Here is a 72089-nt window from a genome sequence, read left to right on the forward strand (position 1 = left end):
CATTTCGAGTTCTGTAGCTCTAGAAAATCCACTTTGAGTGCAGGAAGGTCAGAATCCAACAGCATCAGCAGTCCTTTTTCAACCTGAATCAGATTTTTGCTTAGCTCTCTCAATTTCAGCCAGAAAAATACCTGAAATTACATAAAAACACATAACTCATAGCAAAGTCCAGAAATATGAATTTTTCCTAAAAACTAATGAAAATAAACTAAAAACTAACTAAAACATACTAAAAACTATATGAAATTAACCCCAAAAAGTGTATAAAATATCCGCTCATCACAAACCCTTCCTTTAAAACGGAAGCTGTGTGCACAATAGACTTCCATATATATGATGAAGAACCCATTGCTTTAACTGCAAATAGGTTTCTATTCTGGAGGTATTTTTGAAGCATAATCTTTACCCACAGTTTTTCTTGATTCATCAAAATTTGTCAAACTAGCTTTCCTAATAAAGAAAAATTAACCAACAGTAACTCCCGCAAAGCAAGATCTCCAAAATTTTTTGGAGTTGTCAAAACTCTCCAAGATGCTAAATGAAGACCACGGTGATTATGACTACCACACCAAATGAAACTTCTAGTAAACTTATCAATGTTAGAGCACACACCTGATGGAAAAAGGCTTACTTGCATCCTATAAATAGGTATAGAAGATAAAACTGATTTAGCAAGGCAAATCCGACCAGCTTTATTAAGGAAGCGACCTTTCCAAGATGCTAGCCTATTAGTAAGCTTATCAACCACATCATTAAAATCAGTTTTAGTAACTCTGCCATGCTTGAGGGGGACACCAAGGTATTTTCCCAGAGAATTAGCAAATCGGATAGAAGAAATACCAGTGAAGAGATCCTTGCGTTGTCTAGAAACATTCATAGAACAGATAGCACGAGTTTTGTCAAAATTCACCTTCATACCAGATGCTCTGCAAAAGGTGGCCATAGTGTCCAAAACATGAAGTACTTGAGATTTCTTCGCTTTGCAAAAAAGGATAAGGTTGTCTGCAAAAAGGAGATAGGAGATTACAGGACCTCCCCTAGACACAGTCACTGGTTTCCATCTACCAACCTCCACTTGCCTAGCAATGAGGCAACTCAACCTCTCCATACAAATAACAAATAAATAAAAAGACATCGGGTCTCCTTGCCTCAAATCCCTCTTTGGCTGAAAACCATCCAATCGGTTTCCATTCCACATTAGAGAAAGGGAGAAAGATTTTACACATTTCATAATAAGAGAAACAATAGTACCTGAAAAGCTAAACATTAGGAGAGATTGCTTCAAAAACTCCCAACTCACCCTGTCATAAGCCTTTTCTAGGTCAATTTTAAAAGCAAGAACACCTTTCTTTAATTTGGTTTTCTTCATAAAATGGAGAACTTCCTAAGTTACAATGATATTGTCTAAGGCACCCCTTCCAGTAATAAACCCTCCCTGCAGAGGGCAATGGTAAAGGTTTTCATCTCCTCCTTTACCATTTAGTTTTTGTTCATTTATATTTGGAAATTAGGTTTAATATTAGGGTTTCAATGCTACAGTTTGCCATGTTATAGAATAACTTGCTACTTAGACTATTCCGTTTGTCATATAACCCTTTTTTACTAACGAAAAAAACTCTCTTTTACAAATAAATACTTTAAATTTATCAAGGATATTCTTGTTATTAACGAAAATTGAGAACATATTTTTCAGTGCAAAAATATTTTGGAGACATTTTTAGTGGTGCGCCTGATGATAATGTTACATTTTGGAAACAACGGGTTAACTTTATGGTGACGGTTCTGATTAGAAACGTAATAAGAAAATATACCGCTAAGATTCAACCACATAATAATAGATGTGACAACACACTATTTTGTAAATTGGCAAAGTATGGAGTGAAGGTCTTTAAACTATAAAACAGATTGTCTTATCATCCTAATCAAATAAGGTAAAAAATTTTAATATAGTTGTTTTCACGTAAAATTGATAAATAAAAATCTTTAGATAATAATTTTATTAAATATATTAAATTATCTAACGATTTTTAACTATCAATTTTAAATAAAGACAACTTTATGTTAGTTTTCTCTATCAAATAATGTGTATTGTAATGATACATATTACCCTTTTTGAAAGTCACATATGCATTAGTTCTTTTAAGTTCGATTTGAGATATATATATTTTTCCTCTTTGTTAGGTTGCCTTCTAATAAGTTTTCATGTTTTATGAACCTAGTATATTTAAGTTATGAACCTTATACACATTCTATAACCTCTAAACTATGATTATATATATTCTTTGAAAATTTCAATCTTCGTCGAAATAGTTTTTTATTTTTAAAATAACTAAATTACTCCTTAACTTTACAAATTGTGAATCTTTGTTATCTCTAATTCAATTAACGTTAGCACACTATTAACATTAAACATTATAGTGCCAGCATGATATTTCAGGAGTAAAATGATATAGTTAAAATTTTGATATAATTAAATAAGTATCTCAATTTAGTTAATTGAACTCATTTTAGTTTCTATTAATATAAAATTAATTAGCTAATACGACTATACGAGTCCAATCAATCAATTTATGACACTTATTTGATCATATTAAAATTTTAATCATGTCACTTTATTATTAGAGATATCACGCTGACTCTATAATGCTTTATATTTGTACTGTTTTAATAATAATTAGTGAGAACCGTGAATTCCAGAAACTAAATGCGACATTTATCTTCTTTTTCATTCTCTCTGTATGTAACATATTAAGAAAAATACTAAGCAAATAAATTATTTTTGTAACGTACAACTAATTTTTTTTTCTTTCTTTTTCTTCGACTAAAATTTCTTATTATTAATTATTAAGCTATTAGACCAATGTAACTGAACTTGATTATCAAACTAACTTGTTCATATAGCCATCAAATATTAAAATACATATGATTGTAACTATAATAGGTATAAATTTTATTGGTTGATCCCTCCTCTATGTATATAATATATTTAAATTGAAAATTTTAAAATATAAAAATCTAATAATAAATTTGGAGAAATTGTAAAAAACTTTTAATTAACTAAACCTATTTTTAACTTAAAAAAATCTTAAACTTTATCCAACAATTAGGAATTATCATCCTAAATATATGCATTTTGCCTTCCAAATCCAAACGGGTAAAAAACATTTGAGCTTGGATTGCAGCTACCTACCCAATTAGTAACCTCAGTAAAATCTATTCTTGAATGCTAAAACAATTGAAATCAAAGAACACAATAGCTATCCCAAAAAACTTATACTACATAAATAAATAAATAAAAAACAAAGATTCGAATTAAACTTAATTGATACCCGTAAGAAAAAAAAGAAAAAGAAAAAAAGTACATCACCAAGAACCTAGTCTCTCACACAACACAAAAATACAAAAACCAAAATAGTGAAAACCTTTGATCCAGAGCAAACAGCATCACCACCCTCAAAATTTTCAATTCACCAGCACAAACCAAACCACAATAGCTGCGAGGCAAAAGGAACAACAAAGGGAGGAAGCGTAGGTTGCTACCCCTCCAACACCACCACCATCTTCCACCTTCACCCATCAAAAAGCCTTTCCACGCAACAACATCAACAATAACAACACCACCATCACCAACGAATAGGCACTGCTACCGGGTTCTCTCTCTCTCTCTCTCTCTCTCTCCCTCTCTCCATTTTAAAAATTTCTTTCTTTTTGGGACCCCATTTTTTTGGGGGGACCCCATTTTCGTTTTCCTTCGTATTTCACCAAAAGAAGGTAAATGATTAAGGAACGTGAATGCACAGATCTTGATGGCAACTGGGTCGCGCTGAAAAATCCCAACTTCGCAAAAACCTTGCTTTTTATTTTTAATCTTTTATTTAGGCACTGGCGTAAAGATCTGTGGTACCCATTTCGTTGATTTCAGCTTTTCTTGTGTTTGCAGTGGTGCCGGATCGGCGATTGGGGTATCTATCTATCTCGAGAGCTTTGGCCGGCACCTTGTGTTGGCGGTTTTTGGTTTTTTGTTTTTTGAAGCAACAGCAAGCATCCTTTGACATAGGTTTCGTTGTTTTTAAGGAACAGAATCCAAGTTTGATAATTTTTATTTTGCTGTCCTTGTGGTTGTTGAAGGATTTTTCCTCTCTCCCCCCTCCTTTTTGTTGTGTTGGTGAAGAAACAAGGATTTAGTTTCTGGGGTATGTTTTTAGGTGCAATACCTGGGACTCATGATAGTTCTGCCACTTGGTTTTGATTGATACAAGAGGTAGGTGAGCTTTTGAAGTGCTCTCTCTCCAAACCTTGCGATTTTTTAAAATTTTTTAATGGGGGTGTTCATAAGAAAATAATTGTTGCTATATGGGAATGTGCATTGACGTCTTTTTGGTTGTGGTATTTATCTGTAGATTGGAATGGAAGTTCTTTTGTGGATGTTTTTGAAGTATTTGTGTGTGTTTTTATTTGTTTAGGTTGGTAGCAGCTTAGAAATGTCAGACCCAAATTCAGTTGATGTGATTTTGGAATTTCTGAGGAGGAACCGGTTCACCCGGGCTGAGGCAGCCTTGCGTAGTGAACTCGGCAACCGTTCTGATGTGAATGGGTTCCTTCAGAAGCTTAAATTAGAGGAAAAGGAATTGTGTAATGTGTCGCATGATGATAAGGGGACGACAGTGCTAGAAAGCCGTGGCTCGGATTCTCGTGATAGTGTTGATGGTTCTAAAGAGCTGATTGTGAAGGAAATAGAGTATGGAACTAGTAGAAATAATGTTGAAAGCAAACGGAAAGCTGCTGCTTCTACAGGGGAGCGTAATCAATCCAACGAAGTGGGTGGAACAAGTGACAAAAACTTCAGTTTCTCAAAGGGTTCGGAGGACAATCTTCTTGATTTGAACTCATGGAAGTTTGGCCCTGGAAATGGTCCAGCGGAGCCTTACCAAACTTATGGTGGGAGTGGGGCTAGTAATATGTTGAAGACCCCGATGTCTCAGCAATCAAAATCTCAAACAAGTGAAGCTGTTGATGCAGCCAACAGGAAAGCAAAATCTGGGGAGGAAAATGCTGTGCCTATGGAAAGAAATTCCACTTGGCTTGGAAGTAGTAGTAAAGCCACTGCTGAACCAAAGTATGAGCTCATTCAAAGCAAAGAACCTAGGGAACTGGATCGACAGCTAAAATTTAGTAGTTCTTCTCTGAAAGAGAACTTGGTCGATAATGCTTTGTCGAGAAATGATGATAATGTGAATTTGTCATTGGACCCGTGGAAAGATTGTTCCGTGAAGACTGTTTTCCCGTTCTCAACGGGAACAGGGGATGTGTCTACGAGCTATAATGGGTCAACTTATTTAGGCAGAAAAGAGGAGAAGAGAAAGGAAGAAACAAGTGATGCCAGAGCAGCAATAAAAGAGCAGGTGGATGAAGTGGGGAGGGCTTTGTACTTAGGAAAGTTGCAAGGCAGTTCCGAACAGAATAATTTCAGCAGCCTAAGTTTCCCTCTTTCACCAGAGAACCAGAAGGAAGAATTTCCTCGGCTTCCTCCTGTTAAAATCAAGTCAGAAGATAAGCAGTTGGCTATTAATTGGGAGGAGAAGTTTGAGCGCGATGGACTGTCCGCAAAACTCAGTGGTTCTACTGACAACACTTTGCTTATTGGGTCATATTTGGATGTGCCCATTGGACAAGAAATTAAAACTGCAGGTAAGCTTTTTTAACATCTTAAGAATATTATTAAATTGGTTAAAATATCATATCTTTCCATTATTCTTTGCAATTTAATTAGTTATTTCCTTTTATTTTGGGACTCAAATGTTGATATGATAGATTTACATGCTTGGTGACAATTTTCCCTTTTTCTGTCTAAGGATGTTGTTTCTTGTAGTTCTATTTCTTATGTTCCTTTGCAAACTAGACTTGATATTTCAAGTGTTGATCTATTTAGTTGGCTTCTTTGTATTATGAAGTTTGCAGTTGTGACAGTTTGACATACTTGTTCATTTCATGCCAATTGCTGTAACTCATTTAGCTAGTCCTTGTTAGATTTTCTTTTGGTTGATCAAGTTAGGATTTATGTTTGGAATGGATTTAGTTGCCATTTTGACTTTAGAGTTCAATTGGTGATTTACTCAATTCATGCTGTGGATTTTTTTCCTTAGTAAATTTGAATTTCGTTGAATGTTTTTGTTGTTTGAACTCTGTTCGTATGATCTTTTATTTGTGAGTGAATTCATTGCCTAATGTCAAGGACTTCATTTTCTCTCATTAGTTATTAGACAAGGTATTGATCAATAGAAAATAATGTAAATTTTTTATTATGGTACATCTTTCTCTCAATTCCTTTTCTGTTTTAAAGAGTTTACATTTTCCCTTTGCATTAATTGACTTTAAGGAAGGTTTGCTCTTTGCATTAATGGTGTTTTCTGACCTGTTTCGCCTCTAGAACTAACATAAGAAATTTGCACAAATTCAAAGATTGAATAAACTGTAAAATGCTTCCTGTATTTCATTATGCTTATTTTGTCCCAAAGACTGGCTTTGACTTTTTCATGGGTCTCAGGTATGAGGAGGCCTTCAGGGGGTAGTTGGCTGTCTGTGAGTCAAGGGATTGTAGAGGATACATCTGATCTTGTATCTGGTTTTGCAACAATTGGCGATGGGTTGAGTGAATCTATTGACTATCCAAATGAATATTGGGACTCTGATGAATATGACGATGATGACGATGTTGGGTACATGAGACAACCCATTGAGGATGAGGCCTGGTTTTTGGCACATGAAGTTGATTACCCTAGTGACAATGAAAAGGGGACCACACATGGAAGTGTTCCAGATCCTCAGGAAAGAGGTCCGGCCAAAGATGACGATGATGATCAGTCTTTTGCTGAGGAGGATTCTTATTTCTCTGGAGAGCAATATCTTCATGCGAAGAATGCCGAGCCAGTCACTGTTTCAGATGATCCCATTGGTCTTACGGTTACGGAAATGTATGGAGGAACGAATGATATTGACACAATTGGTCAATACAATGGACAATTGATTGACGATGAAGAATTGAATCTGATGCGAGTGGAACCTGTATGGCAGGGGTTTGTCTCCCAGACAAATGATCGCACCATGTTAGTAAATGGGAAGCTTCTAAATGATAGTGGAAGATCACGACTTGAAGATATCTGTATGGAAGATGATCAGCATGGTTCGGTTAGGTCAATTGGAGTGGGGATTAACAGTGATGCTGCTGACTTTGGCAGTGAAGTGCATGGAAGTTTGATTGGGGGTAGTAGTGAAGGGGATTTAGAATATTTCCGTGATCGAGATGTCGGGATTGGTGGCTCCAAACACAGTCATGATTTGGATAGCATTTCGAACAAATCGATAAAAAGCAAGAAGAAAAGTGACAAGAGTGAGTTGAATAAATACATCATTGGGGGTGATAAAGATGCACGCTTACAGATGAAAACAAATAATGATGTGAACTTCTCATTCCCCCAAACTTTAAATGATGGCCAGATTATTCAAGCTGGTCCCAGTAAGGCTCTATGGTCAAGTAGTTGTAATGTGGACGAAAGAGATGACCGTCTTAATGCATATGTGGGAACCAATGACATGCTTTCTTCTTGGAGGCGAAAGAGCAGCGATTCTTCTCCCGTTAAAAGTTCTAGGGATGATAATAATGCTAATATGGTAAGGTCAACAAACTCTTCGCCGACCACATTATCAAATTATGGGTATACTGAAACAGATCATGCCAAGCTAGAAGAGGATGAAAAAGGTGGCACTGAAAGGGAAGATGAACTAGGCGCCTCACTAGATGATGAAGAGGCTGCTGCTGTGCAAGAGCAGGTAAGGCAAATAAAAGCGCAGGAGGAGGAGTTTGAAACCTTCAATCTGAAGATTGTGCACAGGAAAAACAGGCATGTTCACTACATACATTTGCTGATATATATATGTTAATTTTATTTTATTTCCTTTTTGAAAAGTTTGCAAAGTATTTGAGGAAAGAAATATTTTACTAGATGTTGGAAACTATTGAAAAGTTTGGTACATTAGTGAATTGATCCATTAGTTTTTTTTTGTTTTTTGGTAGATACTTAGTATTTTATTTTTTCTTTTGATGGAAAAAGATAGGACATAAAAGATAGTACATTAGCCATGATTGCATAGATTCAAAAGGTGTAAATAGGATATAAAAGCTTTAGCTATGTAACAATGCATGCCGATCCCTTTGAATGTCAGCTAAACAGTTCTTTTTGTTGTTCATATCCTTCCTCCTTTGGCCAAGATAGTCTATCTGAACCTATGTTTGTTGCTATCAGAACTGGCTTTGAGGAAGACAAGCATTTCCATGTTGTTTTGAATTCGGTAATAGCCGGCCGTTATCATGTCACTGAGTATCTGGGATCTGCTGCATTTAGCAAAGCTATACAAGCTCATGACCTGCACACGGGCATGGATGTTTGTGTTAAAATTATAAAAAACAACAAGGACTTCTTTGACCAAAGCCTTGATGAAATCAAGCTTCTGAAGTATGTCAATAAGCATGATCCCGCTGACAAGTATCACCTTCTGCGATTATATGATTATTTCTATTATAGAGTAAGTGATCTTGGATGTGCTGTTGATCTTCAATCAATTTTTTATTTGGTCATGTTTGCATATATAAGTCTATTTATTTAATTTACTGAATTGTTATTCCCTTCTGCTGTTAAGTCTCTACACCATACATTATGTTAAATGGTTACCGAATCTGGGCTACACATTTCCATTATATTCCAAAATCTTATGTTAATTAATAACAATTTGAGCTTTGGCAGTTTCCATAGCATTACAGGACATGGTATAAATTGTCAGCACTGATTTCAATTTTTAGTTAAGTTGAATTATGTTATTATGTCTAATGAATTAAACTTCCTAATAAGAGTTCACTAAATATCTTTTGATTAGTGGTTCTATGACTGACTTTTCACATTTCATTCCTTTCCCCTTTTGTTATGCAGGAACATTTGTTAATAGTATGCGAGCTACTTAAAGCCAATTTGTACGAGTTTCATAAATTCAACAGAGAATCAGGCGGTGAAGTCTACTTCACAATGCCTAGATTACAGGTATGTTTGTTTACCTGTTTGATCTTAAGTTTTCCTTAACTGTTATCCTACTACTGTCATTATAAACTCTTCAATTTGTGTGTGCAGTCAATTACCATTCAGTGTTTGGAAGCACTTCAGTTTTTGCACAGCCTTGGACTAATACATTGCGACCTAAAGCCGGAGAACATTTTGGTTAAAAGCTATAGCAGATGTGAGGTGAAAGTCATTGATCTTGGAAGTAGTTGTTTTGAGACGGATCACCTTTGCTCCTATGTTCAGTCCAGGTCCTATCGTGCACCTGAGGTCATTTTGGGGCTTTCATATGACAAGAAGATTGATATTTGGTCACTTGGATGCATCTTGGCAGAACTTTGCACTGGCAATGTAAGTTTAATATATGATTAGATGGTAAATATGTATTCTCAAATCGCATTAAATTTAATATATCCTTCCAACCGATTAGTTTGTACCTAATATTCATTTCTGGTTCACACGGGAATTACTCATGTGAAATGTTTTCTTCTACATCTATTTCTCCCTGATGATGTTCTCTAGATGTTGGAAATCTTTCTCAAGTAAGTTTGGGATTGTTTTGTAGTAACATCAAATAATAAACTTGAAGCATGTTTTAGATGTGGAAGTGAAAAATAACTATACATCCCAAAAATGGAATCATAATAACTGCATAGTGCATAATACGCCTATTTTCCCGTTGCTTAATTCTCTCTTACCCATGTTTTTTTAGATGACTCTTTTGGTTGTTTTTGCTCTTGTTTAGAGGAACTGTTATCCTCCATCTTGTATCCTTCTTCGTCTTTGCCATGTGACACTCCACTAAATTTGTTGTAGGTTCTTTTCCAAAATGATTCCCCTGCAACATTACTCGCCCGGGTGATTGGGATCATTGGTCCAATTGATCAAAGTATGCTTGCAAAGGGACGAGATACATACAAGTACTTCACCAAAAATCATATGCTTTATGAACGGAATCAGGTACAAATTATATTTCTAATTTTTAGTGTATGAAACAGACTGGTCATCATTCCAGAAAAATGTTTATAATTTAGTTTTTGCCATGTTAAAAATGTAAAAGTGTTGCCATTACCTGTGCCCTTTACTTTCTTCAAAGAGTTTGACGGTAAAGATATATTTTTTACACAGGAATCCAACAAGTTAGAATACCTGATCCCGAAAAAGACGTCATTGAGGCATAGATTGCCTATGGGAGATCAAGGTTTCATTGATTTTGTTGCTCATTTGCTCGAGGTTAACCCAAAGAAGCGGCCCTCTGCGGCTGAGGCCTTGAAGCACCCTTGGTTATCATACCCCTATGAACCCATATCATCTTGAAGTATTCAGCAGTTTCTCTCTCTTTTGATGATGACGCTTAACCCCCTAAGTCGGTTAAAATACGACATTGAGATGGAAGGCACTGCTGCTATGCACTGCTGCTATACATTATTGCTGCTTCTCATCATCCATTTTAAAGATGATATGGAAAGATTTATGCCCTTTCACAACCCTGCAAAAATGCGTCGTTGAAAGGTGTTAGGTTTTCTCGGGTAATGCTTGTCTCCCTCCTCCTCCCCCTCCTACTCCTCAGTTCTTCAAATTGTATTCTAGTTAACCATGACTCAATGATGTAATATTTTTAACTCGAACGACGTAACGGTAGGTTGCGGATTTTCTTTCCTTTGTTTGCTGATATGGGGAGGGGAAATCTTTGATATCTTTGGCTTGTACATGATGTTGGATAATCCTTTTTAGGCTTATTTTAGTAGTATCTTGTGAAAGTAGAATGAATACCTATAAGATTTTGAATGGGGTTTGATTCCACTGTTGGAAGCACCAATTGGAAGCAAAGGTGGTGAAATATGATGAGAAATGGTTGACACATGCAAGTTTTTGAAGTCCCTGTTGGTTGGAATGCTATGAACCTATGAAGAACCTTCTCCAATTTGGTTTTTAATGGTTCTAGTTAATATTGGTAGCAAAAATGGGTTCAAAGTTCAACGAAGGTTGTGGACTCTTGCATTGCATGGCATTCGATAATTGTTTAATTGCATGGATGCCAAGATGAATTTCTGAATTAGCTTGTTTATCCCCAATTATTGCACCAACTTTTGTTTTTTGTTTCTCGTTAAAGTGTCATGTTTCATGTAAATATATTTCTTCTATTTGATACCACTTGTTTATGAAATTATGGTTTATAAACCAAGAGTAGTCATTGGTACGAATCAAAAGCAAAGATGAACCTATCGTCCTATCCTACTTGGGTTCTATATTGATTTTTTTTAAATGATATAATGTGTTTGGATTAATGTTTGCATCAAATTGATTTTTCAAACTTGATTTTGATAAAAAGTAAGTTTGTGTTGAGTGGTCAGCTCATTCGTCCGTTTAAGTAAGTGTTGGGGGTTCGAAGATTCGCGACGGATTAATCTTTACCCTGTCAGGTTGAGGGATACTGTGGGAAACAAAAAAAAAAAGAATAAGTTTGTGTAATGTGATTTATATTTAGTAATTTTTATGTTAAAATAAATTATAGTAAAATAAATATTATTTGAATGCACTACTCAAAATTACTTACATGAAAAATTATTAAAAGAGATATAAATTTAAATAATATTTTTATATTATTCTATCATTTTGTTTTAGATATTTAAATGAATCTTATTAATCAATTTTATAGTAAAAATTAATATTATTAAATAAAAAATAACATAAAAATTGATATTTTTTATAAAAACTAGAAATAATATATGAATAAACATATAGTTTAACATGTTAGTATAAATAAGTATTAAATTAAAGGATAAAATACTAATAAAATACATAAAAAATAATATAATATACTATACAAAATTAATACATAAGAACGCCATTATTTATGCTGCATGTAATTAATAATTTGATCCCTAATCAAGTCTCAAACATGGTTCATTTCTGTAGAAGAGCTAACAGTTAAAGTTTGATTAGAACTTTCACCAACATGATTATCATCTTTTGCATCAAGAATGTATATTCATATTGATTGAATTAATATCTGTTTCAGAATGTCTTCTAAAGTTATAAATAACCATGATTGTACATACTATTTGAACTTGAGTTTTAATTTTGAACTTGGACATCCTCTCTATTGTACCTCTTAAACTTGAGTAATAATAATTGAACACTTCATTATAATTTGTAAATCCAGAAAAAACCTAAAATATGCAAGATGATAACGCATATTTATATGGACCAATATATTCTTTTGGTGTTAGATAACTGACATCTATCAAATAATATTTACCTAATAAATAATAAAATTAGTTACATATCATATGATAACTAAGTAAATATAGCTCATTTGTAAGAATATTATAGAAAGCAACATGGAGGAGGATGTGAAAAATTTATAGTAGGAGTTATAATAGCATCGTCAAATATAGTGCGTTATGCGCAGTGCCTTCCCATCTAAAGATTTAGGTAATGCAAAAATAAAGCACATATTCCAATCACACACGGCTATTATATTTTGTGTTGGATATCATTTTTTTTCTAATAAAATTAGGTTGTTCACTTGGACTAACTATACATGGAATATAAGTACCATCAATTGCTCCTATAGCATTTAAAAAATAAAATGACCAATATCGTTGATCATTTCTTATTTTTCTATGAACATTCTGAAACCTTGGATAAGATGGTTTAATATATTTAATAGACAACCTCAAGCAAGCAACCAATACCTCATGAAAATATCTAATAAAAATATCTATTTATGGTCTCTCTAGAGTATTGAAACCTTTCTTGTATCATCCTATTACCTGTTTCATGACCAACCGTATTTAAGAATATTGCAACCATCTCTTAAAATCCCTCCACTTTGTGCATTTTAGGCCATTGTTTAACTAATTCAGTACAAAATTGAAAAAAAAAACATGTTTTTTCTATCCAAAACATTTCATAACGAATGCCATGACCACATAGAATTTCTTGCACCATGAATGACCTATTTGTTTACTAGTCCTGCATGATTCTTTACATAAATAATTGACTGTATATTAACCAATCAATGCACTAATATTTTTAATCTCATATGTATCTTCTTTTATAATAAAAAATAATTTTGATTCTTTATTTTGTTCTTTTTCAATATCTTCAAACAAATGCTCTATGTTCATTTCAAATTAATTAACTTTTATTAAGTCCTACATGAAGACATAAATAAATTCTTATAATCATAACAATATCAAAGTAAGAAATAAATGGTATATCATAAGAACAATAATTAAGTACGATAAGCAATATATTATAAGACAATAATACATAAATAACACACAATTTTTTTCTATTATTTTATCATAGTATGACATAAATTTATGGCCAAATTAAAATGGACTACAATAATAACTTAATTAGTTTTGCATGAATGATAGTGCATTATAAGCCGCATATTTGAGCAAATCTAACAATCTTTGCTCATGTTCTTTTAAGGACACAAACATTTTTCTAGCAGGCTTAAACATCATTAGTTCACAACAACAAATATGAAAATTAGGACCACTAGTAATTATTACAACAAGAGCAACACAAGAAACAAAGAGATTAAGAACTGAATTACTTGCTTTATTGAAGAAGAGTGAATTAACATTGTATGTACAAGAGAGGAAGGAACCTGTATTTATACAGGTACATGAGGAAGCTTCCAGAAAATAGAAAGCTAACAAAACCCTCACGGCTTATAACAGAAGCTAGAAATTGATAACAAACTATAACTACCCTTCATTTCCATTGTCTATATTTCCCTTAATACCCCCCTCAAACTTATCAAACTTGATGGAGAGGAATTTTATAAAGATGTCAACAACTTGTTCTAAGGAAGGGATGTGCACTATGTAAAGTTATTTTTGATTAACAAGGTCTCTTAAGAAATGTAGATCAAGCTCAAGATGTTTGAGCGATTGTGAAGTATAGGATTTGCAGCTAGGAGGCATGCTAACTGATTATCACAGTATATGGTGGGGGGAATTCGTTGAGGGATTCGTAACTCAGTAAGAAGTTGTTGAATGGATATAATTTCTGATTGAGTAGAGGCCAGCGACCTGTATTCTGCATCAGTGCTGCTCCTTCTTAGTTTGCCTTGTTTTTGGCACTTCCATGAGACCAAATTGTTACCCAGGTAGATGCAGAACTCAATTACAAATTTTCGATCATCCATATCGCTAGCCTAGTCTGCATCTGCATAGGCCAGAATTCAAAAATTAGAACACTTAGTTAACACTAGGCCATGAGAAACTGTACCTCTTAGATATTGAAGTATGCGTTTGAGAGCTTTCCATTGTTGAATAGTTGGATGCTGCAAAAACTGAGACACACAGTTAACAGAAAAAGCTAAATCAAGTCTAGTTGTAGTTAAATATTGTAAAGTTCCTACAAATGACATATACAATTTTGGGTTATCAAAGGGATCAGAATCATTGACAAATAACTTAAGATTAGAAAGCATTGACCAGTTTGAGTTAGTAACTCTAAGGCATATTTCTCTTGAGATAGAAGAATGCTGCCATCATTATGATAAATGACTTCAAGACCCAGGAAGAAGTTGAATTTTCCCAGATCCTTCAGAGGAAAAATAGTGTTTAGTTTAGCTATCAAATCTTCAATTTCTTGAGCATTGTTGCCGGTAATCAGCCAATATATTCTACATAGATTAGCATATAAGTAATGGAATTTGGAGTATGTCTAATAAAAAGAGAAGTATCAGACACTGTACTATTGAATCCAAAGTGTTGTAGGGTAGATTTTAAAGTGAGAAACCATGCTCTTGGTGCCTGTTTAAGGCCATAACGAGCTTTATTCAATTTGCAAACCAAATTAGCATTTAAGTGTTCATAGTCCTCAGGTTGTGTCATATAGACTTGTTCAGTGAGAATGCCATTCAAAAAGGAATTATTAAAATCAAATTGCCTCATAACCCATCCTTGATATAAGGCAATGCTTAGCACAATTCTCAGAGTGTTTGGGGGGGGGGGGGTGTCTAATTACAGGGGAAAAAATTTGTTCATAATCGATCCCTTCAATTTGATGAAAGCCTTTAGCAACAAGCGCTTTGTACCTCATAATATCACCTTTGCTATTTCTTTTAATAGCAAAAACCTATTTGTTGCCAATGATAGTGGCATTAGGAGGTGGAGAAACTAATGTCCATGTTCTACACTGCATTAATGCTTGATACCCAGCATTTATAGCAGCTTTTCTGATGCCGGGAGATTTCGGGGAGGAATCAAGTGAGATAACATAAGATGAGAAGACACCACAACCAACTCAAAACCTTAAGGTGTCAAATTAATGGGTCTCTCATCTCATAAACTCCTCACTCTTCCTTGCTTTCTTTGATGTGGGACTAACTTCATGCACTCCTCACATTTGCAACATTAACATAAACAAACCTCTTTTTCACTTATTGGGATGATGTTAGTATTGTGTTGAGGCCTGGAAGATGGAAAAGCACTCTGAGAATGTTGTGTTGTACTTACACTGTCATTTGTAGTATGTTGTTGTTCAGGGCTGGGAATTAATGATAGTCTGAATATTACTGGTATTAGGAATAGAACTTATGGACATAAGAGAAAAAGAGGGATTAGTAGTCACAGTGTCTTGGTTAGTAGCAGATGGAAGAATATTAGTATGATCAAATAATTCAGCATAGGAAAATTGTGTTCATCAAATTGCACATTTCTTGATAGATATATTCTACCAGATTTAGTCATGCATTTAAAACCATGATGACTGCTATCATAGCCTAGGAAAATGCATTTCTCAGATCTAAGCGGCAACTTATGTTTATTATATGGTCTTAGGAAAGGAAAACAAACACAACCAAATATTTTTAATAGAGTATAGTCTAGTTTTTTATTGTACAGCTTTTCAAAGGGTGACATATAGTTAAGAATGCTAGTAGGTAACCTATTTAATAGAGAAACAACAGTTGAAATGAATCCTCCCAAAATATCATGGGTAAAGTAGTAGTAAAAAATAAGGATAGATCTATTTCAGTGATACTTCTATGTCTTCTCTCAACATTACCTCGTTAATGATGAGTATAAGGACAAGAAAACCTTTGCCTTATTCCATGTTTCTGTAAAAATGAAGTAAAAGCTATAGATTTGAATTCCATACCATGGCCAGTTTGTATAGATTTGATTTTGCAGCTTGTTTGTGTCTCCATCAAATTTTTATACACTTCAAAGGCTGTTAGAGCTTGAGATTTGTTTGTTAGAAGGAACAAGTAAGAATATTTGGTATAAGCATCAACAAAGCAAACATAGAACCTATATCCATTTCGAGAAGCGATGGGAGAAGGTCCCTAAATATCTGCAGAAACAATTCTAAGGGAGTAGTATATTGTGTGTCAATGGAGTAAAAGGGAATAGAGTGCATTTTTGATTTGGTACAAGTCTCACGCATTTTATTTGGCACATATTTAGGTGTTAGAGTCAAGCCACATTGCTTAAGAACCTTAATAACAGTGGCTATGTCAGTATGGCCTAAATGTTTGTGCCATAGTTCATATATGTCATATTTATTTGAGCTAGCAAGCATTGTTATTTTTTTTATTTTGATTGTTACCAAAGGTAAAACTACGGTCATTAGTGGATATATTGCAAGTGGAATTCAGAAAAAATGGACTTTCAGTACTGGAACTAGAAGAAAGTATAGAGTTACAAGAAGATGAATTTGAATTGAAAGGCATACTAGGTATAGCTATGTTATTACAGACTCTTTGATCTTTACTACTGAGAGATTCTTTATTCAAAGAAAGATTTTTAGGAACAAGCAGATTGTCAAACACATATATGCGCCCTTTAGTTTGGCCCTTGAGAAGCAGATTCTTAATTAAAAACTGATCACGTACAAGCACAGTATGAGATCAAAATTAAAAAAATACATTGTTGTCAGCAGCAAACTTAGACACACTGAGCAGATTTTGAGTGATTTGAGGGACATATAATAAATTGAGCAATTCATAACTCACATTATTCAATTTTTCAACTAGGTAAGATGAGCCAGAGTTACGAATTTTGATACCTGTACGATTACCTCCATAGAGCCTGTCCGAGTCTGCAATGCTTGGTGTGGAGGATAGTAAATTTGATGGATCAGCTGTAACATGGTGACTAGCACCAGAATCAGGAAACCATGCAGTATTATTTGTAGAAGTAGGCACTGTGTAGTAAGCTCACGGTTGATGAAAAGATGGAGAGGGTGGTGAAGGCATGGAATTGGAGTAGGGAACCTCTGTTGGTGATGCATGGGTACCATACCATTGTTTTGTTGGAATTGCTGGTCAAAGTGAGCCTGAGTAGGGAACCTCTGTTGCCGAAGATGAAAGTGGGCATCATTTAGTTTTTTATAATGTACTTTTTCTAGTTGTATTTTTTTCATTTTTCCTATGATTCACTTGTTGTGTTGAGCTCTTCCTTTCTAAAAAAAAAAAAATGAAAATAACAATTTTAAACTCCATGTCCTCTTACCGTTAAATAATAATTTAATTAAATTTATCAAATTATTTAATAGTTCTTAATTATTAATTTCATATGAAGAGAATTTTCTAATTTTAATTAATGAAAAAAATGACAAACTGTTTTTATCTAAATTAGTTTTCAAGATATTCCTAGACGTATCAGTCTCCAACAAATTTTAATAGATTTGTGAATTTCAAATAATTATTTACATTCGTCTAATTGGTCATTCTGTCTACTCCATCCGTCAAATCCTAATGATACTCAGCAATCACATAGAGCAAGACATAATATCATAGAAAATGAATATAGTCAGACATATTAGTCGCACCAAATGATATTATTAGTTAGATTAACCCTTAAAAAATGATGTTTTTACGTTAGAAAATTATATGTTACAGATCTAAATCTGTACAGATTTAAAGATTTGTTTCCTTAAACCACACTTTCTAAAGTCACACTTTTTACTTAAAACCGTAGCTCTTCACAAAGAAAAACGTCACCTAATGAAAAAAAGTAAATTAGAAGATTTAAGAGAAGAAATAATTAAGTTATCGAAATTAATAGATCAAAAATTAATGATTTTAACTAATGTTAACTGTAATGACACCGAATTCTTAAAATCAATACAAAATGATTTTTCTCAAAATCTTTATTTTACTATAAGTTTTATTGAAGGACTTCAAAAACCTGAAAAAACTTATTTTTCACACGGAATTTCTAAGAAATGTTACCATGGAAATGATTCCCCACATCTTTATCATACTTTTAACCCACAATTAAATTCTATAGTAGATATGCTTGAGGAAATATTAGTATCTATAAAATTTCAAAGAAATAAGGAAAAAGAAAATCCCAAAGAAGAAAAATTTCAAAATATAATCAACATAATAGATTTAAAAGTAAAACCACCACTAAAATTATGAATATTGAAGAAAAATTAGAAGAAGTTACAATGCTTTTTAAACAATTAAAAATGGCTCAAGAAAATAATATTATGGAACAGGGATTTCAGATAGAAGAAGAATTAGTAAATTCTGAAAATATAGAAAATGAAGAACACATCCTAGATTATTCAAGTGACGAAGAACCAGCAATTCCAATACAAGTAAAAAATGAAGCTGGAACATCTAGGGATAATCAATCTCAATTTAAATGGGAAATAGGTTTTGATAATTATGCTTTTAAAAAAGGATTTATAAATAAAGATTCAAAATATACAAAAACACCATCAAAATACGTTCCTAAAATCCAGGAAATGGAAGGAGAAAGGATGCTCGATTTAGACTGTAAAAAGAATGAAAAAGAAATTTTCGAAAACTGGTTGAATTCCTTCTTATTAGAAGCCTTTACTAATCCAAAACTTAATGAATTATCTGGAAGAGATATTTGGAATTACATAGGGTTTCATACTAAAGGAGCTATAAGAGATTATATGACATCAATAGAAAACCAAATAATAGAAGAATTAGCAACAAAAACAACAGCTTATGATAAGATATTATATATAATGATGATTCTATATAAAGAATTTTTTGGAAAAAATATTATAGATCATAAACAAGAAGTCTATAATAAAGAATATCAAGAAGCAAAAAAATCATTTAGCTAACATTCAGATATATGATCTATGTAATGTGGAGTCTTATATATGTGAATATAGAATACATTATTACAAATTAAAAGAAGAAGATAAAAATCATTATCTTAGTATGTATATAACAAAACTTCCATATCCTACTAATGAATTTATTATGGGAAGATTTATAAGAGAAATAAATAGAGGAACAATTGAAAATAATTTTGGTGGAGCAACCTCTGCAATAAGAGAGGAAATAAAAGAACGTTGTATGCAAGAAGCAACTCAAAAAAGATTTGCAAATATAATTAGAATTTGCTGTCAGGATAATGAAGAGATATCTCAAAAATATGGTCTTAATAAAAATTTTCAAAGAAAAAGAAAATACTATCCAAACTGGAGAAAAAAGAGGTATTTTAGAAAAAGAAATAACAATAAAAACAAAAGACAAAAAAGTGATTATTGCCCGAATAAAAAAGAAAATTGTAAGTGTTGGTATTGCCAAGAAGAAGGACACTATGCAAATGAATGTCCGAAAAAGAAGGATAAAAAGGATCTTACTAAACAAATAGAAATTGCTAAGTCCTGTTTTATGGAACCATTAGAAGAATCTGATGATAACTTAGACTATATTTTTGAATATGTCTCGGAAACAGACTCAGAGACTGAGTAATAATGCTACATTTATTACTATAAAAATAACAGAAAAGTTTATAAATGCTTTCATAGATTCTGGAGCAACACAATGCTTTGCTAGTTCAAACATAAAACTTGATTGGAAAAAATTAAAGAAACCATTAAGAGTTAGAATAGCTGACAAATCAATACATAAAATTAATCAAAAAGCAGAGATGGTTGAAATTTTTATTCAAAATTATAGGTTCATTGTTCCATCTATATATATGTTAGACTCTGGCATGGATTTTATCATAGGAAATAATTTTTTAAAGTTATATCATCCATTCATTCAAGAATTAACATATATAGTTTTAAAAGCTCCACACGATTCTTCAATAAATCAAAAATCAAAACGTATAAAAATACCAACTACTACTATAGATAAGATCTTAAAATTTAAAATATTTTCTATATTAGAGACATGTTATTTAAATTTATACTTTCAGATAAATATCCCAAAAAATAATCTTGAAATAAAGATAGAAGAATTTTTGGATGAAATCTGTGCTGAAAATCCTTTAGATATTAAAAATACAAATAACGAATTAGTAAGTATTAAATTAAAAGATCCTACAAAAGAGATAAATGTTCCAAACAAAATTCCTTATTCCGCAAGAGATAGAGAAGAGTTTTCATTAGAATGTAAAGATCTTTTGGAAAAAGGAATTATAAGATTAAGTAAAAGTCCTCATGCGGCTCCAGCCTTTTATGTCGAAAACAATAATGAAATTAAAAGGGGAAAACGAAGAATGGTTATTAACTATAAGAAGATGAATGAAGCAACTATTGGTGATGCTCATAAACTTCCAAGAAAAGATTCTATTTTAGAAAAAATCAAAGGAGCAACTTGGTTTTCATCTCTTGATGCAAAATCAGGATATTGGCAACTTCGTTTAGACGAAGAAACAAAGAAATTAACTGCTTTTACTTGCCCAACAAAAGAATCAACAAGTGTATTGCTCTATGAATGGAATGTATTACCATTCGGATTAAAACAAGCCCCAGGTATTTATCAAAGATTTATGGAAGAAAATCTAAAAGAGTTAAATGAATTTGTTTTAGTGTACATTGATGATATACTAATTTTTACAAAACAGGATAAAGAAGATCATCTTCAAAAATTATTAATAGTTTTAGAAAGATGTAAAGATAAAGGATTAGTTCTTAGCAAAAAGAAAGCAAGAATAGCAAAACAAGAAATAGAGTTTCTTGGATTAATTCTATCCACTCAAGGAAAGCTAAAACTACAGCCAAATGTCCTAGAAAAGGTAAATTTATTTCCTAATAAAATAGAAGATAGAAAACAATTACAAAGATTTTTAGGGTGTATAAATTATATTTCTGATCAAGGATTTTTAAAGAATATAACAGAATACACTAAAAGCTTATTTCCAAAAATAAGTACTAAAAAAGAATGGAAATGGGATGAAAAAGATAGTATGCAAATTCAAAGGATTAAAGAATTATGTGAAAAACTTCCAGAACTTTATATTCCAGAAGAAAATGACTACTTAATAGTAGAAACAGATGCTTCAGACATAACCTGGTCAGGATGTCTAAAAGCTAAGAAGGCTATAAAAAGTTTGGAACAAGAAAAAGAATCACTAGATTCTAAATATTCCCCAAAGGAATTACTTTGCAGGTATATTTCAGGGACTTTTACTCCAACAGAACAGAGATATACTACTCATGAAAAGGAAACTCTAGCAGCAATTAAATCTCTTAAGAAATGGAAAATTGATTTACTACCCAGAGAATTTACATTAAGGACAGATTCAAGTTACCTAACAGGTTTCATACGATATAATTTAAAAGTTGATTATAATCATGGACGATTGGTAAGATGGCAATTATTTTTGTTATAATATCCAATAAAAATTGAATATATTAAAGGTGACAAAAATGTTATTACAGATACATTAACAAGAGAATGGAGTTCGTCTACAACGCATTAGATCAAGAAATTCAGAAATATGAACAAGAACTCGAAAAATGCAAGCATTGTCAGCAAATAAGGACACAGATCCAATCCCTCAAGAAGGCCATCGAAGCAATGAAATCAACACAACAACCAAAACCATCAGAGCTCAGCCAGCTAAGCGTGGTGGACAAATCAGGTGAAGAAAAAATTCCAGAAAATAAAACAATTGCTGAAATTATCAAAAAATCCACCCAAGATAAAAAATATTATGTAATTTATAATGGCCCCATGAAAGGAGTATATGATGCCTGGGAAAAAGCAGCACCATTCACACACCAGTCAAAGATAATTCATAAAGGAGGATTCCTAACACTGGAAGAGGCAAAGAAATCCTTCAAGGAATATGAAGCTCTTCATCCAGAGCAAACCCTAAAAAGAGCAGATAAAGCTCCAATTCAAACCCAGAGAACAGGGATAATAAGAAACATTCCTACAAGGGCTGAAATCAAGGAAAAGAAAAGGGTCTGTAGATCTAATCTCAGAGAAACCCTTAACATAGTCCTGAATTACTGAAGAAAAAAGGGCAATTTTGGGATATTATCCTGTTGCCAAAGAACAGCTAACAAAGCTGGTTATATTTCCAGATGCTTCCCCATCTGACACCTATCAGTTTTTCCAGTATGGATTAATTGATACAATCTTAATTTTTAATGATCTAAAAATTATTAGTGAGTTCCCTACAGGATTCGTTGATGCAGTGAAGAGATTTAAAAATATGATTGACAACGTAAATCCAAGGGATATATCCCTAAAATTTACGAACAGTCAACCTATTTTTAATGAAGAAGAAGAATGCTTGGTTCCAGCATACCAAGTAATATTCATGTCCGTCTTCCCAGGAAATTTTCAACCAATTGATCAAGTTCAAGATTTAACAATCTACAGTCATGAAGGAAGGCTAGCCAGCACACTAGCAAGGGTCTTCGAAAGAACTCAAAAGATAACAAGGGAATCTCACACAAGAATTAATTATAAAAGCAGAAATACTTTGCTTGTGTCTAGTAAAAGGAATGAAATTGAAGAAAGAGAGATGAGACTCTTAGTGGAATTTGAATCAGCATTCTACAACTTAACTGGACTCTTAGAAAAGCTTCCCGAAGGGATAAAGAGGAATCTCTGCTATTTGATAAAAGACAGAGAAGACCACAAGTGCCAGCTATGTGTCTCAGAGTTATCTGAAGAAAGCAATAATGAAACGGAATCAACCCACATGATAAAGGAAGAAGACAACGCATCTGAAGGTCACATAATGAAAGAGGAAGACAGCACATCTGAAGCATCTCTCAACATTATTGCATAGTGACGTAAGCGCTTAGGTCATAGAGCACCAACAATGTAGCTGGTGCAAGATAATAAACAATGACGTAAGCAATGACGTCATAAGAAGGGTAAGGATGAGAATTGTCCATCAGACCCAACCATTATAAATAGGTTGCTTAGGCAATTGTAGAAGGCATCAGACAATAGGAAGCAGGAGGCTAAGAGTACTCATATGCTAGGAGAGCAAGGAGGAAGCTGCCGAGGCGATTCTATAGTCTGAGGAAGAATCCCCTTAGGGAAAAATAGTTCTAAACTCCCCTCTGGAGTTAAGTAGCTACAATCTCCCCTCTGGAGATAAAAACCCCTTATGTAAAATATACTGAATAAAGGAAGTTTTTCTCCAGAAAGGTACATCTTCATTCTAGTCTTTCAATTATGAATTATTTAGAAAGTTTAGAATTAACAGAAGAATCTGATTATTATAGATTAACTGCTTTATTAGATAATGAAAAGCAGGCTGTTCTAAAAACAGAATTAAATCTCAAATCAAATGAAAATTTTAATAAACAAAATCTTTTAAAAGAAGTTTTTAACAGAAAAAATATAATATACTATGGAAAAATTCAACTTGAAGCTCCTATAAAAATAAAATCTGCCAATGGAGAACTTGAAATAGCTTTGATAAATAATGAAGAATTGAGTAAACAGATTGAGAAAATTAAGGATCAACAAAAAAGATCTAAAATTGGATGGATTCATATTAGTACTATACAAGTCTTAATTAAATCTACATATATGAAAGGAATTAATTCACCAATAAGTTTAGCAATCTGTGACAAAAGAATTACTGATGACCCAATAGATCAAATAATTGGAATTGTTCATGGAAATTTGGCAAACGTAAATGTTAAATTTAATGCCCATCTTGGTTATGCTATACCTTTATCAACTGAAAATCTTGGAAGATCTGTAAGTTTGGCTTATAAATTTCATAGAAAGAATCTAATGGAACAAGATGATGAACCATTTTCAATTACATATGCAATAAATTATGCTTTAACAAATAGCCATCATAGTATAATATTTAAAAACAGAGAAAGAATTTATGTCGATGAATTATTTCAGAAAATTGTAAAAACAGAAATACCAAAATATAAAGCTATTGAAAATTCAGTTCTATTACTAAAAGAACCATAAGGAAAATTGGTTTCATCAAATTTTCAAATAAGAGAATCTAAAATTAATAGTTCCTTAAGTTTATCTAAGTTAAAGATTAAAGAAGAAGATTCTGAAATAAAAGAATTAACAAAAAAGGTCGAAAAATTAAATGAAACCCTAAATACTAAATTATGACAATAAATAAAGAAGAAATATATGTAACTTATCAAGATAAGAAACAAGAGCTCTTTGAAAAAGAAAATCGTTTGAATTATTTGCAGTTCTCTGAAATAAATCAAAGAGCATTTAAAGCTCTAAAAATAATCTATGACAAGTTAAAAAGAGAAGTTGAAGAGTTAGAAAAATTAATAGTGTAAGACCCGGTTAATTAACGGCTAATTAACCCATATATGAGAATTTATTCTAGAAAGCCAAAAATGATATTTTTATGGCTTAATATGATAGAGGAAATTGAGACGAGAATTTCGGTACCAATTTTATGGAAATCGGACCAAGATTGGACCGAACGGGCCAAACCGGTCCAACCGGACCCAAAGTGGGCCCTTGGCCCAACTAAACTAAACCAAAACCCTAGTTTTCAGCACTCTCTCTCCTCACAACACACTCAAACACGCTGAAATTGAAGAGAGGGGAGGAAGAACACTCTCTCAAGTTCTTTCTCTCACTTGATCTTCAAACCACCATAACTTTTGATCTAGAGCTCCGATTGCCGCTCCGTTTGTGGCCACGCGTTCACCGCGGAGAGCTCTACAAAACCCATACAACTAATCTTGAGGTAAGCCACGTGTTTCTGTTCGAAATTCCAGCCCTTATTTTCGAGTTTCATGGGTAAAATGTTGAGACTTTGGGTTCTTTGATGTTATAGGACCCAACTCTCTTGAAGGAGAAGGTTAATCTTGTCTCCTTGGACCTTGGGTGTGGTAAGATTCTCAACCCTAGTGTGATTTTGTTGTTCTATGATGTTTGGGTTTTGAGATGTTGTGTATGGGTATGATGGTTGTGGCTTAGGTTGTGTATGTGTGGGTATTGGAGCTTGATTGGTGACTTTGAAAAGCTTAGAAAGGGTTTGGTGGTGAAAAATCTGTTCTTGGAGGTGTTGAGGCCTTGAGAGCTTGTGGATAAGTGGTTTGGAAGTGCTCCGGGGGAGTTTGGGAAAATCGGCTAAGGTATGGTTTCGGTTTCCCGTATCTAATATGTAATGTGGTAGGAAATACTTAGGCTAGAGGCCCTAAGATAGGCATTAAATTGTTGATGTTGTTGAATGATTGAGATATATGATGTGGTCATATATGTGATGATGATTATTAATGCCTTAGTGGTATGATGTATGAGAAATATGCATGTTGTGATATATACTTGATGATTGGTTATGGTTGAATTGTGGGTTGAACCATGTTGATGGTGAGTATGATGTTGATTGTGTACAATAATAATTTATTGGAATTGGTGTTGTTGAGAATTGGCATGAGGAATAGCATATGATATGTCAATGTGTTTGAGTTTGAGCCACTTGGGTGAAGTGGGGTAAAATGATGAGATAGTGATTTTGGTAATTTGTGGTAATGTGTCAATGTGTGAGTTGAGGAGGCTTGATGTTGAATTTGATATATTTTGATTGATTTCAAAGAAAAGGGATGAACTTGGCATGTTTTGATTGGTTTTGAAAAGAGTTGGAAATGGCTTGTTTTGAAATTGGCACTTTGTGGTTTTGTATGAAAATATGGTTTTTGGGCACACTTTGGCGGGACATAACTTGGACTACGGATCTCCGTTTTGTACCAAATCTGTTTAGAAATGAAATTGGATCCGGGATGTTCATGCCGTTCAAAGAACGGGTGAAAAACGATTTAAAATGAGGAAGTTATGTCCGTTGGAAGATTGGGGTTTAAATCTGTGAATTCTGTAGCTTTTAACTTAAAAAATTTTTAGCAGAATGACCCCTTGCGCGTGGGCGCACCTGGCGCGTACGCGCCGATCTTCCAGAAAGCGCCATCCACGCGTGCGCGTGATGTGCGCGGGCGCGCCGATTGTGCTGCACCCAATGCCCAGCCATTTTCCAGAGAGTTATGCCAGAACTGTGCCAGTGTTGTGCCTGGGGCACGAGAACACCCGCGCGTACGCGTGGTTGGCGCGTGCGCGTCGATGAGTTTTTGAGGCCATCCACGCGTGCGCGTGGAGTGCGCGTATGCGTGGCCCTGTTTTCATCCCAAAGTTGATTTTTGAGTTTTAAAAGCCAAATCTCATACTTCTAAGCCTCCGATCTCACCATTTATGTCTTAAATCATTATGACATGCCTAGCTATTAAAAAGGGGCTAGTGAATGAGGTAACTTGCGAGTGAAGCAAGGGAAAAATGAATGATCAATGAGGATCAAGATGATTATGTGAGATGCGGAGGATGGTGGTGGAAGTGCTTGTTAAGCCATGGGCCGAAAGGCTATAATTGCTAATGAAACGGCTGGTTATGGATTTAACCGTGAGCCGAAAAGGCTGTGTATAATATGAATATTGGCTGGTTCTGGACTGAACCGTGAGCCGGATGGCTGATATGGATGTTGATCCATGGATGAGAATTCATGCATGCTTATGCTGAATTATTGATGATTGAGATTTGCACTTCCACTATCAGAGGCACGAGATCCCTGGGAGGAAGCAGTGGCTAGCCACCACGTGCTCCAGGTGGAGGCTCGAGACTCTGTTGACCCTATGTCGTAAGTGTGGCCGGGCACTGTGAAAGACCCGGATGAGCTCGCCCCCGAAATATTCACCAGTGAGGGTGATGGATATGGATCATGTTTATGATCAAGTTTATAACGAGTATAACTCGAGTTGGGGATGCGCGACAGAGGGACAGTCCAATGGTTAGCTACCAGGACTTGTCGGGTTGGCTCTATAACCGACAGATGATATCATCAGCCACTAGGGACAGGCATTCATCATATGCATACTATGTGAATTGTTTGAGATTGCCTATTTGACTGCATATTACTTGCTAATTGTCTAAATGTCTTAACTGCTCCTATTTGTATATTCTTTGTCTGATATAACTGTGTTTGCTATAATATACTCCTGCTAGTGGTTGGGAGGTTTGAAGGAATTGGAAAGGGAAGTATTAGTTAGACTAAAGAATCTTTAGTCAGATACCCTTATATGGTTTAGCTTGTTTATAAGCTTTGATATTATCTGGAGGAAGTTCTAGGATTGCCTTTGGCTTTCCTCTATTATTATGTATTATATATGTGGAAGCTGTTACCGTGCTGGGGACCTCTGGTTCTCACCCATGCGGATTTTGTGGTTTTCAGATGCAGGACGCGAGGCTTCTCGTTGAGGCATGTTGGAGACTTCTGGATTAGCGAAGATCCTTTGTTCTTGGGACTCTGTTTTGGTTTATATATCTTGTTTAGATACTTTTATCTCCATTAAATAATACAAACTGTGATGACTCCTTCTAGAGGGGATTTTGGAGAATAGGTTGTATGTATTTGTGTCCCTTTGGGTTTCCTTTGGGGTTTCCTTATTTTATTATATGTATATATTATTATGCTCGGACCGGTTATCTTCGCAGCCGGATTTTGAGTCTTGATATTCCCGTTTTTGACACTCCTTATATATATGATCTTGCGTTAGCTTACCCTTTGCTCGTTACGTTATCATTCGGGGTGTTGCGTTTTCGAGTTACGGTTTTTGTTTACCCCTTTTTCTTCAAAGGCTCCTAGCTATAATCAATTATTCATACTACTATACGTACTAAATTTTTGTTTTAGAGGTCGTAATACCTTACCATCTCTGAATTATGACTTAAGCATAAGACTCTGTATGGTAGGGTGTTACAAATAGAATCTCTAGAAAAAAGTGATGAAGCAATGATAGAATTTGCAGAAATTCTAAAATAAATAATGAAGCATAAAAAGATTGAAAAACCAGAAAATAAAATAAAAAGAAAAAGGGCGGAAAAATTAAAAAGTAAAATAAAAGAGTATAAAAGGGAATTAAATAACCTTCAGATCGAAATTGATGACCTTATAATAAAAAGGATAGAAATAAGAATAAATATAAACAAGTTGGAATTAAATTTAAAAAAATTTATAAATGCCTGGAAAACCATATTATGACTTAAAAGAACTAAAGCTATTGAAAGAAAAAAAATGGAGAATGAAGTCGAAAAATTAAGAAGGTATTTAGAAACAACAGAAAGTGTAGAAATAAAAGAAGTTTTTGAGGATTTGAGAAATTATATTAAAGAAAAAGACAAACAGATAAAAGATTTTATATACAATAATCCATGCAAAAAAGAATATTATAAACTAAAACAAGATTGAAAACTATAAAAATGAAATTACAATATACATCAAGAACTAGTAAAAAATTGGTATCATATAGTAGAAATGGTAAAAATTGGTATCAGAGCCAAGTTAACGATTAAGGGTAACACTTTCTCTTTAAGCAACACTTTTAGTGATACGCTTTTAAACCAAATAAAAACAAAAATCTGTAAATCTGTACCAAAATACATCTGTACACTAGATGGACCCTTTTACGTTTTGTAGGTATGGATCAATTTATTCTCGAAATCACATGTCCGTCTAACTCAATTGGTTAATAGGCCATGTGAGATATTGTCATTAGGATTTGACAAGTCAAGTTGATGGGAGAACCAAATTGACAAACAATAATAATTATTAAGAGACTCAAAACTATTAAAATTTATCGTACTAGTCTAATTTAAAATTTTTTAAAATTAATTTGAATAAATATTTATATTCATAAGAGTAATTATCCAAATTAGTTTCAAAAATTTTTTGAAGAAGGCATTTTAGTCCTTAAAAAAAATTAATATACAAATCAATTTCCAAGATTTTACTTCGACAGACAAATCAGTCCCTAATTTATTTTTCGGCAGAGTAATTACCAAATCAGTCTCCAAATATTTTAAAAACGAATATTTTAGTCCCAAAAAAAGTTAATACACAGATCAATCTCCAATGTTTTTTTCCGTTAGACATAACAGTCCTTTATCCAAAAAAATATAAAATAAAATAATAATAATAATAATAATAATTAATTGAATAATAATATTGTACCATATTTTTTATATTTTTTGAACAAAAATAATAAGAGGTAATGACCAAATCAGTACCCGAAAGATTCAAACGCTGACATTTTGGTACCTCACTATTGTTATTGACAAAATGGTCCTTAAAAGGTTTTAAAATTTGACAAGCGTACCCACGAGTTCACCGGAGCACATTTCCGGCAAGCACAGTGCTGATGTGGCCACCGTGTTTTGGTGACTTGGCAAACCACCCCCAAAGTTCCCTCCCCAACGCACACTCCCTCCCCTTCCCTCTCCCTCCCTGTCGCAGCCCCCATCCCCAACGCACACTTCTCCCTAATCGCAGTCCTCGCCGCATCACAAGCCCCTCCCTAACGTACACTTTTCCTTCCTCCCTCAACACCACCATTCACAGCAACAACCACTTTAACATCAACAGCAACAACAACCTTCATCACTCTCTCTCTCTCTCTCCACCACTCCCCCTTCCCCAACACACACTTCCCTCTCCCTCCCTCAACACCACCATTCACAGCAACAACAACCTCAACATCAACAGAGTTGCCCCAAATCATGAATTGTCCCAAATTTTTAGGTTAAATTATCATTCAAAAAGATTAATCACAATAAAACTCAGAAACAAATTCATATACAATAATCAAAATAAAATAAAATAAAATAAAATAAAAATTAATACAGACACCACCAAAGCAAGAATAGAAGAAGAACACCAGACACAGAGGGGACAGGACACGATAGAGCCAAGATGGAACCCAGACAGAGGAGGCATGCAACGACTGGGGGCTAGCAGCAAGCAGATACAAACAGTGAAGGTGACAACGGTGAAGGCGTGCAGACAATGCAATGCTACGAAGGAGACACTGGCGGACGCAGAAGACCCGACAACGAGATGGCAACAGTGCGGTGTCGATGACACTGGCTCTGTAAGACTGAGAAGGTTGAGCTCTACTGCTATTTTGAGGGAGAGTGAGTTGAGAGTGTGAGACACTGTGTTGGGAAGGGGATTAGAATTCAAAGAGGTAAGGGAAGGGGATTAGGGTTTAGAAAGGGGGATTTTGGACGGGGGGGGAGGGGAAGTGCGTTGGAGATGGGGAATTAGGGTTAGAGAGGAGGAGGGAAGAATTAGGGCTGGGGAGGGGGAGAATGCATTCAGGAAGGGGAAGGGGGGAGTGCGTTGGGAAGGGGGGAAGGAAAAGGAGAAGAATTAGGGTTAGAGAGGGGGAGGGAAGGATTAGGGTTGGGGAAGGGGGAGAATGCATTCAGGAAGGGAAAGGGGGGAGTGCGTTGGGGAGGGGGAAGGAGAAGGAGAAGAATTAGGGTTTGGGGAGGGGGAGTATTTGCCATGTCATCAAAACGCAGTGGCCATGTCAGCACTGTGCTTGCCGGAAATGTGCTCCGGTGAACTCGTGGATACGCTTGTCAAATTTTAAAATCTTTTAAGGACCATTTTGTCAATAACAATAGTGAGGTACCAAAATGTCAGCGTTTGAATCTTTCGGGTACTGATTTGGTCATTACCTCAAATAATAATAAATTTATTTACTAGAAATTATTCTACAAAAAATTTAAAATTAAAATCATTTGATATTTTTGTATTTAATATAATCAAAAGATATCTTATTTTAAAAATCATGTTTATATTAAAAAAATTTTTTTAATTTAAATTTCAAAACATTATTATTTACCTTACTTGTTTCTAACAAAAAAAAGTATATTAATATTATTATTAACAATTTAATTAACAATTTCGTTAAATAACTAACCATTTTAATCAATAATAAACCAACAAATATTTTTAAACTATATTTCATACTAATTAATTATCATTTATTAATGATATTTAGATTTTATTTTTTAAAAATATAAAATTAATAATTTTTAATTATAATTATTTAAAGTTGGTTGATTAAAAATTATTTACCTATACTTTTTCTTTAATTAATTCTTTCAAATCAAAATATTCATATCAACAAATAAAAGATAAACCGAGAGTCAATGACAGTTTAATTAAAATTGTGAAATGATCTCGCTAGTAGGAGCTAACGACTTCACAGAAATCGATCTCCACCTAAATAAAATGATTATACCCTTCGCAACCGGTGCGTTCATTAGGCATTAGCCGTAGCCACTGTTTCCCCTTTCCAACTTTCCGATGGACAACAAACCGCCAGAGCAACTGACGCCGACATCGACGGAGGAGGAAGTCACCGCAGCAGCCACCGACGAAACAACTTCTATTTTCCCTCTGTTCCCTCTCACAGCAAGCTCCTCCTCTACGCTGGCCACTAGTACGGTCCCTCAATGGCTCTCCAACTCCAGCTTCACCGCCGACGTGTCTCTCATAAACGACGCCGTTGCCTCCCAACTCCGCAGCGAAACCGCCCTATCGCCACCACAGCGCCACCGCTCCGACGACGATGAGGAACACGAAGAAGATGGCGGAAATCGAGCTCAGGAGAAGGCTGTTCCTCGTTCTTCCTACGAGATTCTAGAATCTTCCGAGTCTGAGGGAAGAGATAAGAAGGAGAAGAGGAGTAAGAAGAAGAGGAAGAAGCGGAAGCGCGATAGGTCACGTGAGAGAGGCGGACTCGACAGTTATAATTCGAGGAAGTCGGGCGTTCGAGCTTGGGCCGATTCAGAGTCGTCCACCGCCGCCAAAGACTATTATTTCGATTCTCACGGTGATCGTGATAATCTTGCATTTGGTTGCATCTATAGGTACTTTTTTTTTTTTTATAATTTCATACTTTAAATTGAATAGTTAGAGTAAGCTTGCATTGGTGGTTTGTTTCAAGTGACTTTTGTTGAGGTTTTGAGTGCTTAGTGTTTTTTGGTTGAATGACGGAGATTGTGTGGTGCAAATTTGGTCATGTTAGGCATATTGGTGATTCACTTACTGGGATTCGAGAATCAAATGTAGTACTCTATATGCGTTTTCATGGTCAAAACTCATAGAACTAGCCAACTAGGAAGTATGAACCATAGAGTTGCAACTATTGTTTGTTTGTTTGTGTATGCCCATAAATCAGGTTGGGGCTAATATACCCCATAAAGGGAAAATAAAATCACTTGTTGAAGTAGAGAAAGAAATGGGGAGGTGATCTGAGTTTCACTTTTCTTCTGTCAGATTTAATAAATTTAACAGTAACAACTACATTGATGTGTAGCCCTGTAGGGAATTTTAGTTTAGTGCGTGTTGAACCTTTGACTTTTATTCACCTGAAGAGTTCTTTCTTTCTACCTGAGCTATTCGAAGTATGAGTAATGAATGCTGAAGGATTTTATAACTACCATGCAGAATGGATATTGCACGGTACAAACCTTACAATCCTTCGAAACTATCTGGGCTAAATGTTAGAAGATTATATTGGCGGAACCATAGTGTTTCTCTCTTGGAAAAAGAGAGCGATGTGGATACATTGGATGGTACAATGAAGTCTGCTGGTCGTTACTGGTCTGGGAAGTATATAGCTCTGGAACGGCACAAAAGTTTTAAGCGTCTACGTCTTGTTGCACCAAAATTGTCTTCCGTTTTGGCGGATGACGAGTTTATACCTTTGTCTGATATTGGGACATCTCATCGAGCTGTGGATAGTGATTCTGTCTCTAAAACTGCATCAGTGGTTGAAGAATCTTGGGAAGATGAAATGTTAAACAAAACTCGGGAGTTTAACAAACTCACAAGGGAGCACCCCCATGATGAGAAAGTTTGGTTAGCTTTTGCTGAGTTCCAAGATAAGGTTGCAGGGATGCAACGACAAAAAGGTGCTCGCTTGCAGACTCTTGAAAAGAAGATTAGCATTCTGGAAAAGTCAGTTGAGCTTAACCCAGACAATGAAGTGCTATTGCTTTACCTTTTGAAAACATATCAAACAAGAGACAGCTCTGATGTGCTAATTGGGAGATGGCAGAAGATACTTGTGCAACACTCTGGAAGCTATAAGTTATGGAGAGAATTCTTGCATGTTGTTCAGAGAGATTTCTCCAGATTTAAGGTTTCAGAGGTTAGGAAGATGTATGCACATGCAATTGAAGCTCTATCTGCTTCATGCAGCAAGCACTCTAGGCAGGTTCTTAATATTTTATTCTTTACCCTCTCTTCTATTTTGTGCTTGAAACTGCACATTGCCTATCTGTTGAGTTATTTATCTTAATTGCATAGGTAGTGCCATATTCCATAGAAAACAATGATCAGATCCCTTATTTGGATTTATGATAATGAAACAGGGTAGGAAAATAAATTGAGAGATACTGTTCACTGAGCAACCCCTTTTTCTTTATTTTTTATTAACTCTGGGAGTGGTTGTAATGTGAGCCATAATTGGTTATAGTGAAATCTCATGTAGTGCCATTTTCTTTTATCTATGGACTACAAGAGTTAAAAAGTTGGTCCCGTCAGCATATATGTCTTTAAAGAAAGATATTTTGTTAATGAGCTTTGTATGTCTGAGGTCTTGTAGTTGATTTTACACACTTTACCTGACTGTTTTCACCAAGTAATTTCATGTCATGTGAATACTTTGTTTTAAGCAGGTTCACCGAGGTGCTGATCCCTCTTTGCCAGATCCTGTAATTGTTGAGCTAGAACTTGGTCTTGTGGATATATTTCTCAGTCTTTGCAGATTTGAATGGCAGGCTGGTTACAGGGAGTTGGCCACTGCTTTATTTCAGGCTGAAATTGAGTTTAGTTTGTTTTGTCCACCTTTGCTTTTCACAGAGCAGAGTAAGCAAAGATTGTTTGAATATTTTTGGAATAGTGGTGGTGCTAGAGTTGGAGAAGAAGGAGCTCTTGGTTGGTCCACCTGGTTGGAGAAAGAGGAGGAAACTAGGCAGCGGATTGTCAAAGAGGAGCTTTCACGTGAAAATGAGGGTGGTGGCTGGACTGGTTGGTCAGAACCGTTGTCTAAAGATAAGGAGGTTGCTGCCAAAGTTGAAGATGAAGTCAACGATGATTTGGTTATGGAGGATAATGAGGATGAAGATGAAGATGAAGATGTTGAGCCAGAAGTTGATAATGAAACTTTAATGAAAATGCTAGGAATTGATGTCAATGCTGGGGATGGTGGTGAAGTGAATGATGCTTCAACTTGGATCAAATGGTCAGAAGTAGAATCTTCCAGAGATTGTGATCAGTGGATGCCTCTGCATACGAAATCTGGTAGAGTTCTCCTTCTTTATTCACTTGTCCCTCCTATACAGTATTGCTACATAGTGTGTGCACACACGACATGTTTTCTATGCTTGGATTTTTCTTGATTCTCTCCATGCAATGTGTACATTGTGCTGATTTTAGCATGTTGATTAACCATGAACAGATATGACCTCTACTGCTATTGGAACACCCAAAGCAGAAGCCGATGAACAACTGTTGAGAACTGTCTTATATGAAGATGTGAACGAGTACCTATTCTCCTTGAGCACAGCAGAGGCTCGATTATCTTTGGTATCCCAGTTCATTGACTTCTATGGTGGGAAGATATCTCAATTGTAATCTTCTTGGTCTTATATATCCTTTCCTACTCCCTAGGTTGCATCACAGTTGGTTGTGGGATCAGTTTTCAAAACCTAGGATTTGCATAGTATGATGGGTCCTTCCTTGCTTTGATGTGGCTTGGTCTTATTTGTATTTTAACCAGTTGAATGCAACTCATTTTGCCTGTCTTGCTTTTGTAGGGTTTCGTCAAACAGTCCAACTTGGACAGAGAATGTCCTTAGCTTTGAGGATCTGCCAGAATCTATGTTAGAGAAGTTGAAAAGCACCCATGAAGTGTTGACAAAAGAAGAAAGCAGTCCTACTGATTTCAGTTTTGGTTTTCTATCAGGCAGTATCTCAAGGAATGCTGATATGATGAAATTTCTACGCAATACTGTCTTACTTTTCTTGACTGTTTTTCCACGTAATCACATATTGGAAGAAGCTGTCCTTATTTCTGAAGAGCTATTTGTAACAAAAATTAATCCTTCTAGTTGCATGGTTACACCATGTCGAGCTTTAGCAAAGTCCCTCTTAAAAAGTGATAGGCAGGTACTCATTTTTCCTCTCCTCTCAATTTCTCTTTTTTGTAACATGAATAAGTGTCTTCCTAAACAGAAGAGTTAGTATCTACTAGAATTATATTACAACTATCATTGTTGATATGATGATATACTTGTTATGATGAATCAACATTATGTTTTTGTTTGTTACACTGAAGAGCATACCACAAGAAGAAGAAAAGCGAAAATAAAAATAGAGTGATGTTAGGGCTTGTTTAGTTTTCATTTTCAGTGTTTTTCTTTTCAAGGTTTTGTGAAGTAAAAAGTGAAAATCATAAAAATAATAAAATCCTTTTTTATTTCATTTTCTTTTCTTCACAATATCTTAGAGGCCCTTGCTTTTCAAATTTTATGTAGGACAGTATTTCTTACTCTGCCTGTTTCTTACTATCTGTACTTATTTTTGGTTAATGTAGGATGTTCTATTATGTGGTATATATGCTCAAAGAGAGGCAAGTTATGGTAACATTGATCATGCAAGAAAAGTGTTTGACATGGCGTTATTATCTGTGGAAGGGCTTCCTGTGGTATGTATTTGTATTTATCCTACTTTGCTTTTTGTTGTTATTTTTGTATGTTTTTGGATTTAATGATGATATCTTATCCTCTGATCATGACCCTGTTTGTCTTATAATATAACAAATTAAATGCAGCTTCTGTGTATTACACAGGTATTATGCCTAAGACTTTATTCTTTTGTAATTGCTTTTGTTTACTTTATGGAGTAGGAACGACAGTCCAATGCTCCTCTTTTATATTTCTGGTATGCTGAGATGGAGCTTGCAAATAAATCTGATAATGATCGTGAATCTTCACATAGAGCAATACATATATTGTCATGCTTGGGTAGTGATACAAAATATAGCCCATTTAAAAGTCAAGCAACAAGTTTGCATCAACTTAGAGCACGTCAAGGGTTTAAGGAAAAACTGAGAACTGTACGATCATCTTGGGTTCGTGGTATAATAAATGATCAGTCTGTCGCTCTAATATGTTCCGCTGCACTGTTTGAGGAGCTCACCTCTGGGTGGGATGCAGGCATTGATGTTATGGATCAAGCTTTTGCAGTTGTGCTTCCAGGTTATGCATCTTTAGTAGCTAGTTTCTTGTCAGGAAAACATATCATACAGAAGCAGTTTGTCTTGTTACCGGAACTGACATTGTATATTCCTTAATACATGTTGACTTTGTTGCTTATGTTGTTTGTCTGTTTTGTTGCTACCTGCAGAAACGAGAAGCCATAGCTATCAACTTGAATTTTTGTTTAACTATTACATAAGGATGCTTCAGAGACATCAGAGCCAATCAAGTCTGGCTAAAGTTTGGGAGTCCATCTCCAAGGGACTCCAGATGTATCCCTTCAGCCCAGAACTTCTTAAAGGTGTAGTGGAGGTTGGCCATCTGTACACAACATCTAATAAAGTGCGGCGGGTGCTTGATGGCTATTGTTACAAGTAACATCCTTATTCAGTTTTCTGTGTATTATACTTTCAAACTTTGCTATGAGTTTTTAAAGCACTCATTTTTTTTTTTAAATGTAAATCTTCAGGAAACCATCTGTTGTTCTCTGGCTTTTTGCATTGTCGTATGAGATGTCTAGAGGTGGTTCACGGCATAGAATCCGTGGGTTGTTTGAAAGGGCGTTGGGTTCTGATAAACTTAGTACTTCTGTGGTACTATGGCGATGCTACATTGCATATGAAATGGACATTGTAAAGGATCCTTCTGCAGCTCGACGTGTTTTCTTCCGTGCTATCCATGCGTGCCCCTGGTGAGAACTTGTGTTTTAGATGTGCGAATGATATAAACTGTTGCCTTAGATGATGTAGAAATAATTAGTTTTTAGAGTTGAGTGTTAATGAACTTAGGGCTTTACCCCCAAAAATGTTGTGTGTATAAGCATATCACTAGACTCTCATCCTTAACCCAAATGTTTTTAATTTAGAATTCAGACCTAGAAATATGAACTTTTCAAATATCTTGAAGCTTACCTTTTACTGAAATGTGTTGTGGGCAAGCATGCCTGGTACCTGTTTTGTATCTACTCCTGTGATATTTATATATTTATTTCAATATGCATACCAGGTCAAAGAGACTATGGTTGGATGGCTTTCTCAGACTGAACTCTGTCCTTACTGCGAAAGAGCTATCTGATCTGCAGGAAGTTATGCGTGACAAGGAGTTGAATCTGAGAACTGACATATATGAGATCCTTCTACAGGAATCATGACATTTTTTTCTATGTTTGTGCCTGGATCTTATGAGAGTTGCGTTAAGATTTGTGGGGGTTTGCAAAATGTGCAGAACCCAGATATTGTGAATTGTTGCTTTAATGAGCAGCAATTGATGCTTCAAGGTCATAACTTGTAAATTCTGATGCAAATTGTAAAAATTGCTCTATGGCGATGCAAGATTTTTAGAGGTCATCCTCGGGTAAGGTATCTAAATATCGTGCCTGTATATAGTGGCCTTTTGTACCATAACGAAAATAAAAATATTTATCCTCTGTTGATTTATTTTGCTTATTATTTTTTTTTAATCTCACTTTTAGTGAGATCTTTTTTTGTTAACATAATTTTTTTTGTTATCAAAACTTTGTCATTTATCTATTTTGGGGTTATAATTTGTAACATTTGCTTCAGAAAATGGAGTGGCGCTAACGGGGCTCTCTTCATAATTCTTAAAAGTAATTCATTGTTACGTTCAATAAGAAGGCAAGAAATTAGTAAGAAATTAGTTCAGAATATTTTTTAAATTCTTTTAGGAGCATATTTGAGATATAGAAGGTCAATATTTTTTTTCTAATATGTCATTATCAATTATCTTTTTTCTACATAATTTTATTTTTCTACATAATTTTATTCGTGAGATAATTCGGAACATTGCTGAATTATTTTCATTTATGGATTTAAAATCTTGTAGACGTAAGTATGTCCATTCATATGGGGCTTGAGGAAGTATCAGTCTTTTGATGATTATACATTTCTTCAATATTCTTCCACCGATCTACAGGATCTTTTATTGTGAGATATTCATTTTTCAATCTTTCATCAAGATGACGACTAAGGAAGATCATGGCTTTGACTTTAACCTTTTGCGATGCTTTATTTTTAGCCTTAATGGTATTTCCAAGATCCATTAAATCAAGATGAATTTCGGTATCTAATATCTATGATAAATAGTTGTTTCTAGATATATTAAGAGCATTAAATTCAAGATGAGAGAGTTGACATAATGAAAATTTATTACCTGAGTCTTCTTAAATTTTTATCAGAGTTTCGTACTAATAATGTGTTGTGAAATAAATAAATAAAGGGGAAATAAATATAAAATAAAAAAGTATAGTAGATGATTCTAGTATTAATATTCACCAATATTATTATATCAATATAATATAAATGATTCATATATATTCACTAAGTATATGTTGCAGTGTATAAATAGAGAGAGAGAGGAGTGTTTGTTGTGTGTCTTTCTTTTGCCTCAGACCGTGTTCTTTTATATGCGTACAAATTTTACTTTTTCAAACTTCATTAAATTTGTTTCATCTTGAGAACTTGTATCTTTCATCATAGAAAAATTGAGCCGTCATCCATCCTTATCACAACAGAATTGACATTTAAACTCTTTTTAGCTAATTAATCCGGCCTTCTATTCCCTTCTCTAGAAATATGGGGGATCTTGATAATTCATTCTCTCCTCATGTCTTTGAATTTTCTCACCAAATTTTCTGGAGATAGGGAGTACTATTTTATCCTGGCCAACATATGAATAGCAAAAGTAGAATTCGCTTCCGAAATAATTCTTCTCAACTCCAGTTTTCAAGTTGTGTTGAGGCCATGGTATCACTATACCAAATTATTTTAAATGGTTTAGAAATTGAACTAAACTGCTTTTTTACATAGAAATTGGTTTTAAACCAATTTTATAATATCACTTTAAACTAGTTTATATGCTAAAATTAATTTTTAACATATAAAAAATTAATTTTAATTTCTCTCTTTCTTCCATCTCTTTTTTTTCTAAAATTTTTTATTTAAATTAATTAAATATATTATTTATTGAAATTTATAACGCACAGAATATTTACTGATATATGTAACTTTATACATTTTTGATATTGTGACGCAAGGCACATTAAACACATATCTCGAGTACTCAGTCCCCTGGATACGTGTATTAATATTATGTACTTGTATTATTCGACTCGTATGATTAATTAAATATTCGACTTATTCCCCCTAGAATAACGATTTAATTTTTTTAAATTAAAAAATAATATGTGCAAAACCTCTTGATACGTCGATATAATAGTATATTAGGTATAAAAAAATTTAAACCCAAAATAAAAAAAGTATTATAATTTGTTATGATTTAAATAATATTTATTTAATTTTTATTTATCAATTTAATTAAATTTTATCAAAGATATTAATTTAAATTTATTTGAGAAAAAGACAAATAGGTCCTGATCTTTTGCCTGTGGACATTTTTGTTGCTGACCATTAAAAAATATTTTTAAGTCCCTGACCTTCACAAAATTTGGACGGATCAGTCCCTCCGTCCAAATGCCTCCGTCAGACCTAACGGAAAAGTCTGACGTGGCTCCCATAATGCTTGTCACGCGTACGCGTCGCTATGAATTCAACAAATCCTCATTTCTTTATGAATTCTCCACTTTGCATGATTTTTTTTCATTTCTTTCAAGCCATTCTTGCCTTCAAAAATTTAAATCATTCAAACAAACATATCAAGGTATCGAATGGGAGGAAAATAAATTAAATTTAGCAATTTAATAACCTAGAAAATATGTTTTCAATCATTAAGCACACTTAGGAGAAATTCAAAAAATCATGCTATTTTAGTAAATAAATGTGAAAAAAATTGATAAAATCCACCAAATTTACTACAATATAAACCATAAAATTATGGTTCATCAACTAATATACAAAATGTGTCTACCTACTTGATTACAAATGAATCAATCTCCAAGAACATATATGAACAAGTAGGGCTAAGATAGTATGATGATTTATGAATTCCACTAATTCAAATCTCAAAATGAAGTATAAATATACTTGCAAGAAGAAAGCTCGTGAAAGTATGGAATAAGGGATTGAGCATCGAACCCTCACCGGAAGTGTTTGCACTCTAATCTCTTTAGTGTTTGAGGATCGATTCTCTCAATTCTCTACTAATCTTGCTTTCTAAGGCTTGCTTTTCTTCTACCAATCAACATATATTCAATGCATGGATACACATATCAAGAGGTCTTTTCAAGGGTTGTAATGGGGTTAGGGCTAAATTTAATTTACTTTTCTCCCATTCGATGCCTTGATATGTTTGTTTGAGTGATTTAAAGTTTTGAAGACAAGAATGGCTTGAAAGAAATGGAAAAAAAACATGCAAAGTAATGAATTTATGAAGAAATGAGGATTTGCTAAATTCATGGCGACGCGTACGCGCGAGAGGGAAGTCTGCCAGGCGACGCGTATGCGTGACAAGCATTATGGGAGCCACGTCAGACTTTTCCGTTGGGTCTAACGGAGGCATTTAGACGGAGGGACTGATCCGTCCAAGTTTTGTGAAGGTCAGGGACTTAAAAGTATTTTTCAATGGTTAGGGGCGAAAATGTCCACGGGGCAAAAAATCAGGGACCTATTTGTCCTTTTCTCTTTATTTTTTAATCGGCTCTAATTTTATGCTATCAACAATCGAAAAAGAGCTTAATTTTGATATTATTACAGTGAAATTTGGTACCAATTTTATTTCTTTTATAATCAAACTGAACCATAAAAATCGATTTTTAACAAATTGATTTTTATAAAAAAAAAAAGTGTAGTTTCAATTTAGTTTTTTTTTTTAAATTGGTTTATTTAAAGCAGTTTTAGTTCATTTTCAGTTCAACTTGGTTAAACTGATTTTTTTGAATACGACTACATGTAGGTCTTAACATGTTCAGACACGTAGAACTAACAGTCTACATCAATATGTCACGTCAGCATGCCATTAATAAGAAATAGTTTAGGGACTAACAAGAATCATGAATGTCAACTTTGAGGACTAAAATGAGTAAATTAAAATTTTGAGAATAAGTTTGAGGCGCGAGTGCAACTTTAGATACCAATACGAGTATTAATCATTCTTTATATACCATGCTTGTCTAATATGTCATATTGTCATTGTGGTTGTGAGTCTTATTGTGGCGGGTATTGTTGAGGCTTTTAATATTCTGTGTTACTAGTAGTTATCCTGAGTTTTTAACAAGGAAATTCTTATAATTATTGAAACTGCAAAAGTAAGGATTCACTAAGATTAAGGATGATAACACTACTAAAATCTGCAGATACCTAACCCCACTTTATCCAATGCGGGATGAGTTTTTAGTGGGATGAGATATTGGGATGAGTTTTTAGTGGGATGAGATATTGGATGGGACGGGGTCAGGGTCAGGGTCAATCCCGATATATATATATATATATATATATATATATATATATATATATATATATATATATATATATATATAATAGGGTAATTCACACAAATAAATCAAATGAAGAGCAATATTACACCAATATCCTAAAATGAAAAAGCTTATATGGATGTCCATTTTTCACACTAATTTTATGTAAATCGAAGTTATAAAGCTCGATTTACACTAACTCTATATAAATCGAATCAATTACTACTAATGCACTAATTACATATAAATCGATTCTAGCTGATTCGATTTACTGCTTCTGCAGCATATTACTACTTGTACAGATTATTGGAATTGTTTATTTATTATATATTAACTTTAAAACATAAATGTCAATAAAAAAATACTCTTATTTGGATTTAAATAAAATATAAAAAAATCAAAACGAATAAAAATAGAAATCTAATTTTTTTATTTTTGTTCAAATTCCAAAAATTTTATATTTTTATAAACTTAAGAATTTAAAATGGAACAATAAACGATTTCTAAAAATTCATTAAAAATTAATCTTTGACTCATTAGCATCTAAAAAATCATTACCGAAACTTTTGATATTGAAAAAATTAATATAAAGCATAATCTTCCAAGGTGACATAGGACTATAGGAGTTAAAAATTGAATTTTTTCAGAGTTAGAAGTAACAGATAGTTATACAATATAAATGACTAACTATATTTATATAATATGTAATTTGAGAAATAATTAAAATACTATATAAATTAAATTACCACCTTGTAGAGTTGTAGGACTATACTTTATATTAATATTTTCAACATAAAAAAGTCTCAATAATGATTTTTTATATGTTAATGAATTAAAGGATGATTTTTAATGAATTTTTAAAAAATGTTTATTGTTCTATTTTAAATTTATAAGTTTATAAAAATGCAGATTTTCTGGAATTTGAACTAAAACACAAAAATTGGATTTCTATTCTTATTCGTTTTGATTTTTTTGATATTTTATTTGAATTCAAATGGAGGTATTTTCTTATTTACATTTATATTTTAAAGTTAATATAAAATAAATAAACAATTATATCAATAATCTGTACAAGTAGTAAATCGAATCAACTATATTCGATTTACATGTATATGTTGCAGAAGTAGTACATCAAATCAAGTTAATTCGATTTATCATTGATATAACAGATATATAGTAAATCAAATCAAGTTGATTCGATTTACCATGTGTTTCCATTATAGCGTAAATCGAATCAAACATTGAAAATGTGCAAATCGAGTTTAATTGTTTCAATTTGCATAGATTTACTTTAGGACATGCATGTAAGCTAATTCACTTTAAAAAATTAGTGTAATTTTGATCCGCAAATAATTTATTTGTGTAAAAATTTTCTTATATATTATATGTAATATATGTAAAATAATTAGCAAATTGATTAATAATATTGATTATTTTTTAATTTTTATTTTAATTTATGTTATGTATGTGATTATAGTTATTTAAATTTTAAAATTTAATTTTATTTGTTAAATTTTAATAATTATAGAGACGGGTAGAGATGTAACACCCTACCACATAGAGCCTTATGGTTAAGTCATAAAAACAGAGGTGGCGAGGTATTACGACCTCTAAAAATAAAATTTAGTATATATAGTGTGAAAAATGTTTATAACTAGGAGCCTTTGAAGAAAAAGGAGGTAAAACAAAATCGTTAAATTGAAAAGCGCAACACTCTGATCGATAATATAACGAAACAGATAAGGGATAAACTAACGCGAGTATATAAACAAGAGAGTACCAAAAATACGGATATCAAAACTCAAGACTCGGTTTGCGAAGATAACCGACCCAAGCATAGAAGTATACATACATACACACACACACACATATATATATATATATATATATATATATATATATATATATATATATATATATAGTAAGGAACCCAAAAGAAACCCGAAAGACAAGTTACAGAACCTGTTCTCCAAAACAACCTCTAAGAGGAGTCAAAACAGTATATATGTATATAGTGGAGATAATAAGTATCTAAGTAAGTACATAAAACCAAAATAAAGTCTCGAGAACTAAGGATCTTCGCTAATCCAGAAGTCTCCAGCATGCCTCAGCGAGGAGCCTCACGACCTGCATCTGAAAACCACAAAATCCGCATGGGTAAGAAACGGAAGTTCTCAGTATGGTAACAGTGCCCACATATCTAACATGTAATATCCTGGAAAAGCCGAAGGCAATCCTAGAACTTCCAACAGATAATCAAAGCTTATAAATAGACTAAACCCTAAATGGAACAGGCAGCTAGATAAAGATCTTCAGTCTAACTAACCTCCCCTTTTCAAATCCTTCGAACCTCCCAACCGCCATCAATAATTTGATATCGCAAACACAATTATATCAACAAGGAAATGCACAAATAGGAAGCAGATACGACAATTAGACAATTAGCAAGTATTATGCAATCAATTAGGCATTCCAAACAATTCACATATAATGCATATGATGTATACCTGTCCTAGTGGCTGATGAGTCTCATCTATCGGTTATAAAGCCAACCCGACAAGTCCTGGTAGCTAACCATTGGACTGTCCCTTTGTCGTGCAACCCCAACTCGAGTTATTCTCAATCATAATTATCAATACATATACACAACACCCACACTGGTGTTTATCACGGGGGCGAGCTCATCCAGAACTTTCACAGTGTCTGGCCACACTTATGACATAGGATCAGCAGAGTATCGAGTCTCCACCTGGAGCACGTGGTGGCTAGCCACTACTTTCACCCAAGAAAACTCGTATCTCAGATAGTGGAAGTGAAACATTCACATTTCATTCAATAAGCATATATGCAATCATACTCAGCCATAATTCAATAGTAGCTCAGCCATAATTCGGCAATAACTCAGCCCTTCGCCTCATAATACAATCCATAACCAGCCAATTTATTAACAATCACAGCCCTTCGACTCATGGCATATAAAGCACTTCCACCATCATCATCAACACCCCATACAATTATCTTTAGTCATAATTCATCCATAAGTTACCACATTTCCTAGCTTCTTCCCATCGCTAGGCATACCATAAGGATTTAGGACATAAAGGGTGAGAACGAAGGCTTAGAAGTCTAAAATTCGGCTTTGAAAACTCAAAAATTAGTTTTTGGTGAAAATGGGGTCACGCGTGTGCGTCGCCCATGCGCATGCGTGGAAGGCTGAGAAAGTAGAGTGACGCGTGAGCGTCGCCCATGCGCACGCATGGGAAGTAGAGAACTCACGTGGCGCGTGCGCGTCAGTCACGCGTACGCGTGGGTGTGTTTTGTGCTCCTCACACAAAACCAGCACAGTACCAGCGCAACTCTCTGGATTTTCTACTGGGCACTTGCATCAATATAGCGACACGTACGCATCGGCCAGGCGCACCGTGGGAGAGTAAAAAATCTGAGATTGACGCGTGCGCGATGGCCACGCGTGCGCGTGGGATCACGACTTGCCAAAACTTTTACTAAGTTAAAAAGCTGCAAAATTCCAGTTTCAAACCCCAAACTTTCGACGGGCATAACTTTTTCGTTTCAAATCATTTTCCATCCTTTCTTCAAACGGCATAAACATCTCGGATCCAATTTTATTTATAAATAAGTTTGAGACAAATCAGGGATCCGGAGACCAAGTTATGCTCCGTCAAAGTAGACCCAAAAATTACATTTTCATACAAACCCACAAAATCACATTTTCAAAGCAAACCAATTTCAAACTTTTTCAAAACTAACCAAACTTACCAAAAATCAACCTCAAGGCTCCTTAACTCAAATGTTAATATTTTTATCAAATTCACAATCCACCATCCCACCATTTTAATCAATCTCAATCAAATAACTCAATTTCAAACACAATAGCGTGTCATATATCCTTTCTCATCCCAATTTCCAACAATACCATTTTCATCAACCATCAATACATACAATCAATATCATCCTCACCATCAGCATGGTTTCACCCACAATTCAATCTCAATCAATCATTAAGCATATATCAAACCATGCATATCTCTCATGCATCATACCGTCAAAACATCAAAATTCATTAATCACGTACATAACCACACAATTCATCTCACCCAATCAACAACATCAATAGTTCAAATCCTATCTTAGGGTTTCTAGCCTAAGTTTTCACACCACATTACATTTTAGATACAGGAAACCGAAACTATACCTTGGCCGATTCCCCGCTCAACCCGGAACACCTCCAAATCACTTTTTCACAAGCTCTCAAGGCTTCAACACCTCTAAGAACAGATTTTTAACACACAAAAGCCCTTTTTTCCAAACTTTTCAAGACCTCAATCAAGCTCCAACACACATATATACACTTTCTAAATTATAATACCACATTCAAACATACCCACTCAATACCCAAACATCATAAACCAATAAATTTCACTAGAATTGAGAATCTTACCATACCTAAGGATCAAGGAGACAAGATTAAGCCTCTCCTTCAAGCTAGTTAAATCCTATAACATCAAAAGCTCACAAATCTCAACATTTTTCACCCAAAATTTCAAAATTAAGGCTGGGATTTCAGAGAGGAAATCGTGGCTTACCTTAAGAACAAAGTTGTGAGTTTTGTAGAACTTGACGCAGTGAACGCGTGGCCGCAAATGGTGCGGTAATCGGAGCTCCGAATCAAAAGTTATGGTGATTTGAAGATCAAGTAAGGGTGAGAACTTTGGAAGAGTGTTCTTCCCCCTTTCCTTGCAATTTCAGCTTTTTGGGGTGGTGTTTGCTAGGTGCCTAAAAAGTATTGCCTAATTACTAAAATAGGTAAAATAATTAATTTTAAATTTAAAAGTATAAAAGTTAAAATTTTAAATATTTTAAAGTTACTATAAAAAGTAATTTAGGCAAAAATTAGGCACCAAACAAAAGGCACCATAGAATTGGCCTTTTGGGGTTTAAGAGAGGAGAGAGAGTGCTGTTAAGGGTTTTAGGTTGAGTTTGGTTGGGCCAAGGGCCCAATATGGATCCGATTGGCCCGGTTTGACTCGTTCGGTCTAATCTTCGGCCAATTTCTTTAAAATTAGCATCAAAATTTTCGTTTTAATTTTCTCTATCATATTAAGCCATAAAAATTACATTTCTAATTTTCTAGAATAAATTTTAATTTATGGGTTAATTAGTCATTAATTAACCGGATTTTACAAGAGACGGCCTAAAATTCAATTTTGTACTACTTGCTAATAAAAGTGGGGTGGATTCTATGTTGGTTATAGAGACAAGGATGGGGTTTTGGTATCACTTCACGGGAATCGGTTAAATTTCTACGAATTTGAATTTAATAAAGGCATCTACTTCAATTAAGATGGCAAAAATATCTTCCTAAAAACATATTTGTTTAGTCATACTTTTATGAGAAAATGTAATGGTTTAAAAAAAATAGCAACACTTTTAGATAAAAATAACATTTATAATATACCAAAATCAAATTTTACCGTTCAACTTCTAATGGTCAAAAGAAAGCATGTTCATATGAAAATAATTAGAATCTTTATTAGAATTATTTACCTCTAACAAAATGTCCTCACTTACTAAGGTGAATTATGTTATTTTATATGTTGAAAATTATTTCTTTTTGAGAAAAGGACAAATAGGTCCCTGACCTTTTGCTCCGCGGACATTTTCGTCCCTGACCATTGAAAAATACTTTTAAGTCCCTGACCCTCACAAAACTTGGTCGGATCAGTCCTTCCGTCCAAATACTTCCGTCAGACACAACGGAAAATGCTTGTCACGCGTACACGTGGGTCACGCGTACGCGTCGCTTGGAAAACTTCCCTCTCACGTGTACTATAACACCCTACCACACAGAACCTTATGCTTAAGTCATAAGACAGAGGTGGTGAGGTATTACGACCTCTAGTAATAAAATTTAGTACATATAGTAGTGTGAAAAATGTTTATAACTAGAAGCCTTTGAAGAAAAGATAAAACAAAATCGTTAAATAAAAAAGCGCAACACTCTGATCGATAACGTAACCAAACCGACAAAAGATAGACTAACGTGAAACCATAAACAAAGGAGTGCCAAAGATACGAATATCAAAACTCAAGACCCGATTTGCGAAGATAACCGATCCGAGCATAAAAGTATACATATATAAGTATAAATATAGAGTAAGAAACCCAAGGGAAACCCCAAGGATAAGCTAACAAAACCTGTTCTCCAAAACAACCTTTAAGAGGAGTCAAAACAGTATATATATATATTTATTTAGTGGAGATAGTAACTATCTACATAAAACCAAAATAAAGTCCGGAAAATCAAGGATCTTCGCTAATCCAGAAGTCTCCAGCATGCCTCAGCGAGGAGCCTCACGTCCTGCATCTGAAAATCACAAAATCCGCATAGGTGAGAACACTACAAAAATAATCACTTTTAGCGGCCATTTATTTTGCTTTTAGCGGCAATAAAAATAGCCGCTAATACATTTACCGGCAATTAGACATTAGCCGTCTTATGCTTCGCCGCTAAAAGGTTTTAGCGGCAATTATAACATTTGCCGGTAAAAACCTTTTTAATGGCCGCAAAAAGTATATAAGTTTTAGCGGCCATTTTTTTGGCAATTTATATGGCCACTAAAAGTAATTCTAATATTGCAATGTTATTCACTTTTAGTGGCAATTACTATTGCCGCCAAAACCCATTTTACCAGCAATTTATATGGCCACTAAAAATAATTCTAAAATTATGTTATTCACTTTTAGTTGCCATTACTATTGCCGCTAAAATCTTAAAACTTTTTTAATTATACTCACTCTTTTAGAAATAACAACCTATCCTTTTTCTAAAATTTCAAATTTTTACCAATAATTATTATTATTGTACATAATATAAATATACTAAAATTAATTATTACAAAATAAAATATTTTATTAAAGGTTTAATTACTCTGTTGGTCCCTATAGTTTCACCAAATTTTTAATTAGGTCCCTATACTTTTTTTCCTTTCAATTGGATCCCTATACTACTATAATTTTGTAATTAAGTCCTTCCTAGTATAAAAAATATTAGAATTAACTGAATATTTATTCGCAAATTGAAGATATTTATAATTAAAAACTTAATTAAATCTTTGACCGCATGCATTTTGGTAAAAATATTATGTTAATTTTAACATTTTTAACATGAAAAGGACGTAATTACAAAATTAAAAGCAGTGTAGGGACCCAATTGAATGGAAAAAAAGTATAGGGACCTAATTAAAAATTTGGTGAAACTATAGGGACCAATAGAGTAATTAAACCTTTATTAAATTCAAAATATTTATACAAAATTTTCTCTTGAAAAGTAATAAAACATAATACAAATTTAAACAACATAAATACTACAAGAAAAAAAGGATTTAAGAGTAAATCTACATTATATACACAAATTGTTGAGGCATGTAGGAATTGGAAGTCTTAGCCACAATCTCTTCATTCCCTTTGCAGGGTCTGTCAGAACCAACTCAGCCCCGAAAGCCAACAGAGTGATTCTCCTTTCGAGACTCATTGAAGCAGGCATTGTAATTTTGACCTTGTAACCCTTGGCTACGGCCATGAAAGCTAATCCGATGCCAGTATTTCTACTTGGTTCAATCAGAACACTCTTCAGCAAAATATGACAAGAGCCACATGCAGATAAGAAACAAATCAGATCATACATCTAAATAACCAATACTATCTTCCATCAATCCACATCCTAGCTAGTTCTGCATCTCAGTTTTAACAGAAAGTAATAAACAGTAACACCATTCAATCAAAGCTAAAATTACTTCCAAGCTTGAACAAATATCTTTATGTTATAGAAGCTTTTCACAGAACATGTATTTGAATTTGGGCTTACGTATATAGTTTGTTCCCTCATGATAACTGTATACGTCAGAATTAAAGTGATGGTAGTGGAAAAAAGAAAGTAATAAAATAATGCTCAGAAAAACTTTAGCAATCCCTTCTCCCTGCCCGACCCTTATTCATTGCACTCCCTGTAGCCAGATAAACCTATACAAGTTAACTATAAGAACTTGCTTTTTACAACCTAAAATTGTTGAAAAATGAGTGTATATTATTATAAAAACTATGCAGATTAAAATATATGTGTAAATAAAGGACTACTTAGTGTTTGAAAACTTTAATTTATACATATAAAAAATTTAAAGAATCCTAGAAAATATATAAAGCATACAACTAATAATATATGCCTTCATTACCATTATTATTGGACCAAGTGAAGCTTGAGGGACGATATCAGCTTGTGAGAAAGATGGAATTTGAAGAAAAGGATGTCACGGCCTTAACTCCTACGGCAAATTGGTAAGAGATTAGACACTCTCTTCTCTGTGGAGAAAAAAGAGGTTTTAATGACCTTGTTTCAACATGTCAATACGCATGTTTCAAAGCAGTAAAATGAAAAGCACTTGTTTTTCTTTTAATAGCAAGTGCTCAAATTTCAGAATAAATTGAATAAAAAGAGAACAAACTTACAAATACGAATTCCATCCCCAATCTTTTCCAACCGATGATGAGTACCCTACTCTGTTCAGGAGTTAACAATTAATCAATCATGCACTTCTACTCCAATAAAAAAATTAAAGGCAAATAGGTGCTTATTATATAAACAGTGTATAGATTATTAGATCCCCCCATCTCCCCCAAAAACAGCTCCTTAGTTCGTCTTGATCATTTTCATACTGATCCAAATGACATGTCAAAGTAGGTAAATATATTGTCTCCTCTCTTTTTTTCTTCACCCCTTTGTACACAGACAAGGCAGCCTATCCTTATCCAACAAAATTAAATTCTCCCATATGGGTTTCCTTTTGAAACAAAAAACCTGATGCTTGAAATTCAAAAGATAAATACTGAGAGAAAAGGTCAACTATAATAAGACAAGAGGGGAAGATACCTATGGAACCAAGGGCAATGCCAATGATAAGCAAGGCAACGGTGGTATAAGGGACTGGTGCATGCTATAATAAACTATTTTAATGATTAAATTTTCAATTTAAGGATAAAAAAAGAAAAAGAGGAAAAGGAATATCCTCCAATAATTAAATGAAGCAACAATATCAAGATTTGACAATAGTAGAGTAGATTCAATGAGCTCCATAGCACGTGATTTTGTAGTCTCAATCTGGTAATATCCCACAGCATACCAATAGCAAATCAATTAAGAGGGAAACAAATTGTCATGATTAAAAAATTATGAACTTAAAACATACCAATTACCAAAGAAGAAGTTTGTCTCCTCCAAGAAAGGCTCTTGGTTTTCATATCCATTGCAAAATCATTTACACTATTGACAATACCATTCACTGCAGCTAAGTCCTGCTTGGCATATCGGCAATCTTGTGTCACAAGTCAACGCGTGGTACGAATTTCTCTGTGAGACGTTGTTGCCTCTGAAGAATCACATTATTTCCAGGCGTATCAACAATTGTCATCTGTTTTAAAAAAGAATGTAAAATAATTACTCAGAGCACATACAATTAGATAGAATATATTATGTAAGTCTATAATATAAAAATTGTGATATTCGTACAGGACAAGGAAGAAACAGAACAGAATCAAGAAATTAACCGGCTTACTTCTTTCTCATTAGTAGTTGGAACAACTCCCTCTTTCAGGTATCTTTCCCCAAGAAGTGCATTAATCACCGTTGATTTACCGGAGTTGAATTCACCCTGAAATATATGAGAGAAAATGTATAATACCATGTCAAATAACTAATAGCATTCTGTAGGATTTGATTTCTATGTCTATCTGAAAAATCCATATAAAAGCTAGAAGAAACACGTCACTCAGCTAACCAAAAGCATTTTGCATTGTTCTATTTATAGGCAAAGCTCCAAATCAAATGAAGCAAAGCAAACGTGTTTGAAGTCTGCATAACAATTTTATTTCAAGTTTTGTTCATTTTAACTTCAATTACATAATAAACTAGTTAGCTATAGTAATAATAAACTTTCCTATTCAATTCAATCCTATATGCTACCTTTATATCTTTTACCTATTATTAGGATAAGAAACAATGATTTGCTTTTAAGAATTAAAATAAAAGTACAAAAGAATTATTACACACAGCAGCAGAGGATCAATTGAACATATAAATTAGGAATATATATAACACCTTATTCTTTCTTGTAATAAGCTTTTACATTTTCATGACTCAAACTATATTGCAAGACAAATATTAAGTTTACAAACAATTGAATAAAAATTTCATGATTACACAAACCCTAAAATTGAAACTTAACATACACTAAGATAGAGACTCAAAGGAATAAGCATAAATGTTTACCTTGATTTCCTTAGATGGATGAAGCATTTCGTCGAACAGGTCAGATGCATAAAGACACAAATACAAAAGTTCAACCAAAATACAATTTCAATAGACAATTTTTGGGCCAACAATTCTGACTCCTCCTTCTTCTCCAAGACTGAACCAAGCTCCTGCTTTGCAGCCTCCAACTGCTTCATGGCGCGGCCAAGCTCCGCTTCTAGCTGCCGTTGGTTTGACACCAGCTCAATGAAGGCAGTTTTGTGCTTCCTGAGATCAGAGGAGTGTTCCTGAGCTTCAAGCTTAACAGATTCTCTCAATTCTTCTGCTTCCCTTTCAGCCTTTACAAGATTTTCCTCCAACTCCTTCCTCTTCTGCTCCCCTTCTTGAATCACTTTGTCCCTGGACTCCAGCAAATCCTCTATTTCCTTCAATTTCTGGCTCATTTCAGAGACAACCTCATCCTTTTTCTTTTCAAACACTCTCAGCTCATTCATCAGTGCCCCAATGTGCTCCCGAAGTTTTCGCCTTTCTTGCAACCAACTCTGCTCCTGTGTAGCAAAGATCCCCACAACTTTCTCATTGGCCTTTGCATCCTCATGCCTCATCTTCTTGAGATTCTCAATCTCCCTCTCAGCATTCCTAAGCTTGAAGACCTATATTCTTCCCCATCCGAAATCCCTTTCTGAACCTTCCACACAATCAACCCAAGTACCTGTGCACTCCCTTGGAGTATGCTGTCACGAATTTCACTCCATTTTTCAACCTCAACATGTGGTTTTGTGAGTGCTTGGAGTGCAAAAAACGCACAAGAAACACCAAAATACATAGGATACATAATATCAGTGTCACTCTTCTTGTCATACCCAAATCTATTATCCAAGACAGAGAATCCCTTATCCTCTGCCATTACTAATTACTATAATGGGGTTTTGGTTCTCCTTTGCCTCTCTGCAACTGTGAAAAGAAAAAAACCAATAAGAAAACAACTATAATTAATGAAACTGAGTCCTACATTACATTAAAACTCACATGATTTTTGGCCATAGATAGATCCCAATTGATTCAATAATGATAGACATATTTGACAGTACAATAATTGAGTTTAAAACAGCAGATGCCTAATGAAAATGATGGGAGACATTAGTGTGTGTCTAAAGCAATAGTTTCCTTAACACAGGATTCAAGAATGATCTTACTTACATATTTTCTCCCCTTCTGAAACTGCAACTAGGCCTAGAAAAAGTACTTGACTGGATCAGTTAAGTCCACAAGTCACACCAAACAGAAAAACTCATGTATATTTCATCTGGACTTTGCATGATTCAATTAATGGTGCACTTTTTTGGAGGGTTAAATTGACTCTGATCATCAATCTTGAGTTAATAAGAAGGGAAAGGTGTCACATGTTGTCACTTCACTCTTCTTTAAATCCTCATTATTCTGTTCTCCACTTTCATTTACAAAAATAATTATAATTATTTATATTAATTAAAATTTCAAACTCAGACACAGGGGTGTTATAAGTCATAGCAATATTAGGGACTACAATATATATAATGCAAGGACACTGTAGATCACTGCAAAAAGAATTAAGTGGGACTATGTAATTGGACTCAAAAACTATCTATTCTTCACTTTTTATCAAGGTCATAATTTTTTTTACCATTGACAGAGACGGCTACATACAATAAGATAGCATTAGCCAAGAGCTTGGAGAACATATAAAATACAGAGCAAGAATGAAATTCAAAACTGATAACAAACAAAACAGTAACCAATAGAGGAGGAGATTATAGATTAACAGAATACAAGAAACAAGGCTGGAATTAATATGTTCCAAAGTGAATATCCCCTACCAAAGTGAATATCCCCTGCCTTAATATGTTCTTTTGCCTGAAGGACTGTCTCCTTATATGCTTCAGGTGCCATGGTTGACATCTTTAAAGGAGGACCGAAATGGTGAGTATGCAAATTCACTGAGCCTCAAGCCAGCCTCACACTAGCAAATCCAAATTTCAAATTAATTTCTCCTGGAGCATAAAAATCGGCGCATGATGATATGCAAGAATGGATTAGTTAGCATGAATCACATAAACCCTAGAAAATGAGAATTTCTCAAATAAGGAACCACAATTGAATAAGAGATGGATGAAAAGGTTACTGAGGTGCGAACTGAAACTAGAGATCATAATGTATGACAGAGGCGGCGATAGAAACCACCACACGAGGCTACAAGCCATCGACAGAGACTGTGACATGAACTAGCGACAACCAACGCAGATTGAGGATGAGGTGGTGGTAGCCAATAATGTTACTTGAGTCGTTCGGTGTAGAACTTGGTGTGAGGAAGAGGAAGAGATGGCGGCAACGGTGAAGTGAAGAGGTTGCGATAGCAAAGTGAGGTGATGGAGGCACTGATACAGTAAAGAGGGATGAAATGTGAGAAATGAGAAAATGGCTTCAACGGTGAAAGTGATATTCTTACTACAGGCAAAGTTAATAATTAGTTAGTGGCCATTTATGTAATTGCCGTTACAAATGAAGTATTAAAGGCAATTATTTATTTGCCGGGAAAAAAGTCATTTAACAAGAGAAATTATGGCTATATTAACATGGCCGCTAAATATTTGTCGGTAAAGATTAAATTTTTTGTAGTGAGAACCGGAGGTTCTTAGTATGGTAATAGTACCCACATATCTAACATGTAATGTCCTGGGAAAGCCGAAGGCAATCCTAGAACTTCCACCAGATAAATCAAAGCTTATAAATAGACTAAACCATAAATGGCAACTGACTAAAGATCTTCAGTCTAACTAACATTCCCCTTTCCAAATCCTGCAGACCTCCCAACCACCAGCAGTAACATAATATGGCAAACATAATTATATCAGACAAGGAGATATACAAATAGAAAGCAGATATAACATTTAGATAATTAACAGGTAATATACAGTCAATTAGGCAATTCTAAACAATTCACATAATATGCATACGATGAATGCCTGTCCTAATGGCTGATGAGTCTCATCTGTCGGTTATAAAGCCAACCAGACAAGTTTTGGTAGCTAACCATTGGACTGTCCCTCTGTCGCACATCCCTAACTCGAGTTATACTCAATCATAAATCATAAATCATATCCAACACCCTCACTGGTGTATATTCACGGGGGCGACCTCATCCAAAACTTTTAGTGTCCGGCCACACTTACGACATAGGGTCAGCAGAGTATCGAGTCTCCACCTGGAGCACATGGTGGCTAGCCACTGCTTTCTTCCAGGAAAACTCGTATCCCAGATAGTGGAAGTGTAACATTCACATTTCATTCAATACGCATATATGCAATCATACTTAGCCATAATTCAATAATAGCTCAGCCATAACTCGGCAATATCTCAGCCCTTTGGCTCATAATACAATCCATAACCAGCCAATTCATTAGCAATTACAGCCCTTCGGCTCATGGCATACACAGCACTTCCACAATCATCCTCCGTGTCTCATACAATGATCCTTAATCATCATTCATCATTAAATCTCCCCTTACTTCATCCACAACTTACCACATTTCCTAGCTCCTCTTTATTGCTAGGCATATCACAAGGATTTAAGACATAATAAGTGAGATCGGAGGCTTAGAAGTCTAAAATTTGGCTTTAAATACTCAAAAATTAATTTTGGGATGAAAACAGGGTCACGCGTGCGCGTCGCCCACGCGCACGCGTGGAAGGCAGCAAGATACAGTGACGCGTACGTGTCTCCCACGCGCACACGTGGATGTGAGAAAAGCCAAGTGACGCCTGTGCGTCAGCCACGCGTACGCGTGGGTGCGTTTTGTGCCCCAGGCACAAAACTGGCCGGCACAACTCTCGAGAATTTTGACTGGGCAACTGTTTTAGCTCATCGACGCGTGCGCGTCGGTCACGCATATGCGTGGGTGTGCGTTCTGCCAAAAATTTTACTAAGTTAAAAATTTGCAGAATTCACAGTTTTAAACCCCAATCTTCCGACGGGCATAACTTCTCCATTTCAAATCATTTTTCACCCGTTCTTCAAATAAACATCTCGGATCCAATTTCATTTCTAAACAAGTTTGGCATAAATCGGGGATCCGGAGTCCAAGTTATGCTCCGTCAAAGTATGCCCAAAAGCCACATTTTCATACAAAACCACAAAGTGCTATTTTCAAAACAAACCAATTCCAACCCTTTTTAAAATCAACCAAAACATACCAAAAATCAACCTCAAGCCTCCTCAACTCATACATGAACATTTTTACCAAATCATAACCTACAAATCCATCATTTTAACCATTCTCAACCAAGTAACTCAACTTCAAAACACAATATCATATTATACATATTTTCTCATCCCAATTCCCAACAATACGATTTCCAATCAACCATCAATACACACAATAAATATCACCCTCACCATCAATATGGCTTCACCCACAATTCAACCTCAATCAATCATTAAGCATATATCAAAACATGCATATCTCTCATACATTCTCCCATCAAAACATCAATATTCATCAATCACATATATAACCACATAATTTATCTCAACCATTCAACAATATCAACCCTTCAAAGCCTATTTTAGGGCCTTTAGCCTAAGTTTTCACACCACATTACATTTTAGATACAGGAAACCGAGACCATACCTTAGCCGCTTTTCTGCTTAACCCGAAACACTTCCAAATCACCTTTCCACAAACTCTCAAAACTTCAACACCTCCAAAAACATATTTTTAGCACACCAAAACCCTTTTCCAAACTTTCCAAAATCTCAATCAAGCTCCAACACACATATAAACACTTCCCAACCACAATTATCACATTCAAACACAACAACTCAATACCCAAACATCATAAACCCACAAATTTCACTAGGGTTGAGAATCTTACCACACCCAAGGATCAAGGAGATAAGATTACTTTTCTCTTTCAAGCTAGTTAGGTCTTATAACATCAAAGAGCCCAAAATCTCAACACTTTTTCCCATTAAATTCGAATTTAAGGTTGAGAAAACTGGACTAATTTCGTAGTTTACCTCAAAAACAAAGTAGTGGATTTTGTAGAGCTCATCATGGTGAACACGTGGCCGCAAACAGTGTGGTAATCGGAGCTCCGGATCAAAAGTTATGGTGGTTTGAAGATCAAACAAGGGTAGAACTTTGAGAGAGTGTTCTCCCCCCCCCCTTCTTACTCCATTTCAGCGTGTTCTTAGGTTTAGTGAGGAGAGAGAGTGCTTTTTTAGGGTTTTAGGTTTAGTTTGGTTGGGCCAAGGGCCCAATATGGGTCCGGTTGGCCCGATTTGGCCCATTCGATCCAATCTTGGGCCGATTTCTATAAAATTGGTATCGAAATTCTCGTTTTAATCTCCTCTATCATATTAAACAATAAAAATCACATTTTTGGCTTTCTTGAATAAATTCTAATTTATGGATTAATTAGCCGTGAATTAACCGGGTTTTAAATTCTACCCATCTAATTGGAAATTTTGCCCACAAAATTCAAATTCAATTACCTGAGAATAAGTGCGGATAGTCAGTTCGCATCTCCGACTCAAGTTTCCACGTGTGCTCTTCAACACCGGCTCGATTCCATACCACTTTAACTAACGAAACTTCTTTTCCACACAAACGTTTGATACTTGTATTGTCAATTCTGACTGGAGTCACTGGAAGCGTCAAATCTTCTCTTAACTGAACCTATTCAGGTTCTAACACATGGCTAGCATCAGAAGTATATTTTCGAAGCTGCGACACGTGAAATACGTCGTGCAGGTTCAAAAGGTGGGGTGGTAGAGCCATCCGATACGCCACCGGTCCAACTCTCTCCAGGATCTGAAACGGACCAATGTACCGAGGATTCAACTTCTTTGCTTTAATCGCCCTACCTACTCCGGTGGTTGGAGTAACCTTAAGGAAAACATGGTCTCTTTCCTCAAATTCCAAGGATTTCCGCCTCTGATCAGTGTAACTTTTCTGACGACTCTGCGCAGTGAGTATCCTATCTCGGATTTTCTTAACTTGTTCATTAGTCTCAGCTATCATCTCCAGCCCCAACAAGCTTTTCTCCCCAGCTTCATACCAACATAGCAGAGATTGGCATTTCTTCCCATACAAAGCCTCATACAGAGCCATTCCGATGCTCGCATGGTAGCTGTTATTGTATGCAAACTCTACTAACGGCATGTATCAATTCCAACTCGCCAACTGATCCAAAACACAAGACCTTAACATATCTTCTAAGGTTTGGATCGTCCTCTCAGATTGACCATCTGTTTGAGGATGGTAAGCCGTACTCTAGCTTAATCGGGTTTCGAAATCCTTCTGAAATGCACCCCAGAATCTTGAAGTGAAACGAGGATCTCGATCAAAAATTATCGTAGTAGGCACACCATGAAGTCTCACAATCTTCTTTATGTACAAGCGTGCTAACTCCTCAAGAGTGTAGTTCATCTGAATGGGTAGGAAGTGAGCCGACTTCATCAATCGGTCCACAATCATCCAGACAGCATCAAAACCGGCCCTATTCCTTGGCAATCCAGACACAAAGTCCATCGCAATGCTCTCCCATTTCCATTGCGGAACATCTAAAGGTTGAAACGTCCCGGAAGGTCTCTGATGTTCAATCTTCACCTTCTGACAAGTTAAGCACTTTGAGACGTATTCCGCCACATCATTTTTCATACTCGGCCACCAAAACATCGCCTTTAAATCATGGTACATCTTAGTACTCCCCGGGTGAATAAAAAATCCGCTTTTGTGTGCTTCTTTTAAGATATCTTACCGCAAAGTGCCAACATCTGGCACTATGATCCTATCCTTGAATCTCCATAGCCCATCCTGATCCTCCGACATTCTCCACCGCTTTCCTTACTCAATAGATGGCAACACCTTTGGTAACATGTCATCGTTTTTATGAGCCTTTAGGAGTTTAGATTTAAAGTCACTTGAGATCTATAATCGACTCAAACACAGGGTTTCAGACACTTCTTGAACACCAATCTTTAGACTCTCGAATGCTTTGAGCAACTCCTCTTCTCGAAGCATCATCCAAGCCGCATACAACAACTTCCGACTTAACGCATCTGCCACTACATTTGCTTTCCCCGGAAGGTAATTCAACTCAAAGTCGTAGTCCTTCAGTAACTCCATCCACCTCCTCTGCCGCATATTAAGCTCTTTCTGATCAAAGAAATATTTCAAACTCTTGTGATCAGAGAAAACTCAGAACTTAACCCCATAGAGGTAATGCCTCCACACGTTTAACACAAACACAACCGCAGCAAGCTCCAAATCGTGCGTAGGATAGTTAACTTCATGTGGTCTCAACTGTCGTGAGGCATACGCCACTACATTACGATGCTGCATCAGCACGTACCCTAGACCCTTTAGTGAAGCATCATAGTACACCTCAAATGGTTCGTTCAGCTCAGGTAACACCAACACAAGCGCGGTGGTCAACTTTTGCTTCAACGTTTGAAAGCTCTCCTCACACTCAGGAGTCCAAACAAATGGCGCATCCTTGCGGGTTAACTTTGTCAATGGCAAAGATATTTGCGAAAAGCAATTGATGAATCTTCGGTAATAGCCAGCTAAGCCCAGAAAACTCCTTATCTCAGTTACTGAGGTTGGTTGCCTCCACTCCATCACTGCTTCCACCTTGGAAGGATCTACAACTATCCCCTGTTTACTGACCACGTGCCCCAGAAACTTCATCTCACTCTTCCAGAATTCACATTTAGACAGTTTCGCATAGAGTTTCTTTTCCTTCAGTATCTGCAACACGGTCCTCAAGTGTTCTGCATGCTCCTCTTCAGTCTTGAAATAAATCAGTATGTGGTCAATGAAGACAACAACGAATTTATCCAGAAATGGACGGAAGACTCTGTTCATATAGTCCATAAATACTGCAGGAGAATTTGTCAACCCAAAAGACATTATAGTGTACTCGTAATGACCATAACGAGTCCTGAAAGCGGTCTTAGGGATGTCCTCACCCCTCACCCTTATCTGGTGATAACCGGATCACAAATCGATCTTGAAGAAAACCCCAGCTCCTTGTAACTGATTCATGAGATCGTCAATTCTCGGCAATGGGTACTTATTCTTTATTGTGACCTTGTTCAACTGTCTATAATCCACACAGAGTCACATACTCCCGTCTTTCTTCTTTACCAGTAACACTGACGCTCCCCACAGAGAAACACTTGGTCGGATAAAGTTCTTACCCAATAGATCCTCTAGCTGAGACTTTAGCTCGGCCATCTCTAGCGGTGACATCCTATAAGGAGCACTCGAGATTGGTCCAGCCCCAGGCACCAACTCAATAGCAAACTCCACCTCTCGGTTGGGTGGAAATTCATCAATATCATCGGGAAACACCTCCAGAAACTCACACACAACCAAAATTTGCTCCAATCTCTGATCATCACCCGAAACACCCGCAGTTAACAACAAAATACCCTGACATTCGGTCCCAGAACAATTCACCATCATAGAGTTCAAGTAATAACTATTCAACACAACCGGCCCTTCTATATCTTCCGGCATAAAGTACACCGATTTTGCAGAACAGTCGAGCAGAACATGGTTCTTAGATAACCAGTCCAAACCCAAGATAAGATCAAGGCCGGTTATCAGAAAGCAGATTAAATCATGGACAAAATCACGTTGTTTGACCCTAAATGAAACTTGCGGGCATCCTAGCCTAGGTATCATGGCTTCATGGGTGGCATTATACACCTTTAAGTTATAACCTAAGACTACAATCTTCAATCCTAACTCACTAGCTTTTTCAAATGCAATGAATGAATGCGTTGCTCCTGAATCAAATAAAGCATTTAAAACTTGACCAGCCATTTCACAGTTACCTCAGATAAGTTTCTTAGATCCCTCGGCACCCACAGCTGAGGTGGTGAACACCCGACCAGGCTGCTGTGCTCTCCCTGCACCTTGCTTCTGCTTCTCTGGACAGTTTGTGGCTCTATGCCCCGCCTTACCACAAGAATAACACAAGCCCCATTCGGCCTTGCACGGGGCTCCCGGATGGTGACTCCCGCACCTAGTACAAGCTTGTTCATTCTGAGGCTGCTTCCCAAACCTTTTCCCTTGGGAGTTGTTGTTGTTGTTGGACCTCCTGAAAGAGCCTCCCCGCTTGAAAGGTGGACCTCTAGGAGCAAAGCTCTTCCCTCGGTTATGTGGGAATGGTCCCCTATGGTTTTCTCTCTCTGCAGCTGTCTTTTTCACACACTCTTCAGCAACTCTAATCTTATTCACCAACTTTGAAAAAGTTCTAATCTCCATTGGTCCTACTGCGCTAAAGATATCGCTCCAGAGCCCTCCTTCATACTTAATGCACTTCCATTCCTCGAAGTCTCCCGGAGCTCCCTGACACATACGAAAAAACCTGAATAGCTCCTCAAACTTGTCTGTATACTCAGATACGGACATAGCACCCTGCTTCAGCTGCAGTAACTCCAGTTCCTTGGCCATCCTAGCAGAATTTGGAAAGTACTTATTATAGAATTCCACTTGGAAGGCATCCCAAGTGATAGGGTCATCACCCTGATGCATAACACACTGCTCTTCAGGTACCAACAATGCTTGCAGTGCTCGCTCCATAGCCTGAAACCAAGTATCGACTTCAGTCGGGTTAGTGGTTCCTTTGAACTTAGGTGGATTAACCTTTAAGAAGGTTGCTAGTGTCATCGGGCCCTGAGCTCCACCGTCGCCATTGCCATTATTGTTTATCTGCTGCCCAAGAGCCGCTGCAGTGGCCTGCATAGCAGCATCCATGTTCTCCAACGCCGCCATAAAGTTTACCGGGTCAGTTGGGTCGACCCCCGGCGCACGAGCACTAGTACGATCTCTCCCACGACCTTGACCGCATCCACGAGGTGCCTTCTGGTTCCTATACACACCAAACAATCGATATCAAGTTGATCAGTCTCAATATCGGAAGTCTAGTGCTTCAAAGTCCCAAATGCATGCTCATGAACATTTATGCGAGTTATATCAATTAGATATCCTAATAGCACATAACACACATACAGAGAATGCACATAAGCATAGTCAGTCCGTCTCTCAGGCTCTATAAGAACGAACTGATCTGATACCAAAATGTAACACCCTACCATACAGAGCCTTATGCTTAAGTCATAAGACAGAGGCGGCGAGGTATTACGACGTCTAGTAATAAAATTTAGTACATATAGTAGTGTGAAAAATGTTTATAACTAAGAGCCTTTGAAGAAAAGGGATAAAACAAAATCGTTAAATAGAAAAGCGCAACACTCCGATCGATAATGTAACCAAACCGACAAAAGATAGACTAACGCGAAACCATAAACAAAGGAGTGCCAAAGATACGAATATCAAACTCAAAACCCGAATTTCGAAGATAACCGGCCCGACCATAAAAGTATACATATATAAGTATAAATATAGAGTAAGAAACCCAAGGGAAACTCCAAGGACAAGCTAATAAAACCTGTTCTCCAAAACAACCTCTAAGAGGAGTCAAAACAGTATATATATACATTTATTTAGTGGAGATAGTAACTATCTACATGGTGGCTAGCCACTGCTTTCTTCCAGGAAAACTCGTATCTCAGATAGTGGAAGTGCAACATTCACATTTCATTCAATACGCATATATACAATCATACTTAGCCATAATTCAATAATAGCTCAGCCATAACTCGGCAATATCTCATCCATTCGGCTCATAATACAATCCATAACCAGCCAATTCATAAGCAATTACAGCCCTTCGGCTCATAGCATACACAACACTTCCACAATCATCCTCCGTATCTCATACAATGATCCTTGATCATCATTTATCATTAAATCTCCCCTTACTTCATCCACAAGTTATCACATTTCCTAGCTCCTCTCTATTGCTAGGCATATCACAAGGATTTAAGACATAAGGGGTGAGATCGGAGGCTTAGAAGTCTGAAATTTGGCTTTAAAAACTCAAAAATCAACTTTGGAATGAAAACAAGGTCACTCGTGCACATCGCCCACGCGCACGCGTGGATGGGAGAAAAACCAAGTGACGCCTACGCATCAGCCACGCGTACGCATGGGTGCGTTTTGTGCCCCAGGCACAAAACTGGCACAACTCTTGGGAATTTTGACTGGGCAACTGTTTTGGCTCATCAACGCATACGCGTGGATGGCGAATATTTAAAAACGACGCGTGCGCGTCGGCCACGCATATGCGTGGGTGTGCGTTCTGCCAAAAATTTTACTAAGTTAAAAAGCTGCAGAATTCACAGTTTCAAATCCCAATCTTCCGACGGGCATAACTTCCCAATTTCAAATTATTTTTCACCCGTTCTTCGAATGACATAAACATCCCGAATCTAATTTCATTTCTAAACATGTTTGGCACAAATCGGGGATTCGGAGTCCAAGTTATGCTTCGTCAAAGTATACCCAAATACTACATTTTCATACAAAACCACAAAGTGCTATTTTCAAAACAAACCAATTCCAGCCCTTTTTAAAATCAACCAAAACATACCAAAAATTAACCTCAAGCCTCCTCAACTCATACATGAATATTTTTACTAAATCATAACCCACAAATCCATCATTTTAACCAATCTCAACCAAGTAACTCAACTTCAAAACACAATATCATATTATACATATTTTCTCATCCCAATTCCCAATAATACCATTCCAATCAACCATCAATACACACAATCAATATCACCCTCACCATTAATATGGCTTCACCGATAATTTAACATCAATCAATCATTAAGCATATATCAAAATATGCATATCTCTCATACATTCCCCCATCAAAACATCAATATTCATCAATCACATACATAACCACATAATTTATCTCAACCATTCAACAACATCAACCATTCAAAGCCTATCTTAGGGTCTCTAGCCTAAGTTTTCACACCACGTTACATTTTAGATACAGGAAACTGAGACCATACCTTAGCTGCTTTTTCGCTTAACCCGGAACACTTCCAAATCACCTTTCCACAAGCTCTCAAAACTTCAACACCTCCAAGAACAGATTTTTAGCACACCAAAGCCCTTTTCCAAGCTTTCCAAAATCTCAATCAGGCTCCAACACATATATAAACACTTCCTAACCACAATTATCACATCCAAACACAACAACTCAATACCCAAACATTATAAACCCACAAATTTCACTAAGATTGAGAATTTTACTACACCCAAGGATCAAGGAGACAAGATTACTCTTCTCCTTCAAGCTAGTTGGGTCCTATAACATCAAAAAGCCCAAAATCTCAACACTTTTTCCCGTTAAATTTGAATTTAAGGCTGAGAAAACTGGACTAATTTCGTGGCTTATCTCAAGAACAAAGTAGTGGGTTTTGTAGACTCGTCGCGGTGAACACGTGACCGCAAACGGTGCGGCAATCGGAGCTCCGGATAAAAAGTTATGGTGGTTTGAAGATCAAACAAAGGTAGAACTTTGAGAGAGTGTTCTTCCCCTCCCCCTACTCCATTTCAGCGTGTTCTTAGGTTTAGTGAGGAGAGAGAGTACTTTTTTAGGGTTTTAGGTTTAGTTTGGTTGGGCCAAGGGCCCAATATGGGTCCGGTTTGACCCATTCGGTCCAATCTTGGGCCGATTTCTATAAAATTGGTATCGAAATTCTCGTTTTAATTTCCTCTATCATATTAAGTCATAAAAATCACATTTTTGGCTTTCTAGAATAAATTCTAATTTATGGATTAATTAGCCGTGAAATAACCAGGTTTTACACGTACGCGTGGGTCACGCGTACGCGTCACCATGAATTTAACAAATCCTCATCTCTTCATAAATTCTCCACTTTGCATGCTTTTTTTTTTCATTTCTTTCAAGCCATTCTTGCCTTCAAAACTTTAAATCACTCAAACAAACATATCAAGGTATCGAATGATAGAAAAGTAAATTAAATTTAGCAATTTAGGGTGTGTTTGGCTTAGCGTTTGAAGCATTAAACGTAGGTTTAGTTTTTTTTGAAAGTTTCACTTTTTAGTTTGACTATTTTTTCTTCTTCTGAACGTAATCATGATTCTGCTCTTCAACCCAAGTTTAACCAAAGCTAAAAATATAGCTTTTGTGTTTACATTTTGACGTTAAATTGAAATTTATTTTCTATCTCTCAATTTTATACTTCATTGTTCATATGATTAATTTTGTTATTTTTTTATAATATTTTTTCTTTAGTACTCTTTCATGGATATTATTATTCTTTATTCTTATTTTTTTGTTTATATACATTTTTTATCTATTATTTTTTTTGTATAGAATAATAATAGTAAAATTATAGTGTGCTAAAAAAGAATATTAAGAGTACAAAAAATATCATAAAAACTTTTAGATTTATTTCCATCATTGTCAAGATAAATATTTAATTTTTATTATTTTTAGTACTTTCTTTTATAATTGTAATTCTCGTGTACTATATTTTAGTGTAATTTTTTTATAATATAAATTATGATCTCATTAAAAAAGACAAATTAAATAAAAAATTAATCATAGGTAATAATATAATCATAAACGTTGGATTCTAAAATAATATTAAGAATAAAGATTATTGAGAGTACTGGAATAAGAGTACGATGTAAAAGAATACTAAATTAATATTTTGATGTATAATGCAAGGCTATGATGATGCAAAAAATAAAAAGAAAAAGAAAAAAAAGGACAAAAAATGTTACTAACAATGACTTTTAATTTTGAAAGCAATTTCATCATTGTAACTTTCTTTAGTCATGTAGAGGCTGTATCATTCTTACTTTTCTCCCATTCGATGCCTTGATATGTTTGTTTGAGTGATTTAAAGTTTTGAAGGCAAGAATGACTTGAAAGAAGTGGAAAAAAAGCATGCAAAGTGGAGAATTCATGAAAAAAATGAGGATTTGTTGAATTCATGGCGACGCGTACGCGTGAGAGCGAAGTTTGCCAGGCAACGTGTACGCGTGACAAGCATTACGAGAGCCACATCAGCTTTTTCCGTTGGGTTTGACAGAAGCATTTGGACGGAGGGACTGATCCGTCCAAGTTTTGTGAAGGCCAGGGACTTAAAAAAGTATTTTTCAATGGTCATGGACAAAAATGTCTGTGGGACAAAATGTCATGGACCTATTTGTCCTTTTCTCTTTTTTTTTTCTTAATGTGTGGGTTAAATATTCAATGTTTACTTTGGATTATATTAAACTAGTATTAAACACGTGCGATGCACGGACTTATATTTAAATTTGACATGTTAAATTAAAAATAATATTTTATAATTATAAATTTTTTTAGTTTAGTATAACACGATCATCGTCATTATATAATAAACGTACTGAATATGCTGTTTTATCTTTATTCAAAGTAAAAAGCAAATAAAAGAGTTTAAAGTCTATAATATTCTTGAACCATAAGGAGGGAGACATGAAAAAAATGAGAACATATATAACTGTAATAATAGCATGTCAATTTTACACTAAATTTTATATCAAAAGGCTAATGAAAATTTATCGACAACCTAGTATCTTACTAACTTCATTAGAAAAGCAATTGTCATATGATGTTGTGCTCCTTGCTACACATTTCATCTCAAATCTGAAAACAGAGTTATAGATAAATTTGTTATACCTATAGTAAATATTTATACAAAAGTGTAAATCATAACATGCTATTAAAATGAAAATAATATTATTCTTACCTAAATATTATTAAAAACTTCTTTGAACACGACATTTGTTGTTGATGACTTTAGATTACCGTCTTCGTCTAGAATTAAAACCCTGAGGCCACTGCGACTCTTAACTCTTGACAAAGTAACATAAAATTGTCCATGGGTGAACACTGAGACAAGTAAAGTCCTACATGTGATAATGATTGAACCTGACTATTGTTAATGGTCATTGCAAAGCATACTGTTAATGGAAATTGTCTCCATTGAAACTTAAATGGCAACCCTGAATTTGAAGGGATCAAGTTCATTCTTGGAATGTACACTTTATCTCCAATATTTCTATCGGTCACTACCGTCACTCCAATTACGTTGCTGCCAAGTTCGTTAACTATTAATCTTGTTCCGTTGCATAAACCTGAAATCTGGTCTATGTTTCACAGTAGCATTACAGCAACTCCTAACTTCAAAGTCAACTTGTGGTTGGGTAGTCCCGAATATTTGATGTCATTTAGAAACTCTGGTGTGAACTACTCTTGTTGTACATCTTCATTCTCATCAGCTTGACATGTTGTGTCAGAACTCAAATACTCCTTTTCCATCCCTGGAATGATTGTCAAGACAAAATCGTTTACCTTCTCGACACTCTCAAGCGTGGGTACAGGAATTGCCCTACTCTGAAAATACCTGTAATCTGACATGTTTTGCAACAAATTTGGATATGCAAAGTCTACCAAATGAAAGAGAGGGTCATTAGTAGTTGTAATCAATAGATCATCTGGAATTTCAATTTCTGATTCATCACCAACAACAGAATCAATATTTTCATTTCCAACATCAAGTATCCAATTAGCAAATCTCTTCATTTCACCTTCATCATGATCTGAAGAAGACATTAAAAGCCTCATGTTCATATGCAGTTTCAGAACCTTACAAAACGACCACAGATGGGATGAGTTAATAGCTGATGTCAATATATCGTGTCTACTCCCTTTCGGAATCACCGGAAGTATCTGTCTGAAATCACCTCCTAGAACAACAACCTTACCACCAAATGGTTGATGTGTCTTATGTTGATCAGTAACTGACATAAGATCCCTGAGCATCCGACCAAGTGCTTCAAAGCAGATTTTATTGAGCATTGGAGCTTCATCCCAAATTATTAAGCTACTTTGGATGAGCAGCTCAGCTTTCAAATTGCCATGCTTAATATTGCAAGTAGATTCATCAGTAATTATAATGGGTATTGAAAATCTAGAATGAGCCGTTCTGCCACCAGGTAGGAGTAAAGACGCAATTCCATTGAATGCGATATTTAAAACAATCTTTTCTCTAGACCGAATAGTAGAAGAAAGTCCATTCCAAATAAATGTCTTACCACACCCACCTTGCCATAAAGGAAGTAAAAACCACCAAAGTCTGTAATAACAGTATTGAGTATCTCATCGAATACTAACCTTTGCTCATGAGTTATCTTTTGTTCCGTATATAAGTTTGTATGAGTCAACTCATTTGTGTCATATGCTAACTCCTCCTCTATTAGCTTATTCTGAAAAAGGCAAACATCAGACATCTCAGGATATGGCATTGATTGATAGTCTCTTAAAGATCTCGCATTGCTGTTGAGTATCTTCTCAATATCAATAAGACAGAAGTTTTTCAATTCGTCATCAATCATGTTTAGTCCTAGCAAAAGCACATGATGGTTTTATGAAATATTTAATAAGTAATTCCAAAATAAAACTATTAATATTATTAATAAAAATAAAAATAATAAGAGAATACAATCTTGATATAAAAAAAAGATATAGTAAAATATCTTGATTTTTCAAAGCTTTTCTCCTCTCGTATAGTATTCCATCAGATAATAATGTCCAAGTTGCATTCCAAACACGCTCTAGGTTGCTAATGCTATTAGATATCAGTAGCATCGCAAATAATTTTCTCAATTGATGACCAGATGCAAGTTTAGATACCTCATTAATAGCTATAATGAATTTTCTATCATCACACAGTAGTCCCATGGAATAGTAAGCATCTTGGAAGTTAGAATATATAATTCCATTAATTGTCCTAATAGACTCATATGTTGTGCAACCTCTCTGAACAGCTAACAAAATTCTCATATAATAAATATCATCTGTACCCGATGGAACATAGTTTAACCTCCCGATAGAATACCCTCTTTTGCGTGGATGTCATTCCCTTGCTTCTCTATCATAAACAAATTGATTTGGAAACTCAGCATATGTCAAAATTTGACCTGATTCAAATTTTTTATTGGCCTCCATCCATGCTAAGAACATCGTACATTTTTCTTCCTCTTCTTCCACGATTTTCTCAAGATCATCATCGTCTTTAAAGATGATATTTTGCTCTCCATGCAAATGAAAGGTTAATCTCATCATTGAAGGCCAATCTAATTCGATTTGTGTGCTCCAATGAATCTATAATAATTATATAATATATACCAAAAATTGTTTTTAATAGACCAAGTGAAAAATTAAATGTTTGGTCTTTAAGTAATAAAAGCATATTAACATACGCTGGTTTTGTAACTGGTCGATATTGTTTGATGTTTGTTGAAGCTGTTATTGACTTGTCTGATGACATGGGCTATCATATGCTCCACGTGTGATACCTGAATTACTAATACTATTAATATTGGCACATTATTCTTTTTCACCTACAGAGTGTGGATTAGTAGTTAGAGACCTTGGTCAATATGGTGTTGGGTTATTACCTAATAAGATAATTTGAGACATTAGTTTTGAACAAATTTTCTGTTAAAATTTATAATTGAATAAATGGTAGGAAAATCAAAATACATAAAGTGAAGGCATATTCACATAAGCAAGTTTCAAAAAAATTCATCCAAAAATCAACCTGTATTGATGCTACTATTTGTAATGTCTGACAACACCGATTCAAAATGTACACCATTGGAACTATCACTCGGAGTTCTGTAATTTTTTTATAAAGTAAAATATTACGAAGATAATATAAACTAATAATTTATTACTTGTCAATAGCTAAATAATGTATAGAAAATATTGTATTTTATGAAATTTTATTTGGCCAAAATACCCATGACCCACCACGCACATTTGCTCCTTCTTCTCTGTTCCTATTCCATCAAAAATTCTAAATCAATCATTATGTTTTGTTATATATTTATATCCATATAGTTCTCATTTTCTCTCTATTTTTTTTCCAACCATTTCACCAACTATCCTGTTTGAATTCAACCTCCTCACTTCTCTACATCTCTACTCAATAAATAAATAACTAAATGGTCAGTTTAACTTCAATGACGGCTTTAATTTTCTTTTCATTCTCATTTATTTAGTTACGTAAATATATTTTACAAAAAATAATATATATTTTTTTTTACAAAAGTTTCTTTTTTGAAATAAATATAAGTTTAATCTCACGGTCAATAAATTCAACTAATAGTTAAAATTTTTTTTTAAATAAAAAAATTGAAAATGAATAACTTATAATTAAAAAGAGAGAAAAAGATGAAAGTACCTCTATTATTGTACAGAGACAATCTAAAAAATAACAATGTAAATGGAGTAAAGAGAAAATTTATAAATATGACAAATAAAAAAAAATTTATATAAGTCCGTGCGTACGCGTGACAAGCATTACGGGAGCCACATCAGCTTTTTCCGTTTGGTCTGACGGAAGCATTTGGACGGAAGGACTGATCCGTCTAAATTTTTTGAAGGTCAAGGACTTAAAAGTATTTTTCAATGGTTAGAGACGAAAATGTCCGCAGGACAAAATGTCAGGACCTATTTGTTCTTTTTTTTTTTCTTAATGTGTGGGTTAAATATTCAATGTTTACTTTGGATTATATTAAATTGTGTTCGAATCAATTTGTGTTAGTCAAGTGATAAGCTTACTCGTCTGCTTAAACAAGTGTTTGGGATTTAAATTCTGACTGGCGACAAACTCTTGAAGGAGTTCAAATCCGTGATGGATTAATTTTTTGTGGGTTAGAGAATACCCAGAACAACCAAAAAAATTTGTGTTTGAATTGTGTTATTTTATGTTAAACTTTGTTGAATTGTATTAAATTTTGTGTTTTTTTTTAATAATATTCCTAGATAATCGTGAATATCTTCCTTTTCTACGTAGACAACTAAAAGGAGATCCCTCCGGAAACGACCAAGGCCGGAGTCCCTACAGAGCTCGCCAGTTGAGAAGAATGGAGGCACGGTGGTGGAAGCATCGTCATGTCTTCCTACAACCGTGAAGGAGGGTGTTACCGTGGCGATTCCATTGGAGAAGGAAGGCGCATTGCCGGCTGTTACTGCGTCGGTAGGCGGGATTAAGGAGATATTCCAGGGAGATCTGGCAAACCTGAAGGTCACGGGAGTCACTTCCGCTGGGCAAGCCTCGGTTTGAGGTTGGTGAAGCACTTTGATTTCCTTGTTTTATATTTTTATATTTTATATTATGGATAGTTTAAATATAATAGCTTGGAATATTAGGGGTGCTTCTAATAAGTTAGCCCGGGTGAATTGTAAAGAGCTGGTTAGGAAATTTAAACCTGTAATTTTTATTGTGGTTGAAACTCACTGTCCTTTTCAACACTTGAAAATGTTCTGGGAAAGACTTGGTTATCACCCTATTGGTATAGTGGAGGCGTCAGGACACAAGGGGGGTATTTGGTTACTTTCTGCAATACAGGGTGTTCACTGTAAATGGGTTGATGCTTTCGATCAGTGTGTTACAGTTGAGGTTCAGGTAAATAATGTGATTTGGAGGTGCAGTGGTATCTATGGTAGTCCTCAATTTAATACCAGAGTTTTGCTATGGGATTATCTTGTTACTCAGTCTTCGTCTTTCTGCGAGCCATGGATTGTTCTTGGTGATTTTAATGAAGTACTATTCTCTCATGAATCTAAGGGTTGCCTCTTCTCGAGTCATCATGCAGATCGGCTTGCTGCCTCTCTAGGGGATAGTAATCTGTTTGACTTGAAGACTATTGGAAGACAATTTTCTTGGTACAGAAGGGTTAAAAATGGTGTTGAGGTGGCGAAAAAACTTGACCGGGTTTGTATCAATAGTGGCTGGCTATCTCTCTTTCCAGAGGCTTACGCAGAAATTTTAAATAGGCTTCAATCTGATCATTGTCCTATCCTAGTACGCTGTACAGGTCGTCCCCAACCGAAAAAGAATAGACCTTTTCGGTTTATTGCAGCTTGGGCAACTCATCCGGAGTACAG

At 35.0% G+C, this 72089-nt stretch overlaps 4 protein-coding genes across 23 annotated transcripts; 2 read left to right on the forward strand and 2 right to left on the reverse strand.

The window, feature by feature from the left end:
- Positions 1-3314: 3314 nt before the first annotated feature.
- LOC112750852 (uncharacterized) lies at positions 3315-11285 on the forward strand. 2 transcript variants are annotated; one of them, XM_025799741.3, is made up of 9 exons: positions 3336-3650; positions 3941-4261; positions 4464-5688; positions 6545-7898; positions 8301-8580; positions 8982-9089; positions 9177-9455; positions 9921-10064; positions 10233-11285. In XM_025799741.3, exons 3-9 carry the CDS (start codon positions 4482-4484, stop codon positions 10419-10421), a joined length of 3561 nt encoding a protein of 1186 aa, XP_025655526.1. In that variant the 5' UTR covers positions 3336-3650; positions 3941-4261; positions 4464-4481; the 3' UTR covers positions 10422-11285. The 2 variants fall into 2 exon arrangements, with proteins under 2 accessions (XP_025655525.1, XP_025655526.1); XM_025799740.3 differs by lacking the exon at positions 3941-4261 and having other exon boundaries at positions 3315-3650.
- A 2379-nt stretch (positions 11286-13664) lies between these two features.
- LOC112750853 (uncharacterized) lies at positions 13665-17480 on the reverse strand. Of its 2 annotated transcripts, none has more exons than XM_025799743.2 (3): positions 17148-17480; positions 14361-14415; positions 13665-14297 (listed from the first exon to the last, which is right to left on the reverse strand). In XM_025799743.2, exons 1-3 carry the CDS (start codon positions 17379-17381, stop codon positions 14287-14289), a joined length of 300 nt encoding a protein of 99 aa, XP_025655528.1. In that variant the 5' UTR covers positions 17382-17480; the 3' UTR covers positions 13665-14286. The 2 variants fall into 2 exon arrangements, with proteins under 2 accessions (XP_025655528.1, XP_025655527.1); XM_025799742.2 differs by having other exon boundaries at positions 14361-14424.
- Positions 17481-31326: 13846 nt separating this feature from the next.
- LOC112750854 (uncharacterized) lies at positions 31327-37883 on the forward strand. The gene is made up of 10 exons (XM_025799744.3): positions 31327-32049; positions 32630-33401; positions 33865-34489; positions 34647-34818; positions 35005-35356; positions 35784-35894; positions 36096-36447; positions 36596-36821; positions 36917-37138; positions 37453-37883. The coding sequence occupies exons 1-10, from the start codon at positions 31484-31486 to the stop codon at positions 37595-37597; spliced, it is 3543 nt and encodes a 1180-aa protein (XP_025655529.1). The 5' UTR covers positions 31327-31483; the 3' UTR covers positions 37598-37883.
- A 10028-nt stretch (positions 37884-47911) lies between these two features.
- On the reverse strand, positions 47912-54670 carry LOC112750855 (uncharacterized). 18 transcript variants are annotated; one of them, XM_072216892.1, is made up of 10 exons: positions 54316-54616; positions 54011-54184; positions 53355-53604; positions 52173-53108; positions 51460-51555; positions 51094-51315; positions 50357-50407; positions 50083-50209; positions 49253-49481; positions 47912-48218 (listed from the first exon to the last, which is right to left on the reverse strand). In XM_072216892.1, exons 4-5 carry the CDS (start codon positions 52757-52759, stop codon positions 51525-51527), a joined length of 618 nt encoding a protein of 205 aa, XP_072072993.1. In that variant the 5' UTR covers positions 52760-53108; positions 53355-53604; positions 54011-54184; positions 54316-54616; the 3' UTR covers positions 47912-48218; positions 49253-49481; positions 50083-50209; positions 50357-50407; positions 51094-51315; positions 51460-51524. The 18 variants fall into 18 exon arrangements, with proteins under 18 accessions (XP_072072993.1, XP_072073008.1, XP_072073002.1 ...); XM_072216907.1 differs by lacking the exon at positions 53355-53604 and having other exon boundaries at positions 50083-50172; positions 50357-50402; positions 54316-54670; XM_072216901.1 differs by lacking the exon at positions 53355-53604 and having other exon boundaries at positions 50357-50402; positions 54316-54670.
- Positions 54671-72089: the final 17419 nt, after the last annotated feature.

Source organism: Arachis hypogaea, chromosome 15 (assembly GCF_003086295.3).
Source record: "Arachis hypogaea cultivar Tifrunner chromosome 15, arahy.Tifrunner.gnm2.J5K5, whole genome shotgun sequence".
In the NCBI taxonomy this organism is placed as follows: domain Eukaryota; kingdom Viridiplantae; phylum Streptophyta; class Magnoliopsida; order Fabales; family Fabaceae; genus Arachis; species Arachis hypogaea.

Bases quoted from the DNA above. Each gene is read 5' to 3' on its own strand.
- LOC112750852 (XM_025799740.3), top strand. From the start codon at position 4,482: ATGTCAGACCCAAATTCAGTTGATGTGATTTTGGAATTTCTGAGGAGG. The intron at 8,581-8,981 runs GTAAGTGATCTT...TTTGTTATGCAG, and splicing joins ATGATTATTTCTATTATAGA to GAACATTTGTTAATAGTATG. The intron at 10,065-10,232 runs GTACAAATTATA...TTTTTTACACAG, and splicing joins TGCTTTATGAACGGAATCAG to GAATCCAACAAGTTAGAATA.
- LOC112750853 (XM_025799742.2), bottom strand. From the start codon at position 17,381: ATGGTACCCATGCATCACCAACAGAGGTTCCCTACTCCAATTCCATGC. The intron at 14,425-17,147 runs GTATCAAAATTC...TGTGTGTCTCAG, and splicing joins CTATGGAGGTAATCGTACAG to TTTTTGCAGCATCCAACTAT.
- LOC112750854 (XM_025799744.3), top strand. From the start codon at position 31,484: ATGGACAACAAACCGCCAGAGCAACTGACGCCGACATCGACGGAGGAG. The intron at 34,490-34,646 runs GTAGAGTTCTCC...AACCATGAACAG, and splicing joins GCCTCTGCATACGAAATCTG to ATATGACCTCTACTGCTATT. The intron at 36,822-36,916 runs GTAACATCCTTA...GTAAATCTTCAG, and splicing joins CTTGATGGCTATTGTTACAA to GAAACCATCTGTTGTTCTCT.
- LOC112750855 (XM_072216907.1), bottom strand. From the start codon at position 52,759: ATGAGGCATGAGGATGCAAAGGCCAATGAGAAAGTTGTGGGGATCTTT. The intron at 51,556-52,172 runs GTAAACATTTAT...CATATATTTCAG, and splicing joins ATCCATCTAAGGAAATCAAG to GGTGAATTCAACTCCGGTAA.